This window comes from Miscanthus floridulus, chromosome 15 (genome assembly GCF_019320115.1).
Source record: "Miscanthus floridulus cultivar M001 chromosome 15, ASM1932011v1, whole genome shotgun sequence".
Taxonomy (NCBI): Eukaryota; Viridiplantae; Streptophyta; class Magnoliopsida; order Poales; family Poaceae; genus Miscanthus; species Miscanthus floridulus.
The window spans coordinates 4,460,564-4,532,652 of record NC_089594.1 but is presented as its reverse complement, the minus strand read 5'-3'; the positions used below and the strand labels follow the sequence as shown (position 1 = coordinate 4,532,652).

General features: G+C 44.0%; 2 pseudogenes; both read left to right on the top strand.

The window, feature by feature from the left end:
• Positions 1–14,549: 14,549 nt before the first annotated feature.
• LOC136508423 (protein ZINC INDUCED FACILITATOR-LIKE 1-like) lies at positions 14,550–39,172 on the top strand (annotated as a pseudogene).
• A 1,580-nt stretch (positions 39,173–40,752) lies between these two features.
• LOC136506859 (uncharacterized) lies at positions 40,753–43,135 on the top strand (annotated as a pseudogene).
• The last annotated feature ends 28,954 nt before the right edge of the window (positions 43,136–72,089 follow it).

Sequence of the window (72,089 nt, the reverse complement as noted above, 5' to 3'; positions counted from 1 at the left end):
CAAAGAACACGTATGAGTCAAATAAAATCCTTCGTGCACTCAAGATGTCGTACGAGCAGATACATGCTTGTCCGAACGGATGCATCTTATTCAGGGGAGAACATGCTGACGATAAGTACTGTCCGAAGTGTAAGGCATCTAGGTACATTGAGTTAGAATCTGGTGATGGTCGGAAGACGCAAACAAAAGTCGGCGCAAAGATCCTGAGGTACCTTCCTTTCATACCGAGGATCCAACGGCTTTTCATGAGCGAGGAATCCGCAAAACAGATGACGTGGCACAAAACTGGACGCTGATACCACTGACAAGATGATACATCCGTCGATGGATGAATCATGGAAAAGCTTCGATCGGAAGCATACCGACAAAGCTGACGAGGCTCGTAATGTACGCATTGCACTGGCAACTGATGGGTTCAATCCTTATGGAATGGGTTCTTCACACATACACATGTTTGGCCCGTATTCGTCATCCCTCTCAACCTCCCACTTGGCGTCGCCTTTCAATGCAAATATTTTCTTGTCACTTATAATTCCAGGACACCCGGGGGCTAATATGAGTGTGTACATGGAGCCTTTGATAGACGATTTGGTCCATGCATGGGACAAAGGGGGTAGTGACATACGACCGATTCACAAAGACAAACTTCAGAATGCATATTTGGTACCATTATTCCATGCATGACTTTGATAGACTTATAATTTCATACATGGAGCTGGTGTGTTCACACGAAGATGCCATGCCCGATATGCAAGTCAGTTGTGGAGTTCTTTCGGTTGAGAAGGGGGCAAGTTTTCTTTGTTTGACAAACATCGATAATTCCTCCCTCTTGACCACCCATTCAGGAGAGACAAGAAGAACTTTCGAAAAAGGTGTCACAGTGGAAGACTCTGCACCGGAATGATGACAGGTGCCCAGGTTCTTGAGATGTTAGATGGTCTTGTGGTCGACAATGAAAAGGGGGGTTTCGTGGGATACGGAAAAGAGCATGCCTGGACACACAAGTCGTGCTTGTGGAAGCTTCCTTACTTTAAGGACCTCCTTCTTCCACATAACATTGATGTAATGCACACTGAAAAGAATTTCGCCGAGGCGGGTCCTTCACACAATCATGGACTGGAAAAAGTCAAAGGACAATGTCAAGGCTAGATTGGATCAAGCAACGCTGTGTGATAGACCAAAGCTAAACATGTTGCCCTCCCTTACGCGGGAAGTCATGGAAGAAGCCTAAGGCTGACTTCGTCCTAACGAGGGCCCAAAAGAAAGAAGTTCTTCAATGGTTCCAATCGTTGATGTTCCCCTGACGGGTATGCAGCGAATTGGAGGAGGGGTGTGAACTTAAGTACCATGCGAATCATAGGGCTCAAGAGTCATGATTACCACATATGGATTGAGCGCCTTCTTCCGGTGATGGTTCGTGGCTATTTCCCTGATCACATCTAGCGAGTGATGGCAGAGTTGAGCATGTTCTTTCCGCAAGCTATGTGCTAAGGAGATATCTTGGACCGAGATTGAAGAAATGGAAAGAATGGCCCCGGTGTTGCTCTGCAAGTTGGAGAAGATCTTTCCCCCCGGCTTCTTCAATCCGATGCAACATTTGCTCTTGCACCTATCATATGAGGCAAAATGGGGGGCCCTGTGCATGCCCGTTGGTTCTATCCAATTGAGCGATGCCTAAAGGTTCTAAGAAACAAAATGCAAAAATAAATGCAAAATTGAAGCTTCCTGTGCAGAGGCATCCATTGTGGAGGAGGTGTCATACTTCACAACAAGATACTATGCCGACAACCTTCCTAACGTGCATAATCCACCCCCTCATTACAATGCTGCCGACAATCAGTCGACCCTCAGCCTTTTCCGAGGGCAACTCGGAAGTGCAAGTGAACCTACCTTGAAGATGTTGAGCCTAGAAGAGTGGCGCTCTATCCAGCTGTATGTGTTGCGGAACCTTGAAGAGGTTGGCCCGTACATTGCGTAAGTTTTACACAAACTTGTTTCTTTTCTTGTCAATATTTCGCATGCACCCATCCAACCCTCTTGTTAACGGCCATTACAGCAAATTTGTTCTCCTCTACCATCGTCCATCACAGAGGGAACCCACCAAAGCGGAAGTTGAAACCCTTCTAAGACATGGCGCGGGAGAACGAAATCCCACTTTTATTTGTTGGTTCAAGGAGGAGGTACTGTTCAATTTCATTTGTTGTTTGTACTTAACTCTCAACTTGACAAATATATAATGAATCATCCTACTTGAACTAGCAGGCCAAAACTGACGTGTCTATGAGTGCCGAGTTGAGGCAAGTTGCCAATGGATTTGAATTTAGGGTCAAGTCATTCTCTGTGTACGATGTCAATGGATATCGCTTTCACACAACTCGGCACGAGCAGAGTCGGCCGAATCGAAGAACCACAAATACCGGTGTTTTAACGCCAGGCACAGATGGGTTGGACTACTATGGAATAATTGAAGAAATATACAAACTCAAGTTTCTTGGTTGTGTACCTCTTCGTCCTATCATATTCAAATGCCATTGGTTTGATCCCAAAGAAGTGATAAAGACCCCTGAGCTTGGGTTAGTCGAAGTTCTAAAGTCATCCGTCTTGCTAGGAGACGACGTGTACATTGTGGCCCAACAGGCCACGCAAGTTTATTATCTCTCATACCCGTGCCAAACCAAAGACTGTCTTAAGGCGTATGATGTTGTGTACAAGCTGCATGGTAAAGTACCCGTCCCAAACGATGATGATTATAACATCGATGCAAACACATATGACGGAGAGTTCTTTCAAGAAGAAGGATTAGAAGGGAGTTTTGAGATTGTCTTAGATGTAGATCTCGCAATGGAAGTAGACAATGATACGATCATTGTTGACGGGGATGATGGAGAGGAGGTTCACAACGCGAAGGTCTTGTTATTACTTGAGCAACACCATTCAGGCAGTGTCGCTAGTGATGAGACTTTGAGAGACGATCATAATTACGTCGACAATAGCGATGATGAGATTTTTGGCCCACCTATCGATGATCTTGATGATTATTTCTAGTACATGTAAGATCTGTAGTACTTATGGCAATTTTATACATGTATGATACATTTACTTATCTTGCATCTCTTTTATACATGTATGATACATTTACTTATTTTGCATGTCTTTTAGACATGTATGATACATTTACTTTTGTATATGCATACTGATAGTTTATTCCTTTTGTTGCAGGTGATTGATGGTGGGCGGTGGAATCAGGAAGATTAGGTCGGTTATGACCTTACTGGCTAGTGGCAATGGGTCCAGCCAGGGTGGAGGAGGAGGGCGTGCACAGACTGAGGGTGGAGGGCGTGCCCAGGGAGGAGGAGGAGGACGACGACGAGGGCGTGCCTAGGGAGGTGGAGCCCAGGGTGGAGGAGGAGCCCAGGGTGGAGGAGGAGGATGGCGACGACGAGGGCGTCGAGAGCCGACACCTCCTCCATAGGACGACGACGACAAGTTCGTAGCGGCCATGGAGGAGGAGGAGGAGACTAGGGAGGAGATAGCGGAGGCGGTGGAGGAGGCACGGAGGGAGGATGAGGCCGAGCAGGCTGAGCATGAGGAGGATGTTGACTTGCTGGCAGAGGAAAATGGGGTGCCTATGGTTTGGCTGCGAGGGTCGTCGCGCCTCCCAGACTTACCCATACAGAGACGGCCAGTGATTTGACCCTCCAGAACTAAGTAAGTAATTTTTGCATGTTAACACTACTTCACAGGTTTTAAGTTATAATAGAAACTAATATTCAATCTCAATAACTTTGTGCAGGGATTGGGAAATGGTGATCCCAGGGAGTCACTCTCACCGAGTAAACGGGATCCTGGGTCTTCTGTGCAGGGCAAAATACCCCGGGATGGTGAGGATCGATGGTGTTGTGCAGCCCGCCATGAAGTGGTCCCACTGGCACGCCGCCAGCGATCAGACTGATCGAGCTGGCAGGTGTTATAACAGCAAGGCCGACCGGGTGATGAAAGAGCTGTGGGTACGTGTTCATCGCACTATGCTGATAATAACATCACATTAATTGTATATTACTGACTGTATTTGCTTGTAGGATTACTACACCTTGGCGGAGGGAGTACGTAGGGAGGACGCGGATGACGTGGTGAACAGAGTTTGTGTTCACCGAGTGCAGGACCTCTTCTACGAGACAAAGCTCCTGTGCAGAAGAATTTACCATGCCCGCAGAGGACACAGAGTCACCAGAGCGCAGGCAGTGCACCTGCCCCTGACTAAGGAGCAATACTTGACGGTAAACATGAGATTACATCGTCTACGATTAATTGCACTGAAATTGATTTATGATTTGTCATGTGCTCGTGTACGTACAGGTGCCTCCTGCTTGGTGTGTGGGGATGGACAACTGCTGGGAGGCCATTGTGGACAAGTGGTTGAGTGAGGAGTACAAGCAATATCACGCCGTACGCTCATGTTGCCGTGCGATGATGCAGGGTTCCTCGCACAAACAAGGCCCCACTACCCTCAAGGAATATGCAGCCAGATATGTACGCGGATTTCATTTCATTGTTGCTATGCTAACTTCTGAATGCATAATATCTTATTGTTGTGCTTCTTCCTGCAGACGCGGTTCCACCCCGGCCAGGAGTGTGCCTCGTTCAAGGCATATGCCTTGGCACACAAGGGCAAGGCAAAGGACCCCCGACCTCGTCTACAACGCGGAGGACCCGCCCGAGGCATACAGCAACCCAAGCGTGCACAGGCGCCTCAGCAAGTACACGGCAATGGCGAGAGAGATCCATGGGTCAGAATTTGATCCAAGCACCGCTGACCTCGAGGGTGACATCGTCATGAGGTTGGGACCGGGTAAGCCACATGGGCGGTACTATATGGGCAACAGCACCATAGACACGGCCAACACTCAGACACTCGCCCAGATTAGAGCCCAGAGCACGAGTTCGAGTCCGGCCATACGCCCACGCTCACAGCCCCAGGTGGTAGCACTCCAGGTTAGTTCTGTTGCATTCGTTGTCCATTCATTTTCTACTCGTTCTTTATTTGCATTCTAACTATGTGATAAATAATTGTAGGCCTAGATTGAAGCCCTGCAGGAGTCACAGCAGGCCTCACAGAGCTAGCTTCAGGCCCTCGAGCTGTCGCACCAGGCCGAGTTAGCACAGGAGAGGGCACGAGTGCAGGCCCAGCTTGAGGCCTTCCAGCAGGCGCACAAGGACTGGTACGAGTACATGACCCGTTTTTCTCAGAGCATGGGCCAGCCTCCACCGCCTCCGCCGCCGCCGATGATACCGTTATTGCCTCCACCTCTGCGCGACGGCACTCCTGTGAGTCACTTAGATGCACTCTTCACTTTCGTGTCATATAGAGCTACCATCGACTTATACCTTAGTTTGACCTACCATAGCTTAGACCTTAGAATTTGCTTTGATCCAGATAACTCACATGTGCAATCTCATTCTAGGGACCTTCTACAGCTGGATCGAACAACGATATGCAGGGTGATCAAGACCTGGACTACTCCGTTTCTCCGCAGGCCTCCGACCATGTGATAGGCCATCCGACCTTGTTTGATGGGTTTGTATGTTGAACTGTGGACTTGGTTGAACTTTGTGGACTTTGGACATATGTTGATGGTGTTTGTGGACTTTGCATGGTGCTTGTCGACGTATGTTGGTTATTGTGAGTGGATGTGACATTTGTGGATATATATGTGATATATATTGCCTATCTGTCATGTTATTATAATTTCCTATAATTTTGTTGCTTATTGTGACTGGATATGCACTGAAACAAACAAAAAAAATTCTGTGGACATATAAACAGAGATTCTGTCAGTTTTACCGAGTGTAGCACTCGGTAAAACATAGAACAGAACCAAATTGGTTCTAATTCTGTGAATTTTGCCGAGTGTGCCATTTTTTACCGAGTGCCGCGTCCCCACTCGGAAATATTTGACTACTTTTTACCGAGTGGGAACACTCGGTAAACATTATTCCTGAAGTTTATTTGCGGAATTGTTTTAATCATGAAATGCTAATTTATTTACCGAGTGCTGCTGGTGACACTCGGTAAATGTCGCCGTTAACGGTCAGTTTGGAGGCTGACGACCATCAAGTCATAATTGTTTACCGAGTGTCATTGTAGCGCTCGGTAAATCTCTACTCCGAGTTCGCCGATATTAGACACTCGGTAAAATAACTTCACCGAGTCATTGTTTGCCCAGTCCACTTTACCGAGTGTGACACTCGGTAAAGAGTTTGCCGAGTGTGTAGCACTATTTGCCGAGTGTTACTCACACTTGGTAAATACACAGTATCCCGTAGTGACTAGCTGGCATTGACATGCTAATACCATGTTGTGGCTTGATTCAGCAGCGTCACAATGGTATCATTGTAGGGTTTTGGGTTGACTCGACAATGTTAAGGACCCTTGGATCCATCTCTTACCACCCACTAGTGCAGGACTGAGCACGGTTGGAAAACCCCCTTTAGTCCCGGTTTCTCAACTGGGATTGTGAATCAGGAACTAAAGGCCCCCCTTTTAGTCCCGTTCTGGGAACCGGGACTGAAAGTGGACCTTTAGCCCTGGTTGCTATTACCAACCGGGACTAAATGGTCCCCAAGACCTTGCCCCGGGGATGACACGTTTAGTCCCGGTTGGTGTTTCCAACCGGGACTAAAGGTTCATTTTTTTCCATTTCTTTCCTTTTCATTTTATGGTTTCTTTTTAATTCAATTCTTTTTTGTTTCGATTAGCTTTTCATATACGAATTCTATGCTGCTAATATACGTCCATAAATACGTACGTGTAAGGTCCCATTCGAGCAGTATACATAAATAACACACTAAAATGTATGAAACTATATATACAAATATTTCAAGAGGTTGTACGTGCATGGAATATGTACATAATAAAGTCACCAAACCCTTGTACTCATGTCCTTGGGATGTCATTCAACCCGAATCTTCATAAAAAAACATTGTACTGAAATAGTTGAAGAGATCATTTTTTATGTACCTCATCAACGTCCATGTTTTTGAATACATCAGTTTGCCAATGGTATTGTTGAATTTCAGATCTATAATCATCAGCTATGCTTGTCGTTGCTCCATCATCATCATCAACGACGATTGCCATTTCTCCATCCTGTTTTTGCAAAGATAAGTTTTACTTTGATGCCAGTACATATTTGTATTGCTTATAAATGTAATCAAATTGGCTCAGCTATTTGTATCTACCTCATATGATATTCTTGACTCTGATATTGACCAGTCAGTTTGTGATCCAAAGATTCCATCTAGATCTTTAAGGCTCATATTCTGTTTTATTTATTTGATAATGAGAATGGTTACCATTTATAATATAACGTAACTAGTTTGACAAGCATATATAATATAGTTTTACCTCATTCCTGTCATTTCCAAGTATCATCTTTGTTAATGATCATTGCATCTCTTCATGTTGCTGCACAGTTTATAATGAAGCATTGAAATTATAGTCCTGTTATGCTGAATTTACATTGCACATATATGTGTAATTTGCATATGTCTGAATTGTAATTTTTGTATACTAGTATTATAAATTTTAGCTGCATATTCCTGTCAGTCTGATTATCCTCCTGAGAGTTCATGATTTGTTTCAACATAAGTTTAGTGTAGCCTCCCTGCATTGAAATATATTTTAGTCGAAAAATAACCTTCTTATCTTGGCATTTTTGAATCTAAGCAATGATTTTGCTCACCTTTTTGTATGTGAAGTTATTTAAAAGGTCACTGGAACAATTTGTGCCTGCAAATATTTGATAAGGAGCTAACTGCACTTCTTTAATTGCTTCTTGTGAGTTCATTGATGTTGGATAATCATCACATCTGCTTGTTGTGACATACATATCATTCTGCTTCATAAAAAAAGCAAGTAGCTGAGTACTTATATAGCTTTTTATTAGATTCTTCTTTTTTTCATTGCATCATTGAATTGTGTTTCTTACCTCAAGTAGTTGATGAAACTCGACTGGTGCCTGTATTAGTTGTAGAAGGGAAGCAATTGAAACCTGCAAGAAAATAAAGAAGCCGTTAGTTCTCATTTATTTATTGTTTGTGTCAACTATTTTGAATTAGGAGTAATTTTACATTATTGTTGCTTTCTTCTTGGTGATTCATTTTCTCATAATTCTGAATCTGATATTGTGCCTCTGACATTTCCTGCTGCCTTGTTCTTCTTTCTAGATTCATGTTCTGTTATAACATCTAGATTTCATGTTTTGACAGTTAGAAGGTTTCTCATCATTACATATTCCGTGCATCTAACACACACAAGGAGATTGGATTCAAATGATTGGTCGACTAACCTTGGCTGTTGAGGTTTGTGGTTCCTCTTTGATCTGATTTTTGCCCTTTTGCCCTGCTTTGCATGAGTAGAGCACGGCCTTTTCTCCATGCATTGAACCTAATATTGTGCAAAAGCAAGCATTAGGTGTTTAAATTTGGTCTGATTACAAAAGACATGTAGCAGTATTTCTGGTTGTATTTGTGAAATCTTGCCAAAACTGCTAATTGAATTGATAGTCCTGGCGGTATGAATACTTGCATGAGCTGGTTTTTTAAATTATATACATGTACAGAATAATTGCATTAATAGGAAATACTAGTTGCACTATTTTGAAATCTCCAATTTTATCTTTCAGATTTTATAATTCTTTTACAAGAGGAATATAGGAAATGCAGAACATTTATGTGTGCTGTGGCTGCAAAAGTACTTATAGAAATTGGCCAAGAAAAATGTGTTTCCTGTCTGTATGTGTGTGTGTAATTCTGATAGCTATAACATCCTCTTATCTCACATAATATATGCTGGATCTGCTCCTTGTTCACAGTGAGGAACCATGGAACCAGGGCCGGGCCCTGTTGCTGGATGAAGTACAAGGTGTAGGCTATCCTTTTGCTCTCTGATGACCACAGATTCCATGGATGTAACATATACAAGCAGATTGGATTGATAAGATTTGTGTGCTAACCTTGGTTGTTGAGGTTTGTGCTTTCTATTCGATTTGATCTGTGCTCCTTTCCTCTGTTCTGCATGATTTCTCTAGCTTTCTCCTGCTCTATGTGAGTAGAGCGGTGCCTTTTCTCACGCAAAGTAGATCTGATCTCCACGCAGATCTTTCCCCTGTTTTCTTTGCTTCTTCCCCTAGTTTACCTGTTATATTCCTATAGAATTCCTATTTGTTGGGCTTATGGGCTGCTACATGTTTAGTGGGCCTCTCTCTTTCATCTTAGTTACTGGGCTTTTCAATTGCACAGAACTTACATCTAACAACAGCAACAGATCTGGTCTGTGTGGGCCTTTTTTGTCTGATGGAATTTGTGTGCTAGCTTCTCCTAAAACACATGGTTTTTTGTCTGTTGGAATTCATGTGTTTTTTAGGCAGCCAACAACCATGTGCTAGCTTTGGCTGAAACACACGGTTGTACAGCAGACAGACTTTATAGTTTTCTTTTTGGCGTGGTAGTGCACGGACGTCCGAACCCTAGCCCCCGTCCGTACGCCCAGGCCTTGCCTGCTGAGCCTATCCCGCCTGCTGCACCTATCTGCGCATGTTGCGTTGCCCACCTACGCCTGGTGTTGTGTGCCCGTCTCCTGTTGCTACGCATGCTACCCCTGCTGCTGCTACACATGCTGCTGCTCCTATGCAGGCGGCATGGCTGCCCGCCTGCCACTGCTACGTATGCTACTGCACCCACGGGGACCGCCTCCACCTCTGCCTGGGCACTTGCCGCGCTTACTAATGAAAACAGTTGCAACATAAAGCACTTGCTGCAGCATCCATCTAAAACAGGTAAAACATTTGGAACACACGCTTGCAATATATGTGTATAGTCACTGCAACATATGCAATATCCAGATAAAATAATTGCAACATATGTCTGAAACACCTGAAACATACACTTGCAACATGCGTCAACTCAAACATTTGGAACATACACTCGCAACATACGTGTATAGCCATTGCAACATGTGCAACATCTAGATGAAACACATGCAACATCCAGATGAAACTACCGAGACACTTGAAATGTACGCTTTTAGCGCAATGTCACCTTGCGGCATGGATGAATAGAGGCTCATTGTTGCGGAGCTCGATGCCGGTGCGGAGGTCAACAACAGCGCATGGAGCTTGGCGGTGCGACAACGGCGTGGGTAACTTGCTGGCGGGATGGCGTCACACGAAGCTCCTCCCATCGCCTACTTGCTGGTGCATCCATCGCGGAAGCTCGCTGGCTCGGTGGAGGCGGCTGTGGCGAGTGGGTAGCGTGGTGGAGGCGGCCGCTGCGGGCGGATGCCGTAGTGCAGGCGAGCGACGCAATGGAGCGCGGAGTGGGGAAGGCGGCAGCGCAGTGGAGAGATTATTTTTTTGGAAGGGGCGTGGACGGGAGCGAACGGACGGCGCGGTAGTGATTAGCGAGTGTGGAAGCCACGTCCCTCCGTCCGGACGCCCTCATGAGAGCATTACTGTTTTTTTTACCCTCAAGGTCACATGCTCTTATGATGTCCACCGTTTGATGTGTAGCGTGATATGTGCACAACAGAGAGGACATGTGCATTTAAGTACAAACTTACTTTCTAGCCACAAGCATGGGTCCCTGCATGCTATTCTAGTATTCTTTTTACATGTGACGTTGCGGGTGCTTCACCTAAGAGCCAAGCAATTCCGGGGCCATGACCTGATTTGGAAGTGTTGGGCAACGTGCTCCGGGTGAAGATCTTCTTTTGACTCTTAGTCAAGCACAAACATTCTAGACAATGGATCGCCCAAGACACCATGGACGGACTAGAACCCCACCTGTTGTGTCACTTGTGTGATCAAGTGGAGGAAACCTACAACCACCTCTTGGTCATGTGTTCCATACATTTCATGTTTGGTGGTTCATCCGTTCTAGGCTTGGTTTTCCATGCCCCAGCGCAGACGGATGTGCTTCCCTGCTTGACCGGTTGGTATAAGTTGCGGCACAGCTGGAAACCATACAAGCAACACAGGCTCGACTTCTTATTTTCCTTGATCATTTGGAGCATCTGGAAGGAGAGGAATGCCAGGTGCTCCAGATCAGGTAATGAACGGCAAAGCGGAGCAATGAATCAGAGTCAGAAACGACCATCTAGGTAGTTTGATGACGGCCCAATCTCCTTAGATTGACAATTCGATGGTTGTTCACATTTCAAATTTAGTGCATGGTTGGCCATGCCGCCACGTCGTGTAGACTTTTAATTATTCTTGTATCTTAATACAAAAATGCGCAGTCCTCTTGCGCATGCGAGAGATCTACATGTGGTGCTCAAAGCGTCATATGCAATTCTTTTTTGGTATATAGGTTTCAATCGTAAAACATCCCCTTTCACTTATCTTCATTTCTTTGTTAGTTGGTGTTTTCACAAATAACCCGCTAAAACTCTTAGATGCCTTCAATCCAACAGAAGCATGGTCACTTTGCAAATCTAACCACATAATTTTAGCCTTTCATTAGCACTTTTTACCTTAAAAGCCATGACGGTTCGATCTAATACGTGGGCCCTACTTGTGCTACGACCCACAACCACGGATCGAAGCCACTAGAACCCCACCCATTGTGTCACTTGTGTGTGATCAAGTGGAGGAAACCAGCGACCACCACTTGGTCACGTGTTCCTTAACATTCCAGGTTTGGTGGTTCATCTGTTCCAGGCTTGGCTTTTCGTGCCCCAACGCAGACTGATGTGCTTCCCTGTTTTGGCAGGTGGTATAAGTTATGGCACAATTGGAAACCAGACAAGTGACACGGGCTTGACTTCTTATTTTCCTTGATCACCTAGAGCATCTGGATGGACAGGAACGTCATGTGCTTCAGGAAGACATTGACAATGCTCCAATCGTTGCTGCAGGTGATCAAGTATGAAGCTAAGCAATGGATCAGAAAGTTTGATTGCCCAATCTCCTTATAGAGTGTGGTTCCAAATTTAGCGCATGGTTGGCCATGCCATGTTGTGTAGACCTTCAATTCTTCTATCTTAATACAAACATGCGTATTCCTGTTGCGCATTGGAGAGATCTACATGTTGCGCTCAAAGCATCATATACAATTAATCTTTGGCATATTGGTTCCGTCCTAAAACATCCCCTCTTACTTATCTTCATTTCTTTGTCAGTTGGTGTTTTTACAAATAACCCGCTAAAACTCTTACATGCCTTCAATCCAACCGAAGCATGGTCACTTTGCAAATATAACCCCATAATTTTAGCCTTTCTTGGGCACTTTTTACCCTAAAAGCCATGACGGTTTTACCGAGCGGTTAGATTAAACAATTTTGGATATGTAAGATGGTAGAACTAGAATACCCGGTTTTGTAAGTTAGAAGATGAAGTAGAACAACAACAATAATCCAAGATTATATTGACTTTTTCTTGTTTTATTTGTATCGTAGGCGACATGTCATTTTTAATACGGTCAGGCCAGCGCCCGGACGTCCAGACCGGGGCTAGCGTCCGGACGCCCGGGCCTGCTGTGCCTGTCTGCGCCGCCGTGTAAGGTCATGCTGCTACGCCTACTTCACGTGGGGGCCCACACCGCTCCGTTTCCTACGCCTACGCGCGCCCACGCGAGGTCGTGTCTCGATCTACGGCCGCACCATTTCCCGCGCCTACCGCTCGTAGCCCCTCCACACACACGTACATGAAGGCAGGCCTCGCACAGCAAGCGGTTGCGGCAGATGGGTCCCACTACAACATGTGCAACAACAGATCTACTTTGCAACATCTAGATGAAACACTTGTAATACATGTTTGAAACAGTTGAAACACTTGCAACATCTGTCTGAAACACCAGGAAAACACGTGTGTTGCCATTGCAAAACATATGCAACATCTAGATAAAACACTTGCAACATATATGTCGAACATATGCAACATCCAGATGAAACACTTGCAACTTATGTGTGAAACATATACAACATCTAGATACAATACTTGCAGCATACGTCGAAAACACAAATGAAACATTGGGAACACAACTTTGCAACACACGTTAACAACCATTGCAACATATGCAACATCCCGATCTACTTTTGCAACATTCATTTGAAACACTTGCAACATATCTCTGAAATATCTGAAACACTTGAAACATACTCTTGCAACATGCGCTTTTAGCGCAATATCACCTTCCTGCTTAGACAAATGGAGCTCGTCGTTGTGGAGCTCGACGCTGGCGCAGAGGTCGGCGGCGGCGCATGGAGCTCACAGGTGCGCCAGCGGAGTGGCGAGCATTGTGCGGGCGAGCACCACCTGCGCAAGGCCGCGAGCAACCCTGGCAAGCAGGAGGGCAGGGGCGAGCACTCGCAGCTAGTGTGGCGTGGACATGCGCGGGCAGGGCGAGCACGCACTATGCAGGGCACGAGCACCACAGTTGTACCATTAGGCTGCGTGATTGGGAGGAAGGCATGGGGCCCGCCCGTGGCAGAGTGAAGCACGCGCGTGGGCAGGGATGCTGAGCAGTGTGCTGTTGCCCATGGTACTAGTGGAGTGGAGAGGATGACCCTCGGTGGGGAGTGGAGGAGATATTTTTGAGAGAGATAGAGGAGCCGTGAACGAGTGGAGTGGAGAGGATGACCCTCGGTGAGGAGTAGAGGAGATATTTTTGAGAGAGAGAGATAGAGGAGCCGTAGAGAGTAGGCGATGTTGGGCCAGTAGCACGTAGGCTCGGGAAGCGCCGCGTCTGTCCTTCCAGACACCCTGAGGGTATCATTATCGTTTTTAATACCAAGAGTTGTAATAGTAGTCTAACTTTTTTGTTGACCAGGACAATTAGCATGGTGTGGTCCTAGTAAAACTCACATTCCTTAATAATAAAATCTACACCTCACAAGTTGAGATGAAAACAACAATTGTTACAGATGCATCTGGACTTCCTTGCAAAATCTACACCTCACCCACACCAAGTCTCTCACTTTGGGGGTGTTAATTTGTATCCCAAGACTAAAATTAAGCCCACCTTATAATAATATAAACTAAACATGGGCTAATTATGAGCTAATGTGATCTAACCACCGATTAATCTCCATTAGCACTTATTATTAGCTCATATTTAGCCCTCTCCTATTTAGCATGCAAACAGAGCAACTATTTGTTAGGCCATTGATCCAAATTCCAAATACCCCCATATTTGTGTCGCCTGCGATTGTCGTTCCTTGGCGCCGCCGGCCGTCCATTTCCATGTTTCTCTTTCTCTCTGTGGCGATGACGCAACGCGTGACGCAATTGCTTTGGCGCGGCATGGGTCACCCAAACCATCGCAACGGCGCCGCAGTGCAGTACCATTTGGCTTCTTCCGTCGTCGTCGTCTTCTTGGCGATCTTGACGCAGTATACATACAGTTGTACATGTCTATCAGCTTGGAACTCACCAACACCACAATATTTTCCTCTCTGTATATAGAAAAGAGGGTGTAAGAGCACGTCCTCCTCTTCTTGTTCTCTGAGCAAAAAGCTCGTCAGAGTTGAGGATTACATTTTGTGGCCACCAATGGAGGAGAGCAGCAGTTCGCCGTTGCTGGAGAAGAAGTACCATCCGGGGTGCCCAGACTGTGCTTACGACCAGAAGAAGGACCTCCAGGAGGGGATGCCATACAAGGAGTTCTTGTATGTCTGGATCATCTGCCTTTCTACTGGTATGGATTGGAATTCCGTCCTCCCAACCTGCTTGGATTTTCTCCTAAGATGATAATGGAAAAAAATATTCTGGCTTGTATATCTCTTGATATTCTAGGAAACTTTTTTTTTCCTTTTCACGGTCAAAAGTTCAGAGGAATTGGGTGGTTATTAGACATTCAGATGTACCAGATCGAGGAAAAGGTTATTACTATATGTCAAGGGTACTATAAGAACCATCTAGAGAACACTGTTATAATAAAAAAAGTCATGCTTAAGCACTCTATAAATAACGTTAGAAACACTTACCAATAATTTTTCTTGATTTTTTTTTTACAAAAATAGGCTATTTTTCTATTTTTCACTGTCCCTTTCCATGTACGCAATTTTACCTGTTGCCGCGCTGGATAATCATTTTCTAATTATTGCTGACTATGGAATACTATCATTCTAGCGGTAAGTGGTCCATATGTTTTTTTTTCTCTTTTGCAAAAAGTTCAGTGTACATTTATTAACACTTATATTTCTCCTGCCCTATTCAGCTTTACCGGTGTCATCACTATTCCCTTTTTTGTATTTCATGGTATGTATGTCATGATTCCTCTTAACCTAAATCCTAAGGATCTTTCACTGTTATGTATATATATCAATAATCTAGTGATAGAACTATTAATTTGTCAATATTAATTCTCATCAGCCCCTCACATTTCTTTCCATATATATGCGCCGGCGTGCATATTTGTTTTAGCTAATAAGTTTATCTCTTTCTCAGATAAGAGACTTGCATGATGCAAAAAGAACAGAAGATATTGGTTTCTATGCTTGATTTCTGGGTTAGTCCTCATAAATTGCTGATTCATTCACATGTGAGATGGTTGGGTATATATATGATGTTTTGAACTTTTTCTGGACAATTTTCAGGCGCTTCATTTATGCTTGGTAGATGCTTGACTTCAACTGTTTGGGGAATAGCAGGGAGAAAGCCAGTAGTCATGGTTGGCATTTTGTCTGTGTTAGTAAATGTTTTTGCTTCCATCAGTATTGACTAAAGCATTAATTCTTTCATTCCTATCTTATAATGAATTTCATTTTATATCACTAGTACAGAAAACTCTATGGAGGCGGGCGTTTTGGATTTTTGGAGGCAGGAAAAGCAACCACCTTCAATCGAAGGTCACGGTTAATGCACAGACCATGGAGGCGGGCGCTTTGCCCGCCTCGGTTAATCAATACAAAAAGAAAAGAAAATCCTGTGGACACGCCCGTCGAGCCCGTCCACGGGCCCGTCGAGCCCATCCACGGGCCACCGCCGCCGCTAGCTGGATCCACAGCTCCGCCAGCACCCATCGCTGGATCCGCACCGCCAGCACACCCCGTGCCAGCCCCCAACGCCGGATTTGCGCCGCCAGCACCCCGTGTCGGTCCCCATCGCTGGATCCGCGCCGGATCCTCCGCCGCCGTCGTCGTGTTGGAGGAGATGGACGCCGTTGTTGTGGAGGAGGTGGGGGCCGTTCGCCGATGGAGGAGATGGGCACCGGGATCCACCTCCGTGCTCCTCTGGCCGCCGGGATCCGGCCACTGGAGCCGCGCCGCCGCTGGATCGGGCTCCTCCTCGCCGGATCTGGTGGTGGCCGCCGGGATCCACCTCCGTGGTCCTTTAGCCGTCGGGATCCGCCATGCTCTGCGCGAGAGAGACAGAGAGGGTTGCCGCGCGGCCACCGTGCTCCGCGCTAGAGAAATAGAGAGGGCCGTCGCCGGCCACCGTGCTCTGCCTGCGAGAAACAGAGAGGGAGAGGGGGCGCGAGCGCTGAACGGGAGGGGGGTGGAGAGGAGAGGGACGTGCAAGCGAAGCGGGGAGAGTGAGCGGAGAGGGAGCGCGGAGGGTGGTAGTACACCACGACACTGATATAGCGTCACATGTGTGTCGTTATAAGTTCAGTAATACCGTTGAACAGTTGATCGCTATAACTGCTCCACGGACTAAGTGTCGGTAAATATACTTTTTCAGACGAACTATTGGTTGCTAAAAATATTTAGCTGTAATGTTGAACCATCAGTTGGCATAAAACAGTAAAAAAGACATACCTTCGGTCGCTATAGGGTCATGCTTCGAGAGCGCTGGAAACGGAAAAAGGCGCGTTCCCCAAAAATTTCAAGGCCAGATGCCCCTCCGCTTCAAACCCTACCTCTTCACATTTTCAGCCGTCGCCCGCACCAACTCCCCAGCCGCCGCCGCCAGCCTCCCCTCAGTCCCGCCGTCCTCCACGGTCTGCGCCAAACCCTCGCTGCCACCGCCCCAATTCTCCGCCACCCGCTAACTTGACATCAGCTGACCAAATTCCCCCGCCGCCCCTCCACTGGTTCCCAGCCCTTCATCTTCCCCCAAATCAAGCTCGATTCAACGCGCAGCTCAAAGGGGCAGCCCAAGGAGAAGGAAGAGAAGAGCGGTGCTCGGGAAGAGAAGCGTGCCGCCGCCATCACCACCGCTGCTACTTTGTTCGAGCTCATCCCGCCGCCCGACTGACTGATGGCCACGAGGCACAGGGCGTGGTCCTCCCCCACCTCCCCGTTCACCCCATCTTCCGGCACCAGGTAACCAACTGCTTGTGCCTTTCTCCCTGCCTTGTAGGTCCCCTTGGTCCTGATCTAATCCGCTGCAGGTGGGGGTGGGGTTTGCCGTTGCTTCTGCTACTTGGGGATAGGAGATCCGGATGAGAATGTCATGGATTTATTCTCTCGAGATTTCAATTTTGATTATTCCACTCTACATCACTGTCGGCTGCTTGGTTAGATTCTACTGGATCCCATAGCTATAGGCAGGCACAGATTATCCATGGTACTGATATCGATGACCCCCTATTCTGTTCCAAGATCTGTGCGAATCTATTGATGCTATTGTTTTGTTCCTGCTATGTTCCTTAGTGTAGCCAAGATCTGAACAAGCAGACGAGTCAATGGCAAAGAAAAACCAAACTTTGTATTTTGGTATTAGGTTTATTAAAACCTGCTGCCTCCTGCTCGCACGATAGAATTCGAAGCACCATCTGCACCCTGCTCTTGCTTTGCCTTTGTGCTCTGAAACCTGCTTTCCTCAAAATGTTACCAGCATGATAGCATCACAGAATAGTGGAAAAGAACTATAGATATATTACTGTGAACGATTGTTGTTGGAACACAGGTGTATCTTGATGATAACATATATAAAAACACTTTGTACTTATCTTCGCTAGCTAAAGCTGAAGGTTGCGTGAGGTGATAAGCAAATGAGTGTGCCAATGTTTCATTTTTAGCTGCTGCTTATGATTCCACGATTTTATTTTTACCCGTTTGTTCAGATAATATAATCACAAAATTAGTGTTCTGTATTGTGTCAGGGCTATGCCCTTGTTCCAAATTAGTGAATTTAGCAACTTTGTTTCTAAATTTAACCACTCATGGGCTCTTAGTAGGAAAACATAATTTGCCATCTTATAAAGAGATTTGCCATGGTATTGTGCCCTGCCTTTCTAGTCATTAGTCAATCAGCATAGCAGGATCGTCTGCAGATACAGTCGTTCCCCTGGACCAACATAATCTAATCTTACTTTAAACACTCGTTTGTTTCATCCCAGCTCCATGTCTCCATCTCAGGAGTACGATTAACTTTGACTTATATGCTCTGTAATTGAGCATTTTACTGAAGTTTGTCATGCCCCTGAAATGGAATGAGTTCTATCTATATCATTTCCTGTGCCTATTTTAGATCTTGGTACCATCGTATGCTTGAGGCTTTACAATTTCATGGCTGTGTAATTGTTTGGCCATGTTTATTGAAATGCATAGAAATTTCTACTGTTGTCGTCATGCCAGGGCGCCTAATGTTCTAGTGGTAAGTAAATTTTCCTAATGTTCATTTACTGTTGTAGTTCACCAGATCTGGAAAAGCAGCCGAGTCAATGGAAAAGAAAACCATAATTTTGTATTCTGGCATGATAAGTAAATTTCCTAATGTGCATTTACTGCTGGTCTAGCCATGCACATATTATCCATGGTAGTTGGTTTGTTGTCACCAAGGTTTGGAAAACCATAACAAAAATGCAAACTTACATTTTTGGCCTAATCTATGTACTGTACTATTTTGTTTTCCAATTTTAGGTATCAACTTACTTGCACTACTTTAATTCACTACTTTGTTTTCAAATAATCTACTAATCCGCAAAATTGCACTACTTTACTGTGTTTCTGAGCTTTTCATTACCTTGTTGATAGTGTTGCATAGCATTTGTGAGTTTGTGTTGAATTGTACAGAATTGTGATAGGTTGGTATTTGCGTAGGAACTTTTCTTCAAAGAAGGAAAGGCCCAATTCATGCAGAGATTGGTAAATTGACAGAGCTAAATAAAAATCACTATCTGCTTTCATGTGAATTCATGCTTTTCATTTGCTACAAGGTGTTGACTAATTTTTTTTACATCTGTGGGTGCAGTTATATGTAGTATAATAACTTCACTAGATGTATTCATATTTCAGACATCTTTTTCTGCCCTCAGACACCTACTGAAGCTGTAAGAATACACTATCTTGTTCCTCTCTTTATGATATATACATAGATAGTTCAGTTGAGTGTGTAAGAATTCTTTATCATGTGTTTATTTGTAGGAGGAAATTAAATTGTATAGATGTTGATCTGAAATGTGGGGCAACATTTCATATTAGTTCATATTTTGGGCCCTTGCATTTTTTACTTTCATCAAACAGCTATTTGTGATGTTGATACATTGCAATCACACTCTTCAATAACTGTATTTGAAATTTCTTTGATTTGTCCATGTCCTAGAAATTTTAGATAATAAACTTTTTGATTCTATGATGCAAATACAGCATCCAATGGGAAGTTAACTGCAGCAATTTACTTAGCTTGGGCTCTATAAGATATATTTCAGAAAGCATATTTTATTATTAACGACTTTGGCTCGAATAACTTTAAACTCCCTGCATGTGTAACTTATTAACCCTGGGTCTTTGGCTATTTGCTTATATTCATTTTTTGTTTGTTTGTTTGTCTATGGGAACTTAACTGCAAATACTAACCTGACATAGCTTTCAAATACACTTTATTATCTGCATCCAATTAACTTATTTTCCTTTGAACTTTACAACTATTTCATTTGTTCATACCTTTTTGTTTGTTTTTCTATGAAAAGTGTATCTGGTTGGATTTGTTTGACCTCTTGGTGTTTCTATATAGGTTAGTGAAGCTAGCCTGTAAAGGCATCAAGTAAAGAGCAGATCACTTCAGGTAATCTAGCATTGGCCAACAACGAGGTGCTGACCAAAGAAATACAGTAGGAGATTACTCAGTACCTTCTTGATGACACACAAGGCCCACTAGTTTCTTCTTCAGACGAAGATCAGCAATGGCCAGGGTAGACTCCCTCTCACTTGTCATGCCAAAGCCCTCATTGCTTGTTCTATAAAAATCATTTTAGCTCATGTTTGGTAGTTCTTGCATTATAGTACGAAGGTACACTCAAGAAGGACATGTTGATAGCACAAAGGTGAATATCCCTTTTTTCTCTCTGAATCCTACATTACTTTGGTAATGACATGCTCTATTTGCTTAGGTGCCTCCCAAATCTTTGGAGTGGCAGAATTCTTATGGGTTGGTTGAAAAGAGATAATTCTGGTTCTATGTTGCTTAATTCTTATGGGTTGGTTGTGTAGAGAAGTAGCAATCCATGTGCAAGCATTGTTTTTATCAAATTAATGAAATGTATTATCTGTCTATAACCTATGCTTTCCAATAGCTTATTTTATATACTTGCTTTATTTCAGAACACTACCTTCCTGCTTCCTGATAAAGGGGGAGACAAAAGCTTCGTCTGCAGATGCCCAAACTTTTTGTAGAGAAGAGATATTCAAAACAGAATAAGGATTTTCATGCAAGCCATAGATTTGCTAAAAACTGTTAGTGAAATTTCAGTATTGAGCTTTTGGTGTTAGTGAGCTAGGCTTTTGGAAACAAATGGTGGATGTATGACTTTTGTTCATAGGAAATAGGATAGGATGTAGAGGTAGAGGTGTTTTTTTTGACGCAGAGGTAGAGGTGCTGATGGCTTGCTCATGCACAAACTTCATGTATGCATGAATGAACCAGTGTCAATGTATTATGCTCATATTAATCAATGTCCATGTTTGCATGGTTAATGTATACTGTAATGAATGTTTGTGCATTGATAACATACAATTTTGGGGTCATTATGTATTGATTAGCAACATATATTTTGTCTCTGTGTGAATGGTTCGCGTCGGACTGTTAGTTGCTAAAAGTATTTATAGCCTCAAACTACGTGTCGGTATATATAGCCCCTAAGGCGTCTGATAGTCGGTCGCTAAAAACTTATCGGTCGGCATAGGCTATACCGACGCCACTTTCAGCGTCTTCCAGTAAGTGTTGGCATAGATCTATACCGACTGATGGAAAGTCGCTATATCGACCTATACCGACCGACCGTATGTCACTATTCTAGGGCTGTGGTGTAGTGTGACGGAGTCACGCGAGAAGGAGCGGAGTCACGGGTCTGAGGGCGCCGCACGGGGCTGAGGCGCTTCTGAGGGTGGATGAAGTGAGCTAGCGTTTGAGTGTTGGTATATATATGGAACCCTGGTAACGGGCCTTCTGGGCTCCTTTGGGCCTCAGTATTTTAGGAGGCGGGCCTTATAGTGCGCCCGCCTCCGAAAATGTATTTACGGAGGCAGGCTTCTTTATGTCGACAGCCTCCGAAAATAAAATATTTTTGGAGGCGGTTGTCTTAAGACGCCCGGCTCCGTAAATCCATTTCCCGAGGCGGGCACAAAATAAAAAGTGCCCGCCTCTGTTAATCGCAGGCATTAACCGAGGCGGTTGGATTTTGTGACCGCCTTCGTTAATAAAAGGGTACCGTCTTGCAAAATCATTTGTGTAGTAGTGTATGGCAATTCTCTAATAAATCTTGTTAATATTGCAGGGTCATATTTAATACCTTGTTTGGGCTTAGTACTAGTTACTGGATGGCAATAGCTACAAGATTTCTCCTTGGTGCATTAAATGGTTTGCTTGGGCCAATTAAAGTAGGTAAATTAGCTTGTTGTTCAATACTTTTATGCAAGATGTAATCAGCTGATGCCTTTTATGGACAAATTTTGTAGGCTTATGCTATTGAAATTTGCCGACCTGAACATGAAGCTCTGGGACTATCACTTGTAATATATTCATGAACGGAATTTGAACTTCTCTTGTTGTAGCTGTTTTTATTCTAAAGTTCAATTTCTTGTAATTGTAGGTCAGCACCGCTTGGGGGATAGGTCTGATCATTGGACCAGCTCTTGGAGGCTACCTCGCACTGGTATAGTAGAGAATGTAACAATTTTTGGCTATGCTTTATTAGAAATCGTAACACAATTCTTGTATGCCAGCGTGCAGAAAAATTTCCAGGCATCTTTTCACCAGACTGATTCTTTGGAAGGTATTCTTTCTTTTATCGAAATTAGATACTTCTTGCTATCTGTAATACTCACATTTGGTGGAAACTTGACAGGTTCCCGTATTTCTTACCCGGTTTGTGCACATCACTCTTTGCTACTGTTGTTCTTGCAAGCTGCATATGGATGCCGGTATGTTAGATTGCTATAATTTTCGTGCTCATGATTGTGATTGCACAAAATCTTCTAAATGCTTCTATGCTCTCCAATCTATATTGCACAATCTAACATATCAAACATTCACATATATACTGTCCACAGGCCATAATTGATATTTAAGATCATCTGAATATATATGACACACTACAAAACACATGAGTCCTATCTATATTGTAGAAAGAGAGTTTGGTCCTAATATGTTTATTTCAACATTGAACAACTTTTGCATGGTACTAAGGTCGAGCACAAACTTTGTTCGTTTTCTCTGTTGAGGGAACACCTTTCTTTTTTTAGTTTCATATAAGGTTGAGGGTCTGAATCAACCTCCTTGCAAAATAAACAAGAATAAGGATGCATAGAAATTCCCTTCCCTATACTCCAACTTGTGTGGGAACTTTCAACACTGGGTAAGTGGGTATGTCCTTTCCTTTTATAAGTGTTATTATAATGATGTATGATATACGACAAATAACGAGGGAATTTTTTATGATTTAAATTATTCCATCCATAAGATGTTGACTTTTGTCCCTCAAATTTATTCTTCCACATTATGTAGTAAAGTACCTTGAAATATTTTTAGGAGACACTACACAAGCATAAAGTTCATGAAAATCAAAATAAAATAGTTGAAGCTTTGGAGGCCCATTCGATTGACTGCAAAGAGAAGGTTGAAAAAAATTCTACCTTGGATGACAAGAAGAGTTTGTTCAAGAATTGGCCATTGATGTCATCCATAATTATGTATTGTGTCTTCTCCTTTCATGATATGGCTTATACAGAGGTATATATATTTCTACCTTTTTATTTCTTTTGGTTTTAAAAATAATCTTAAATGTGATGTCTGTTACTTATATATTCTCCAAACATGTATTAGATAAAAAATATGACTAGTAGACGTATTTCATACATTGTATAAACTTGTTTTTGTATAGATTTACTTAATATCTGAAAATATAACCTACTCCTGATATTATTGTCAGATGGTTACTTGCTGCGAAGAGATAGTTAATTTGGATTATTCTACAACTAATTGTGCTCTTGAATTATTTTTACATTCGGGCCGATATAATATTTATTTTTAAGTATTTAAATCAATTTTAAGTGGAATTGTTTGTATTACCTTACAATTATGAATAAATGAAAGCCTACAACCAGAGATTACAACTATATAATTTGTAACTATATATACAACAACACTTGTAACCACACAATCGATTACCTCAAAAAACATGTAGAAGCAAAAGTGAAAGCATCTAGGCCCCCAGTTGGGTTTCGGTGATTAATGACAATACAAGATTACTATGACTAATGTGTGTTTTGCAGAGGCAATTAAGTTAGGTCATGGTAATGGAGATCAATTGGGCAATCAAGGTGGTCATGCCCCTACGATGGAAATCGTTTCGGTTTTCAAACGATGGACGACAAGGTTAAGGATGACTAGTTCTAAGTGTCGATTGGAGTTAGAGAGACACTTAGAGTAGTTTAGGACTTTGTTTTTCCTTTGGCCGTACTATTAAGGGGGGTATGGACGGGTAGCTTGACCTAGATGAGTCTAGTGAGTTAGGTGTGGTGCACACTTGTTAAAAATAGCACTAGGTAGCTCCACCACAGCCCTTTGATCCTATGGAGCATACTTCATTCATATATGATCGAGAGTTGAAAGTGAATGGAGGGTCAAATGCTGACCGGACGCTGGCTGCAGGGTCCGGTCAGTTCATTTGATCAAGGAGATTGCGTCTGACGCGACCGGACGCTGAGTGGTCAAGCGAACGGACGCTGAGGTCCAGCATCTGGTCGACTCCAGTAAGGTTTCAGAGAAGAAAATCTACCACCGGACGCGTCCGGTCAGTACTGACCAGACCCTAGGGGTTCAGCGTCCGGTCGAGTACAGTAAGGTTCTAGTGAGGGTTAAATGCGACCGAATGCGTCCGGTCAGTGATGATCGGACTCTGCCAGCATCCGGTCAACACTTAAACACTGGTGTGCGGGTTGAACTGACCGGAGTGTCCAGTCACCCCGCAGAGGCACATAACGGTTCGTTTTTTCAGCCCTTGTTATAAATAGAAGCTCCACTCGTGTGTGGAGTTACTTTTGATCATTCCAACAGCTGAGAAACACGTTTGTGAGTGCCAAGAAGAGCAAGGTCCTAGTGAGGTGATTGAGATTTGAGAATCCAAGAGAGTAGCCTCATTAGTGAATCAAGAGTAGCAAAGTGTGCATCCACCTTTCTCATTAGACTTCACGTGGTCAAGTGAGAGTTCATGCTTGTTACTCTTGGTGATCGCCATCACCTAGACGGCTTGGTGGTGATTGGGACCTTGGTGATCACCCGACGGAGCTTGTGGGTGACCCAACTCAAGTTGTGAGCGGTTGTGGGTGATTCACCGTGACGGAGTGTCAAAGAATCAACCCGTAGAGAGCACTTGATCCTTGCGCAGATCAAGGGGGAGCTACACCCTTGCGCGGGTGCTCCAACGAGGACTAGTGGGGAGTGGCGACTCTCCGATACCTCAGCAAAACATCGCCGTGTTCCTCTCTCTCTATTTACTTTGAGCAATTCAATACTTGTTTTTACATTCATAGAATTACCATGCTAGAGTAAGTTTGGAACATAGGTTGCAAGTCCTTTGCGCGTTAGATTAATAGAAACACTTTTCTAGGCACAAGGGGTTAATTGGGCTAACCGTAGGATTTAATTATTGCAAGAAAATTTAGAATTAGCCCAATTCACCCCCTGTTGGGCATCCTGATCCTTTCAATTGGTATCGGAGCCTCGTGCTCACGTTTTTAAGCTTAATCGCTTAGAGCAAGATGTCTCATGGGGATGGACCTCCTCCTATCTTTGAGGGAGATGACTTTCCATATTGGAAAATCCGCATGGAGGTTTACTTAGAAGCTCTAGACATTGGTATACTTAGAGCCGCCTCACAAGGCTTCCCAAAACCTCGGGATGCTACACACTTACAAGGCGATGAGGTTAATTATGAAAAGTGGAATGCAAAGGCTCGAAACACCATCTTTAGAGGCCTTTGCAAAGATGTGTTCAACCGTGTAAGGAACCACAAAGACGCCCATGCACTATGGTCGGACGTTTGTGCGCTCCATGAGGGAACCAAGAGTGAGCGTGAGGAACGCTATGATCTTATAATTAAAAAGCTAAATTCATTTGAGATGCTTCCCAAAGAATGTGCTAATGATATGTATTCATGTTTGAATGTTCTTGTAGAGGAAGTCAATGGGCTTGGACTTACTCAAATGTCACCATCCGATGTTGTGAGAAAGATCTTGAGTGTCCTCCCCATTGACAAATATGGGCATATTGTGACTGTGCTACACCAAGGTGATCTTTCCACCGCTACACCGACACAAATCTTGGGAAAGATCAATGCTCATGAGATGTACATGCACATCACACCACAAGATGGGTCATCCTCTACCAAGAAGAAAGAGAAGGACTTAGCATTCAAAGCTAGCCAAGATAAGGGCAAAGCAAGACTTGAGTATGAGAGCTCAAGTGATGAAGAAGATGAAGATGAAGATCTTGCTCTCATGGTGAAGAAAGTCGGCAAAATGCTAAAGAAGCTAAACAAGAGTGGCATCAAGTTCGATGGCAAGAAGAAGAAGTTCTTCATAAGCTCTAGAAGAAAGCCAATCTCCGAAATGGATTGCTTCAATTGTGGTGAACTTGGTCATCTAGCACATTAATGCACCAAGCCCAAAAAGACAAGTTCAAGAACAAGAACAAGGGCAAGAAAGATGACTCAAGTAACGAAGATGAAGATGAGAAGAAGAAGAACAAGCCATACAAGAAGAGAGATGGCAAGAAGAGGGACTTCCACAAGAAGAAGAAGAGTGGAAAGGCCTACATCGTCGATGATTGGCTCATGGACATTGATTCATCTAGTGGATCATCCGATGATGATAGTGAAAATGAGAAGGTGGCCACCATTGCTATTGATCTTTCATCTTCACCGCCACCATCGCCATCATCCTCTACACACCTATGCCTTATGGCCAAGGGTGAACGCAAGGTAACTAATAATGATGATAGTAGTGATGATGATGATGATTCGCAAGCTAGTGATGATGATAGCGATAGCGATGATGATGATTCACCTTCATATGATGATCTTGTCAAAATACTAAGACAATACACTAAGATCATTAGAAAGAGTAGAGCTAAAAATGAAATGCTTGATGCTAAAAATGATTCACTCTTAGCAAAATGCGATACATTGGAAAAGGCTAATGTTGAGCTTAAAGAAACAAATGATGCTATATCATCCAAACTCAAGGAGCTCAAATCTTCTAAGAAAGAGCTTAAAGATAAACATGATAAACTTGAGTGGGTGCACAATGAGCTCATCACTAGCCACAACAAGCTAAAAGATGAATATACAACTCTAAAGATCAATTATGATACTCTTGTTATTGCTCAAGAATTTTTGCCAAATGAGCCACATGATGCTACTAACCATGTTGTTAAGATTGATATAGCTACATCATGTGATGATTTTATTGATGAGAGCATTGAGCAAGGATCTAGTGGCAAAGGCAAGAAAGTGATTGAGTGCAATGACTATGATGAATATGTCAAGCTCAAGAATGAAAATGAAAAGCTCATGAAAGATCTTGAAGAGATGAAAAGCCACAACACCATTGTGCTAGAAACTCTTGATCATGATGAAGAGTTGATCCTTGAGAATGAGAAGCTCAAAGAAGAGAACAAGAAGCTCAAGGAAGATAAGAACAATGATGTTCTCGAGGAAGAGAACAAGAAGCTCAAGATGGAGAAAGAGCATCTCAAGATGGGATTGAGCAAGTTTGCAAGAGGCAAGCATCTCCAAAGTGAGCTACTTATGAACACCATCATGAAGATGGATAGAAGTGGCATTGGATATGTGGAAAGTGTAGAGAAGAAGAAGGCTCAAGTTCAACAACAACAATCAAAGCCAAAGCCAAAGCCAAAGAGTTGTTTTGAGTGTGGACAAGAAGGCCACTTTGCTCATGAGTGCCAAACTCCACCGCCACAACCCTTGCCCAAGCATGCTAGACCCTTTGCCTTCAATGCTCACTACATGCTTAGAAAGGATTCTAGTGGAAAGATGAAAGTCATGTTCTTAGGACCCCCTAACAAGAATAGGCCTAAGAAGATTTGGGTGGCTAAGTCACTTGTTGAGAAGGTGAAGGGCCCTCAACAAGTTTGGGTTCCTAAAGCTTGAATCTCTTGTGTATAGGTGAACTACAAGACCGGTGGAAGTCATTGGGTTATTGATAGTGGTTGCACTCAACATATGACCGGTGATCCTCGTATGTTCACCTCACTAGATGAAGAGGTAGATGGATAAGAGAGAATAACATTTGAAGATAACTCAAAGGGCAAGGTTAAAGGGTTGGGCAAAGTGGCAATATCAAATGATCATTCCATCTCCAATGTGCTTTATGTTGCTTCATTGAGCTTCAACTTGCTATCCGTTGGACAATTGTGTGATCTTGGCTTCCAATGCTTGTTCACCGAGAAGGAGGTTGTTGTATCCAAGGTAGATGATAATCAAGTGATATTCAATGGATTTAGATACAACAAATTATATCTAGTGGACTTCACCTCCGAAGATGCAAATTTGAAGACTTGCCTATTCACCAAAACAACACTTGGGTGGCTATGGCATAGAAGACTTGCTCATGTTGGGATGAGCTCACTCAAGAAGCTAATGAAGAATGAGTTGGTGAGAGAGTTGAAGGATGTGAAGTTTGAGAAGGACAAGCTTTGTAGTGCATGTCAAGCCGGCAAGCAAGTTGCAAATACTCATCCAACCAAAGCTTTCATGTCAACCACAAGAGTGCTAGAACTCCTTCACATGGATTTATTTGGACCAACAACATACAAGAGTTTGGGAGGAAATCTTTATTGTCTTATGATTGTTGATGATTATTCAAGGTATACATGGGTATTTTTTCTTCATGACAAATCCGAAGTTGCATCTTGCTTCAAGAAGTTTGCCAAGAGAGCTCAAAATGAATTTGAAGTGAAGCTCAAAAAGATTAGAAGTGACAATGGGAAAGAATTTGACAACACAAACATAGAAGCCTATTGTGATGAAGTTGGAATCAAACATGAGGTCTCCGCAACATACACTCCTCAACAAAATGGTGTAGTTGAGAGGAAGAACCAGACATTGATCACTCTTGCAAGAACAATGTTTGATGAGTACAACACCCCTGAAGCTCTATGGGCGGAAGCAATCAACACCGCATGCTATGCATCCAACCGCCTATTCGTTCAAAAGTTCCTTGGCAAGACACCTTATGGGTTGCTCAATGGGAAGAAGCCGGACGTCTCCTTCTTTAGGGTGTTTGGTTGCAAATGCTATATCTACAAAAAGAGGCAACACCTAGGGAAGTTCCAAAGACATTGTGATATTGCTTTTCTTGTTGGTTACTCATCAAAGTCCAAAGCATATAGAGTATTTAATCATGCCACTGGCTTGGTTGAAGAAACATATGATGTGGAATTTGATGAATCTAATGGCTCCCAAGGAGCACATGAGAATCTTGATGATGTAGGTGATGAACTATTGAGGGAGGCTATGAAGAATATTCCGGTGGGAGACATCAAGCCAAAAGATGATGTACAAGTCATTGAGCAACCTTCTTCATCAAGTGTGACACAAGATGGTGAAAAAGATGGGAGAGTAGAAAATGAAGATACTCATGTCTCCCATGAGCAAATGGTGATATAAGCATAAGATGTTGATGCTCCACAACCTCCTCCGCAAGTGGTCAATAGAAGAAATACACATCTCCTACAAGATCATCCACAAGATCTCATCATAGGGAGTCCATCAAAGGGTGTAATGACTCGATTTCAAAAACTTGCTTCATTTATTGCTCATCACTCTTTTGTCTCTTGCTATGAGCCTACCAATTCAAAAACTTGCTTCATTTATTGCTCATCACTCTTTTGTCTCTTGCTATGAGCCTACCAAGATAGAATAAGCTCTTAAAGATCCAGATTGGATCAATGCCATGCACGAAGAGTTGAACAACTTCACTCGCAATGAAGTTTGGACTCTTGAAGAGCGACCAAAAGGTGCAAGAGTCATTGGAACAAAGTGGGTGTTCTGCAACAAGCAAGATGATCAAGGTGTTGTTGTGAGGAATAAGGCAAGACTAGTTGCAAAGGGGTTCTCCCAAGTTGAAGGTTTGGATTTTGGAGAGACCTTTGCACCGGTTGCAAGATTAGAAGCCATCCGTATCCTACTTGCATATGCATCACATCATGAAATGAAACTATATCAAATGGATGTGAAAAGTACATTTTTAAATGGCTTTATTAATGAACTAGTCTATGTTGATCAACCTCCTGGGTTTGAAGACCCTAGATATCCTAATCATGTTTATTGGTTGTCCAAGGCACTATATGGGCTTAAGCAAGCCCCAAGAGCTTGGTATGAGCGCCTTTGGGACTTCCTCATTGAGAAGGGCTTCACCATTGGGAAGGTCGACACCACACTATTCACCAAGAAGCTTGATGGGCATATCTTCATTTGTCAAGTATATGTTGATGATATCCTCTTTGGATCATCAAATGAAGACTCATGCAAAGAATTTGGTGAATTGATATCAAAGGAGTTCGAGATGTCAATGATTGGTGAGCTTACATTCTTTCTTGGTTTTCAAGTCAAGCAAATGAAAGAAGGCATCTTCATCTCTCAAGAGAAATACACAAAAGATCTTCTCAAGAGATTCAAGATGGATGAATGTAAGCCAATCAAGACACCAATGCCTACTAATGGACATCTCGACCTAGATGAGGGAGGTAACCCGGTTGATCAAACTCTCTACCGTTCCATGATTGGTAGCTTGTTATATTTAACCGCATCTAGGCCCGACATCATGTTTAGTGTGTGTATGTGTGCTAGATTTCAAGCTAATCCTAAGGAAACACATTTAATTGCCATAAAAAGAATCCTTAGGTATCTAAAGCACACACCAAGCATTGGCCTATGGTATCCCAAAGGAGCTACATTTGAATTAGTTGGTTATTCCGATTCGGATTATGCCAGTTGCAAAGTTGATAGAAAAAGCACATCCAGAAGGTGCCATTTGCTTGGTAGATCACTTGTGTCTTGGTCCTCCAAGAAACAAAATAGTGTGGCTTTGTCCACCGCCGAAGCGCGAAGGATCCTTGAAGATTTGCTAGAAAAGAGTGACCGGACGTTGCACCAGACTCTGTAGTCCAATGTCCGATCAGTTCACAGGAGGTGAACTCGTTGCGAAGGAGTGACCGGACTCTGGCTGCGTCCGGTCGGTGTCCACCGAATGCGTCCGGTCATGATTCCAGAGGTATTGGACCTCTCTGGAATCGACCGAACGCTGGGTGGTAGCGTTCGGTCGCTACCACCGGAGCGTCCGGTCAGTAGTTTTCGTGCGGTTTCAGAATCCTTCTTCGTTTCCTTTTCTGATCCGTGTGCGGCCACCCTATTTAATCTAAATCGTAGGCGGTCTGACCTAATTCGTTTTTCTCGCGCCGACATCAACGCTCGAGCCCTTTGCCGTGCTGTCGTGTTCGCCTCTGCCCTAGCCGCCGCAGCCACGACAGCCCGCGCTGAGCTCCTCGCACCACCGCGCTCAAGCATCACTGCCGCACTCGCCCTGTGCCAGCTCGCCCTCGCGCCTCCACTTCTCGCGCTGCCACGCCGTGCTCCCACACAGCGCCCTGTCTAGAGCTGCCACCGTGCCCGCTGCTCAAACCTCTCCAGCGCCGCCAAGCACCCCAGTCCTAGCTCTAGCCATGCAGCCAAGCTCCACCACAGCAGCATTGCCATTGCACTTGCCCTAATCGCCGAGCTCATGTCCTTCATCCTCTCGACCATCGATTCACCGCTTGCGTCACCAGTCTTTGTCGAGTCGGAACCCTAACCCTAGCCGAGTCGGTGGTTCCCCTCGGGTCGCTTCTCTTCTTCTCGGATCGCTAGTTCGTCAGGTAGCAAGCCAGTCGCTTCTATTTCGCATCTAAATTGCTTGCTCTCTTAGGGTTTCGCATCTATTAGAAATATCGTACTTATTCGTATATCTATCTATTCCATCATGCAGCGAGTTGATGTCATTGAGGTGATAGGTGTTGTTGTCAGTTAACTCAGAGCCAAGCTCACGAGTACGGATCGAGGCCAAGCCTCGAAAGTGTCAGTGGACAGTTGATCTTGTCAGCGGCAGTGGTTCTAGTCCAATCAGATGGCTCGCACCAAAAATGTTGGTGGTGGTCTAGGAGATGATGATCGGAGGCCTCCGCCTCGCTTGCCTGCATATCCTAAAGGCAAGGCAACGAAGAAGATTGCATCCAAGAAGCACAAGTACCCTGATGCAGAGACAGCCAGAGCATCAGCTGTTGTAGAGGCCGCAGAGCGTGCCGAGAGAGGAGGTGCTCATAGTGGAGTTGTTATAGCAGATCATCTGTCACCAGAGGCGCAGGGCTGACTGGAGCATATTGAGTGTCTTCATGGTGGTCTACCTAGGACTGTCATGATGGCAGGGCGACGTCTGGCTATTGAGGAGCCTCAGCCTCAGGGGGAGTCCTAGTAGGAGCCACAACAGCAGCCCTCGTTAGCAGAGCTGATAGAGCAGCCTCAAGAGGGAGAGCAGGCAGAGGAGACCGAGCAAGCACCACAGCCCTAGCTACGTCGCTCTGGTCGTACTCATGTTGCAGTCTCACCAAGGCCACTGACACAACAGAGGGGATCTCGTCCACCACCTAGACCATAGGGTCCGCCTCCAGTGACCCACCTTGACTTGAGGGCCGCCACGGCCAAGCAGGTTCAGCAGCTTTGCTTCGTGGAGTTTTATGTGTGGTTTCCACCCAGGAGGGATGAGAGAGCAGCAGAGGGTTTCTACACGCCACTGTAGGAGGATTTCTATAATGCCTACCTGAACAGTGGAGCAGTCTTCAGATCTCAGAGAGTCTGCAGCATAGAGGCTATAGTCGCAGCAGCTGGAGAGCACATTTGCCCCTACCTTGCATATCTGTCAGGGCTGACATATCTGATTGGCCGAACAGGATTGTATGTACCATCTTGGGTTCGGTAGTTCTATGCTTTGCTCTATATTGACCCACATCATAACTTTATACACTTTGCATTCAGAGGCAGAGACTATAGGATGATGAGTTAGAGGGCCAGGGAGATACTGAGGCTACAGGAGCAGCCTATCAAGTTACATGAGGTATGTAATGGACAGCAAGAGCCTCCTAGGCGTCCTCATGGTGGTTTGGTACCCCCTACAGATCTTGTGCGCCATTGCTTCAAGGAGCCCTTTGGTGAGGGGTCGAGGAGGAACCCCAATGACCTTACTCCTACATCTAGAGTGCTAGAGGCTATCATAAGGAGACACTACTTCCTAGGATGGGATATAGAGAGGGTTTGACTCACCTCCAGCTTTGGCTCCTCAACGCCCTGATGCAGTAGATAGTGTTTGATATTTGGGACCTCCTTCTATCAGAGATGGAGGATACTATAGCTGAGGGCTTCAAGGGTCACAGGTAGCTTCCATATGCACATTGGATCACATTCCTTATTCTCAAGGCTATGCAAGTTAGGACACCAGAGATGGTTGCAGAGTATAGAGGTGCCACCACCAAGTTTCCTGCTTATAACATGGAACAAAGGATCAGGCATAGCACGCCATAGGCACCCAGTCAGCCTCACCATCGTCCAGATATACCAGAGTCTGCAGCTCAGTAGGACGAGATTATCAGGAACATAGCAGCTACTGAGGAGGAGCAGCTTGAGGCTCAGGGGGAGAGGAGCGAGTCTAGTGATAGTTCGGATGACGACTACCTACCTATTCCTCAGATGCCTCCACGCAGACATGATGCAGAGGCCAGCAGTTCCAGCTCCGCTCCACCTGCACCGTAGACGGACCCCGCTTTGATTGCTATCCTTGAGCGGATGTAGCAGGATCAGGCTAGACAGGCTCAGGAGACCGCTGCCAACTTTGCACAGTTTTAGGCTTGTCAGGACGAGTTCCAGCAACAGCAGCAGGTCCTCCAGCAACAGCAGCAGCAGATGCATCAGCAGCAGTTACTCATGCAGCAGCAGCTTTTGGGATTCATGCAGCATGTAGTGACAGCCATTGGGGCCCCACAGCCATAGCCTTCTCCCCAGATTGGTCAGCCTACTACCACTATGATGACTCTAGCAGTACATCCCAGTGGGCTTCAGAGTCAGGGATAGCCACTAGCTCCGTTTGCTTCTCCCACAGTACAGGTGTCCCAGTGGTTATCCTCGCCAATGGTAGCCCTGCAGTTCACACCACTTCAAACGGGCTTCACACCGGATCAGTCATCCTCGCTATTTGTGCCTGACACGTCAGTCTCCAGGAGTCTTGGAGCATCTTTTAGCGAGTTGACAGGGATGCCTACACTGCCACATATGCATGCCCTAGGTCCTTCTACAGCAGCTCCCATTGCTGTGACTACTCAGAGGCTCCCTTCTTCTATCGCATCTTCAGATCCTACGATAGACATACCAGCAGCATCACAGGCAGCACCTGCCCCAGCTCAGACCCAGACCGCTTCAGCAATGCTTCTAGCCACAGAGGGTTAGTCAGTACAGAGCTCAGGGTCAGATGATGATGGTGCCCAGTTCCAGCTTGCTCCTCGTACCTCAGCGCCCGGCTCGTCCGTTGCAGCCCCGCCGACCGACCCTTAGGTTTTGGTGTTTGACGCCAAAGGGGGAGAGGGTTCGAGTATGTAGACTCAGGGGGAGCGTCTTTTAGGGGGAGCCTAGTTAGCTATTAGTCTATTATATACATTTGGAGTTTTATTTGTGTGATACACTATTACTATTATGCATTCGTGTGTTTACTTTCATGCATACTATTATATCTATGTGATAGTGATATCTATGTGATTGTGATATATGACATGTGTTCTCTCTATTTTGAATTTATTTATATGTCATATTACTTGTGCAATGCTCATTTGCTTTTGCTTCCGCGCTTTACTCCGATGCAAATGACCTTCACCACTTGTACTCATGCTTATTTCATATCTTTTGAGTACATCGTGTTGGCTTGGGTCATATAAGCTTGCCTAACTATTTTGTTCTTATTGACAAAAGCTTATATGAACCAAGCATGTCAAAAACCTCACTCTTTCACATACTCGAGGTGGTATTGTCATCAATCACCAAAAAGGGGGAGATTGAAAGCATCTAGGCCCCTAGTTGGGTTTCGGTGATTAATGACAATACAATATTACTATGACTAACGTGTATTTTGCAGAGGCAATTAAGTTAGGTCATGGTAATGGAGATCAATTGGGCAATCAAGGTGGTCATGCCCCTACGATGGAAATCGTTTCGGTTTTCAAAAGATGGACGACAAGGTTAAGGATGACTAGTTCTAAGTGTCGATTGGAGTTGGAGAGACACTTAGAGTAGTTTAGGACTTTGTTTTTCCTTTGGCCGTACTATTAAGGGGTGTATGGACGGGTAGCTTGACCTAGATGAGTCTAGTGAGTTAGGTGTGGTGCACACTTGTTAAAACTAGCACTAGGTAGCTCCACAACAGCCCTTTGATCCTATGGAGCATACTTCATTCACATATGATCGAGAGTTGGAAGTGAATGGAGGGTCAAATGCTGACCAGACGCTGGCTCTGGTCGGACCGGATGCTGGCTGCAGGGTCCGGTCAGTTCATTTGATCAAGGAGATTGCGTCTGGCACGACCGAACGCTGAGTGGTCAAGTGACTGGACGCTGAGGTCCAGCGTCCTATCGACTCCAGTAAGGTTCCAGAGAAGAAAATCCACGACCGGTCGCGTCCGGTCAGTACTGACCGGACCCTGGGGGTTCAGCGTCCGGTTGAGTACAGTAAGGTTCCAGTGAGGGTTAAATGCGACCGGACGCGTCCGGTCAACACTTAAACACTGGTGTGCGGGTTGAACTGACCGGAGCGTCCGGTCAACATGACCGGAGCGTCCGGTCACCCCGCAGAGGCACATAACGGTTCGTTTTTCAGCCCTTGTTATAAATAGAAGCTCCACTCATGTGTGGAGTTACTTTTGCTCATTCCAACAACTGAGAAACACGTTTGTGAGTGCCAAGAAGAGCAAGGTCCTAGTGAGGTGATTGAGATTTGAGAATCCAAGAGAGTAGCCTCATTAGTGAATCAAGAGTAGCAAAGTTTGCATCCACCTTTCTCATTAGACTTCGCGTGGTCAAGTGAGAGTTCGTGCTTGTTACTCTTGGTGATCGCCATCACCTAGACGGCTTGGTGGTGATTGGGAGCTTGGTGATCACCCGGCGGAGCTTGTGGGTGACCCAACTCAAGTTGTGAGTGGTTGTGGGTGATTCACCACGATGGAGTGTTGAAGAATCAACCCGTAGAGAGCACTTGATCCTTGCGCGGATCAAGGGGGAGCTACACCCTTGCTCGGGTGCTATAACGAGGACTAGTGGGGAGTGGCGACTCTCCAATACCTCGGCAAAACATCGCCGCGTTCCTCTCTCTCTATTTACTTTGAGCATTTACTTTGAGCAATTCAATACTTGTTTTTCATTCATAGAATTGCCATGCTAGAGTAAGTTTGGAACATAGATTGCAAGTCATTTGTGTGTTAGATTAATAGAAACACTTTTCTAGGCACAAGAGGTTAATTGGGCTAACCGTAGGATTTAATTGTTACAAGAAAATTTAGAATTAGCCCAATTCACCCCCCTCTTGGGCATCTTGATCTTTTCAAAAAGAAAAATCAACTTATGGTAGCCAATGATAAATATTCACTACACTAGATTATCTCGAGTGTCCATACCAGCTGAGCTATGCAACACTTGTGACAATACAGGTTATACAACACTACCGCTATTCTTTTAACGACAAATTTACAAATCTTATATTATATATTTGACACTCTAAATGATCTCAAATGAATAAGTTATTATCTGCAAAGTTGTACATCTCGTTGAGTACTACAACTTTGATGTTGACTTTGTATCCATTCGACATTGTTAACCATCTCAAATTTGATCTGAGAATTTATATTGAATATTTGTACATGTAAACTATATCTTAATTAAAATGTTGTCAACTACACAGTTTTAGTTCTCTTTGAACTCTACAATTTTGGTCAAAAGTTTATTTTGATTTGACCTCATATGAAAAGATTATATATATATATATATATTTTGCGAAAACAGTTTATCAATTGACGATTTAAGCCACAAACTGGTAGTGATATATGTGGACTTTCACTGCTAATTCATGGCTACAACCGGCAATGATAGTAGACTGTCTATCACTGTTGGTTGTAGCCACAAACCGGAGTGAAAGTCCATCTATCACTGCTGGTACGACCAAAGCAACCGACAGTGATTGTCTAGTAGTGGCTGCGTTATTATACTACTTAATGTACTAACTTTGGGTTATGAGAACTAAATACTATGACTTTAGGTCTTCTCTTTATGGGCTGAAAGTGACAAGAAGTATGGTGGCCTTAGCTTATCATCTCAGGATGTAGGTCAAGTGCTTTCAATAACAGGTAAGACTTATTATTTTTGTACTTTTATCAGTGTTACCAGTATTGTATTGTGTGTGTGCTGGTTATTCTATCACAACTTAAGGTGCTAGGAAATAACCGGCATCACACATATTTTCCCAGAAGTATATTTTAAAACTATGCTACTATAAACTTTGACAATTGTAGCTGTCCATGATTATCAACAGTGGACGTGAACTGTTAATTTTACCCCAAGCTAGAGTATTCAAAGTCTTCCCTAGCTATTGTACTTTTCTTCTCAACGGCACTGCTATTTACACATGACCTTTTCTATTTATTTTTATATCAACACTGACAAATCACAGTATCTGCCTCTTGCATCTCCAGGTGTCAGTCTTATTATATATCAACTCTCTGTATATCCTTGGATTAATAAAATTCTTGGACCTGCTATCAAGTCTTCTCGAATTGCAGCTGTGAGTAAAAACTGTAGTTCTGCTGATAAGCTTTAACTCATTTGGCTGCATGTCTAATGTGGTGCATGATCTTGCAGATTCTGTGCATACCTCTTCTCTTTGCATATCCCTATATGACATCTCTCAGGAACTGGACTATCCATCATTTTGAATATTGCATCAGTATTAAAAAATAATCTTGGTGTGAGTATTTTCTTTTCTCCATCGCCTTGGTATTTTCAGAACAAATTTTGTCCATTTATGACATTTCTTTCTTATATATTCTAGATAGAAAATAAATCTACTGTTATCAGGAGTGGTTGCATTATTATAATGGACTTATAGACTCATATAAACTTGGAGATCACTTTGGATTTTTGCACCTCATGTTAATAAGTTTATCCATGACATGTTGTATCAGATTACTATCGTCACAAGCACTTTCATCCTTCAAAATAACGCTGTGGTATGTGCATATAAGTTCAAATCAATTTCAATACCATTTTGTTGTTGTATCCTACAAGTATGATATTGACTGATCTCTGTGCAATTATTCAGCCTCAAGATCAAAGAGGAGCTGCAAATGGACTGTCCATGACAGTAATGTCCTTATTCAAGGCAGTCGCTCTTGCTGGGACTGGCATTGTGTGAGTAGTATATACTTTAGTTACTCACCACTTCTGTGAGATATTTAATTTTTCATTAGGTCTCAGTTAGAATAATCTTGGATTTCTAGTACTTAATCCCAAAGCACTGCCAAATAATTTTGGGTTTCGGTTGCTATTTTGGTACCCAAACCCAAAATGCAGCGTGCACAATGTATTTAGGTAACCAAAAACCTCTCCAACAGAAGACCCAAAGAGGCTACGCATTTTGCGCCCCTGCTGCACCGAAACGCAAAAAAGCGTCCTCGTTGAACGACGACGCAAACCTCTGGCGTGCCCGTAGCGGTGGGCCCCGCAGCGTGGAGCGGCCGGCGGCGAGGCGAGCGGCGTGGAGCGGCCGACCCCTCCTCCTCCCTGGTCGACGCGCGGTGGCCTCCCCCTCCACCTCCCTAGTCGACAGCGCGGCCCTCGACGGCGCGGTCAGCTCGGCGAGGCGAGCCCGCTATGGCGAGCCGCCGGTGCTTCCAGGCGAGTCCGCGGCCAGCGGGCGAGACGGGGAGCTGGTCGAGGCGAGGAGCGGGATGGGGCGTGGGTGCGGCCGGCGTGGAGAGGAGCAGCGGGCCCACACCGGAGGAGCCGCCGGAGCCCGTGCTCGCCGGAGGAGCCGCGCGGAGCCTGTGCTCGCCGGAGATGCCGCCGGCGCCTGTGTGGATCTGGTCCTGCCCGGCCCTGCAGGCCGCAGGCGTGCGGGCACCGCCGCTGCTCCTAGTGCCCTGGTCGCAGGCGTGCGGGCGCCGCCGCCGCTCCGAAACCCACGCCGCCGACGGAGAAGAGGAAGAATGGGTCGCCTGTGGTTGTTGGAGAAGGGAGAAAATGGGTCAAGCCCTTTTTTACTGTTGGCGCCCCAAACTACTAAATGGGTGTTGGGTTTGAGTGCTCACCGTTGGAGACAGTCTAATACATGCAAAATTTCAAATGCAGGTTTTCCTGGGCACAGAGACGCCAGCAGGCTTTCTTCTTTCCAGGTCAAGTTTTATCTTTTTGATGCATTCACAGGCTATATTAACTCCTTTGGATATTTTAGTCACTACTTCTCATTATGGTTGCTGCTGCTGTACTCGAGGGTTATGACACTCTATTTCCAATTTTCTTCTGATTCCACAATCAATCCACATACAGGTGATCCGATGGTGTTCTTTCTCCTGAGCGTCGTCGAGTTTCTTGGACTTGTGCTCACATTCAAGCCCTTTATGGCCATGCCAGAGCAGCAATATGATAGGAATTAGAGTTTTTAATTAGTTGCAGGCTTAAGCATGCCCTTGAACCAAACAGCTGGGGTTATTTATGGAGAGTTGACTGGTTTTATTGTTGATGAAAATTTTGTTGATGATAATTATTGTATGTTAACCTGGTGGACTGATGTACGTATTGTGTGTCTGATATATATATATTATTGGTGGAGTCGATGGCAAATAAATTACTTTTGGCTGTAGAGTACAGAGATTACACTAACAAGGAGAGCATCAGAGCAAGATAGAATTTTAAGTTTGTCAAAGGTGTATCGACTGGCTAGACAGCTACAAGAAAGGATATACGCGCGCGTGCTCACAAGGAATGATTTGCTCAACAGGGAATTGAATTACTCTGTCAAACACGTGGAGATGGCATATCCAATATTAATTCATGTGATGTGATCCTTCAGCTGCTGCCACGAAATGAAAATTTGGACTGGGCAGGCCGCACTTGCTGGATCGTGCAAACGGTTATATATCTTTAAATATGGGAGTAAAATTCAGCAGTGGCTGATAAGAAAATTCAGCAATTTTAATGGCACAGAGAAAAATCATAAAATTTCTAATGGCACCGAGGGAATTGGTTCTTAACATTCTAAGTACTCACAGTGCTGACGAACCAACAACAGAGATAGCCTGCCACATTGACAATGTTAGTTTATTAAAAAAGCAAAAGTAAATTAAAGCAGGGCATCTGTAACATGTGAGAACTTAGAATATCACCATGACACGCAAAGGGCAGCGAATGCAAAGAGTTTTCCACTTTAATCTTTGTATAGATCCTATTTCTTTTGAAAAATTCAGCACGGGCACAGCTATTTCGCTTAAGGAGAACGCATGCGGTTTTACACAAGAAAACTCAGAAGAGTCACGTTAAGGATTAAACCATATATCTCAGGGATTTCGCTTAGCCTTCTTTGGTTTTTTGTCTCTGAAGTTTTGGAAGGGCTACACTATATCGAATTAGAATTGGAGCACTTGCTTTCGACTGTTGAATTGAAGACATTGCGGGTTGTTTGGACGATAGTGGCCCAAAATTTTACCTGGCTAGGCAAGGCAAGGCAACGCCTGCCCTGTTTAGTTTCCATCCAAACAAGCCTTGCATGCAGATCGATCTACCAGCAGTTGTGGTGCGCGGTTGGACGATTAATACTGTGACCATCACGAAAGGAGGGGAACATCAAAGGCGGGAAAGTTCAGAGACAGGAATAACTGACAACAAAGCAGGTATATTTCGTCTCTAATACGCGTTAGCACTTTGGAATATTGCCACGGACATCACAGGGTAGTAGCTACTAGAGAGTGTGACCGCTTTTCTCTTTTCTTCTTTTCTTTTCTTTTTTACTTTTGTTTTTGACAAAGCGTGTGATACTAATAATAGAAATAAAGTAGGGATATTTAAATGTTTGTTCCACTGTTTAATGGAAGGCACACATTATTGCATTGTAAGGCAACACCCAACACGCATGCATTATAAACACTAGCGATCGGTATAAGTGTAACATCAGGGGCAGTGATACACAAACACCAAAAAAGAAAAGACAGACTTGAGTGGTGGTAGTGACACTCTCAAAACTAGACATAGACACACATCAAGAGCTAACAATTAAGCTGCTACTTGGGTAGATCCGAGAAACATGATTGACATCTTGAGAGCTGTGCAATGGTGGGACGAGTGGCAGCTGCGCATCCTCGTCCTCGGCAGCCTGGGTCTCCAGTGGTTCCTGCTGCTGGCAGCCCCCATGCGCAACTACACAATCCCTCGCTTGTTCAGATTCTCCATCTGGGCGGCGTACGTGAGCGCCGATGCTCTGGCGATCTACGCGCTCGCCACCCTCTTCAATCGCCATTCCAAGGCGAGCAGCATCAGCAGCAGCTGCAGCTGCTGTGACTACGGGAACAAAGGAAGCTCCCTGGAGGTCCTGTGGGCGCCTCTCATCCTCGTCTACCTAGGTGGACGGGAGGAGATCACCGCCTACACCATCGAAGACAATGAGCTGTGGACGCGGCATACCGTGACCATGGTGTCCCAGGTCACGGTCGCCGTGTACTCCTTCTACAAGTCGTGGCCCGACTCGAGCGACCGGAAGCTGGTGCTGTCGGCAATCCTGCTGTTCGTCATCGGCATCATCAGCTTCATCGAGAAGCCGTGGGCTCTGCGGAGGGCCAGCATCAAGCGGCTGGTGGCCATGTGGTCCGTGATGAAAGGGAAGAGGGAGAGCCCCGGCGGGTGGGACTGGTGCTTCACCGAGCTCGGCGACAGGTACAAGTGCTGGACAAAGCTGCCGGAAGACGATGTGCCGATCCTGTCGCAGGGCCACCAGGTCCAGATGATCCTCTCGGACCTGTCGCTGTTCGCTGCCGAGGTCACCCTGCAGACTCGGAGCAAGGGTGAGGGTGGTGGTGGTGGTGGTCACGAGAAGAAGATCCTGGAGCCTCTCGTCAGGCGTTCGGGCTAATCTACACCAGAGCGAACGTGATCTTCACACCGGCCTACCTGGTCTGCCACGTGATGCTGGTCCCGTCGCTGTACATCGCCGCCATCATGCTCTTCGCGGCGAGCCGCAAGCATGGGTACGGCGCCACTGACGTGAAGACGACGTACATCCTCCTGTGCTTCACCGCGGTGCTGGATGTCTTTGGTCTGCTCATCAGTGAGCTCATGTACAAGCTCATGTCCAGAACAAAACTCGCAGCATTGTGCGAGAACCTTCCGGGGCATAACCTCATCGAGTCGGTTCTCCGGACGGCAAGACGTCCAGTCACCGGGTCGCTCCTCAACTATGCCTGGCGGTTTGGTTACAGGCCGGAGGAAGCTAGCGATCGTAGTAGCCTGTACCGCGCGGTCTCGGATGCTATCACCTATCAATTGGTGAAGGTTTTAAAAAAAAAGTAAAAACGCTGACCTCTCCAGTTACAGAAGCTTCACCAAGACGGACTACTGTACTATAGACCAAACGAAGAGGCTGCTAGGCCTGACGATAGACAACACCGCCGCCGTTTCGACTGATGATCAAGATCAGCAACGCCCGAAGATGGACAAGACTGCCGCCGTTTCGACTGATGATCAAGATCAGCCGAAGAAGGTGGCCAACATTGTTGTTTCTTCGGCGACGACTGAAGTAGATCAGGAGCGCCTGATGAAGACGGGCGGCAGCACTGATATTTCTTCGGCGACTGAAGATCCGCTGAGGAAGACGAAGATGCCCAACGTGGTGATATGGCGAAGCCTTCGTAAGACGCCATTCGACGCAAGCGTACTCATCTGGCACATCGCCACCGACCTCTGCTTCCGCAGCAAGCCTCCGAGGCACTTTAGTTGCAGGCCTCCGCATGGCGAGGTGCTTCGTGAGGTGTGCACAGAGGCAATATCCAACTACATGGCCTACCTCCTCATGTTTAGACCCGACATGCTGATGACCGGCAGCAGGCGGGATCTGTTCACTGAAGCCACCAAGCAGATGGATCGCATCATCACCCAGGCCAGCAAAGACATGACAGAAAAGGAGAAGAAGCAAAAGCAACCACTCTCCGATGAAATCCTCCTAGACAAGATCAAGGAAAAAGCAGCCAGCCTCAAAGAAAAAGAGGCATATAGCGTCATCGACGACGCTTGCAACCTCGCAAAGGAGCTGCTCGACATCAAGGACGAAAATGACCGTTGGCATTTGATGCACCAAGTGTGGGTGGGCATGCTGTGCTACTCCGCCAGCATGTGCAGGGGCTACCTGCACGCCAAGAGCTTGGGAGAAGGCGGGCCAAGACCTCTCCTACGTCTGGCTCCTCATCTCGCTCCAGGGGGCCAAGACCTTGGCAGACAAGCTTCAGATGCCAGACAAAGAACAAGGGGACGACGATCTGGACGACCAAAAGCGGGAACAAGAATACCAGGACAAGAAAGTTACGATGCCTGGGTGGGGTCCGGAAGCCAGAATGTTTCACCGTCGGCCATATTGATTTATTTGTTGTTTATTTCCATATCCATTGCTATGTTGTTCTGGTCTAGCTAGTGTGCATGCTGCTTGCTTCTATTGCAGTCGGTCGTGTGTGTGTTCATTCGTAGTCTAATAATAATACCAATAATGATAGTCTGTTGAGCCTGTACCTCTAGTTTAGCAGTGTCATTATATACACACAACAATATTGTTTTTTATATCATCACTACGTCCGTAGGAAGTGTTTCTCTGCGAATGCTAAATGCTACATGATTGGTTCACTGCTACAGAACAGGCAATCCCGGCCTAACGGCACATGACTGTTGGGTATGTTGGAGCCGACAGTGATCCATCTTCACTAATGGCTCGTTAGGCTAGGATCCGATTAATGATTGTGGATTCGACAGACCCAACACTTAAGACACCTATCACTGTTACGAGTGGACGCATAACCCGACAATGTCTCGGTTAATTACATCCACCAACCGACTGTGTTCCAGTTGGGATATTGCTTCCAGTTTAGGCCACCAACCTACAGTTCTAGTTGGGATATTGCTACCGGTTTAGGCCACTAGCTGGCATTGACATGCTAATACCATGTTGTGGCTTGATTCAGCAGCGTCATAATGGTATCATTGTAGGGTTTTGGGTTGACTCGACAATGTTAAGGACCGTTGGATCCATCTCTTACCACCCACTAGTGCAGGACTGAGCATCAGTCCCGGTTGGGAAACCCCCTTTAGTCCCGGTTTTCCAACTGGGATTGCGAATCCGAAACTAAAGGCCCCCTTTTAGTCTCGGTTCTGGGAACCGAGACTGAAAGTGGACATTTAGCCCTGGTTGCTATTACCAACCAGAACTAAATGGTTTCCCAGACTTAGCCGCAGCCACTATAACACAACATACTTTTGCCGACACTTTCTATTGTAGGCAAAGGGCACCTTTGCTGACAGATAACCTTCCGTGAAAAGTTTTGCTGACAGTTTAGAAACAATCGCACTAGAAGCCATCGACCAAACTTTTGCCGACAGTTAACAGAATCCCCGACACCCTATGTGTAGGCAAACGGTCTACCTAAGCCGACAGTTAACCCTTTGCCGATAGTTAAGACCTACGCCGACAGTTAAGACGTTTCCCGACAGTTTGAATATTGGCCAACCCATTTCCAAGGTATTTTACAAACCATACCCTGTAAAAAAATTGCCGACAAAACTGCATAGATATAATTACAATTAAAATAATTTGACAAATTCACTTTTGCTCATATAGAAGGCATCAGATTGAACAAATTCACTTGATTTTTGTATAAATAATATATTAGATCTTCCATACATACACCAACTTGATATATATATATATATATATATATAGCAGGTCAAGTGAATCAACGTATAGTCAGACTCCCATACGGGCTGAGCTTTTCAATGAAAATCGAAGACCCACTGATGTTTTACATCATTAATGCTATGTATACAAAGACTGAGCCTATTTTACACTACCAGCCTTTCAATACTTGAATCAGCATGGTTCTTCCACTTCAACAAAACCTGCAGTGGAATATTCTGCTGTTAGAGATCTTGCAAATGTCATGGGACTTTAAGCAAAACTGATTTACTTCTTCATATAAATAAAGCATGTTAGGACAATCACTAAGAAATGCATTGTTGCCATGTGCCATAGTATTTGGGAACATAACCTCATTGTTTTCAAAATAGCAAATGAAATTTGGAGCTAGACTACGAATTTAATTATTTAGGACAAATTTCTACCAAGCAGGAACAAAAAAATCATTCAGAACAGAAAAGTATTAAACTGAACATGTTGTCATTCACCATCTCAAACTAGGTATGTCATAGCACTAGGGATCATGACCTAATCACCTCATGGTGTTTAAAATAAGCGAAGGGAAACCATTATACCTTCAATTGCTTCCCTGGGAGTCTTTGAAGCCAAGGCCAATGCTCTTCCAGAATCGGTTGCCACCCTTGCCTGGCTTCTTACCCTTGCCAGATTTCTTTGTGCTATAAAATATAGAAATCTGCTTGAGGAAAGCCTTCTCAATCTGGAACATGGATAGATAGAAAACATTAGAACTACTTTACAACTAGAAGGAACCTACTGAAATTGCTTATACAGAAGAACAAATAAAAAAGCTTGGTAAATCCCTCACTAATGCAGTGTGACAATACTGCTATAAATGCATTACATCAGAAGTGCACAAAACTAGAACTGGCTCTGTACCTTCATAAGGGATATTTAGGAATCCTAAAACCGCATGCAATGGATCTGCAGTGATAAAATTTACACCAAAATGTCTCAAATCCATTGCTGGTCACAAATTACAATTCCTAGTACCACAATAGTAATGCCCCCTAATTACCAAGTACCGTAGAAGGATAGAAAGAGTGTAAGTTTCTATTCTTATGATGGCCAAATTAGCTAACTAGATAGACAATTACCAGATTACACAATTATCAGATCACTGGATGGAAATAAGAAATGGTTGACAAAGCAACCATTACTAGTGTCCCAATGATCACTTTAGACAGAAGCGGTGTAAGTTTCTATTCTGGAGCTGTATAGATTTATTTCTTAAGAAACATTTTTTAATGGGACATTGACATGGTAGCATGGTGAAAATTTAAAGAGTACAAGTTATACTAACAGAACAACAAACTAGACTGCTTAAAATAGAGAAAAATAGTTCATGGGGCCATTGAGCTCCGGTTGTCACTAAGGCATTGAAAAGAAAATTAGTTCAGCACAAACCTTGGTTCAAGGGTCAGGTATAGAAAACAAGAACCACCGTTGCTACAACAGTGATCAATACTGAGTTTATTATTCATGTGATACATAAAAGAGGCACAATTTGAAGGACCTTAGATAACTATAACCCCACAGAAATTAAATGAAATGTAAAAGCAAGAGGCGTAAATTCATATCATGACCTTTTCTACATTTTTTTTGCAATGGCACCCATCACAGTCAAATAACACTAGAACATGTGACAAATTGGACTCTTGACGGTGCAATTATTGCAGGCTGCTGTTAAGAAAGCATCGGAAATAAGTCAATGGCATCCCTGGCGCCAAATCATCACTAGATCTGCTCCTCCTCCCCTTCACTGGATCTGTAGCACGGACATCAAAATCAAAGCCAAATCGATTGGATTAGGGTTAGGGAGGGAGGGGAACCTAATCACTACGCCAGATTTGCACATCACTGCCGGCATCATCACTGCCGGATCTGTGAGAACCAGCAGTGATGTACCTTCACTACCGGTTATGAGCTTGAAAATGAAAAAAATGATTGGGTCTGGGCTAAAACCGGCAGTGAAGGACCACATCACTGTCGGTTTGTGGCTTGAACCGGCAGTGTTTTGGTGGCCACTCGTCACTGCCGGTTTAAGCCAAGAGCCGACAGTGATTGGGCTCTATCATTGTCGGTTCTAGCCAAGAAAACACAAAAAGGCTGCAGCCGTCCTCTCCTTCCTCCTCTCTTCCATCCCGAGAACAGAGGCGCGTGTTTGGACCCTTCCCTCCATTGCTGCGGCTGCTCTTCACCATGAAGCTAGTGCTTGGATTTTGAAGAATGGCTTGATCTTTTTGCTTAAAGGTTAGTAACAAACATCCACTCCTTTGATTTTGTTGCTTAATTAGCTTTGTTTTGATGGCTACATTGCTTGATTCTCATTCTAGTTCTTTCTCCATTCTAGAGAGCACTTTTCCAATTGGACATTTGTGCAAGGCTCAAATTGTGGTGAATCCATCATCCAAAAGGTTGGTGTCTATGAACACATTTAAATTCCTAGCTAATTATTCCATGGTGGTCAAGATCATCATTGTTAGTATGTGATGCTATAATTAGTTCTTAGAAGTAGAGTAGAATAGTTGTTCTTCAATATTGTGCAATAATTGTTTTTTACTACGATTTTCAATTTACAGGGCTGGGGCTATCAATTTCAATTTTTTAATAATTAGTGTACAATAATGTTTTCCAAAAATGGTACTTTCGAGCTACAATTGTTGTTCATGAAGCTCGATTTCTTATTAATTCTTTGTAATTACTATCTCAGTATTTTTTTGTGCAGAGATGGATCGAGAGTGGATGCATCTGTCCTGAACGGACAAGCGGTACATGCATGGCATCAGCCAGTTTATCACCGATGCCAAAGCCATGCTGGGAATGGGAACCCTGTCTTCTGCCCATGCAAAGATTGCAAGAATCATAGGAACATTTGTCAAATTGAGTCTATACGATCGCACTTGATTACCAGGGGGTTCATGGCAAACTATACGATATGGACTATGCATCGCGAGGTTGGTGTGAATGTTCTGCGAGGAAAACGATGATGATGTGGACATGCCTAACGTAGCCATCCACGATGCTGACGAGGAACCCGGTGTCAACACGGAACCTATGGCCACAGTTAATAATGTGTTTAGGAACACGCTAGCTGACGACACCGAGGATAATGATGGCATTTCTCAGCTGCTACATAATGTAGAGACCGGATGTCTTAGTGAAAGACAGCTGAGAAAGCTAGAGAAAATGAGACAAGATGGCAAAACACCATTGTATAGGAATTGTCCAATGAGCAAACTGGAAGCCGACATCATGCTATTAGAGTTCAAATCGACAAACGGATTGAGCGATAAAGGCTTCGATCAGTTGTTAGGTATAATAAGGAAAATGCTCCCAGAAAAAAATGAGTTGCCAGAAAAGACATACTTGGCTAAGCAAATGATCTGCCCCATCGGCCTCGAGGTTGAAAAAATCCATGCGTGTTCCAATGATTGCATATTGTACCATGGAGAAAAATACAAAGACTTGGACAAGTGCCCAAAGTGTGAAGCTCCATGGTACAAGGAAGGGCCGTCAGCTGAGGGTACCAAGACCAGAGGAGGTCCCGTAAAGGTCGTTTGGTATTTCCCTATAGCTCCCTGGGTGCATAGGCTGTTTGCATGTGCAAAGTTCAGCCAAGCTGTTGCGCTAGGCATGGCGAAGAGCGTAAGAAAGATACAATGATGAGGCACCCCGCCGATGGGCATGACTGGAGGACTGTCAATACTATGTTCTATAAGGACATCGGTGGAGAGGTAAGGCACCTTTGGTTTGCTTTGAGCACAGATGGGATGAATCCTTTCGACCAGGTTAGAAGCAATCATAGCACCTGGCCAGTGACGCTCTATATATACAACCTTCCACCTTGGGTCTGTATGAAGCGGTCGTACATCTAGATGCCACTACTGATCCAAGGGCCAAGACAGCCTAGGAATGACATCGATGTGTTTCTAGAACCAGTGATCGATGAACTAGTGGAGATGTTTGAAAAAGGGTGTGCCTGGATGTTTGGGACGAGTACAAAAAGGAACATGTCACGATCAAGGGAGTACTTATCGCTACAATCACCGACCTGCCAGGTCGATGGTTCGTTGTCCAGGAGAGAAGACAAAAGGCTATACTGGATGTGTCGAGTGCTTGGACGACACCGATGCGGTAAATCTGCCAAATAACTCAAAGATAGTTTATATGGGACACCGTAGGTTCCTACCTAAGGATCACCCTTACCGCAGGAATAGAGAAGATTTCAATGGTACTATTGAGAAATGCTTAGCTCTAAAATATCGAGACGGGCCTACGATACTTCGAGAACTCAACAAACTAGAGGTTGTCCTTGGGAAGGGGGACAATGCAGTAGCAGCGCCTGATGGGAGCGTTTGGAAGAAAAAATCGGTTTTCTGGAAACTACCTTACTGGCCATTTCTGAGTGTACGCCACTGTCTTGATCCCATGCACATCACTAAAAATGTGTGCGCTAACACTCTTAACACCTTGATGGACACCGGGGGGACATCGAAGGATTCACTAGCCACACGCCTGGACATGCAACACTTGGGAATCAGGAAGGAGCTGCATCCCGTGGAGCTAGAGAATGGCCAGTTCAAACTTCCGGTTGCGTCATGGACATTGAAGAAGGAAGAAAAGCGTGCGCTTATTTCTTTCTTCAATGAACTCAAAGTCCCGACGGGCTACTATGCGAACCCGAAGAGGCTAGTGAACATGAGAGAACTCAAGTTCAACTATGGCCCTATGAAGGCCCATGACTATCATGTCATTATGACTCAGCTGCTCCCTGTTGCCCTGCGTGGTATCCTCTCCCCAAAGGTCCGCGCCCCAATCATAAAGCTTTGCTCGTTCTTCAATGCGATCTCAAAAAAGGTCATTGATGTGTCCACGCTAGAGCAGCTGCAGTGGGACATAGCCTAAAACTCTCGTTAGGCTTGAGATGCATTTCCCGTCGACTTACTTTGATATCTCATTGCATCTGCTCATTCATCTTGTTGACCAAATTAGAGCCCTTGGCCCAATGTACCTGCATCAGATGTTTCCTTTCGAAAGATTGATGAAAGTTTTCAGGAGGTATGTTAGGAATAGATTCAGGCCAGAAGGGGGCATGGTTGAAGGATGGTCAATGGAGGAGGCCATTGAGTTCTGCACATATTATCTAGACATCAAAAGGGTCAGAGTTCTAGAATCTCGTCATGAGGGAAGACTACGTGGCAAAGGAATGATCGGGGAGAAATCTGTTATAGTAGACGACCCTGTTTCATTTCAGACATGCACAGTTCGCTGTTCTCTAGCAAGCCAAGGGTGTGATGCCATACATTGATGAGCACAGGCAATCGCTGCAAACTCTGTATCCGAGCAGGTCACAGGCTTGGCTGGATAAAAAACATAAGGAGGAATTTGTCAGCTCGTTGCGACGTCGCTTGCTTGGAATAAAGTTGGGTAATCAACTGGATGCCTTAGCCAAGGGACCTTCGAGTACATATCTTAAGTACCAAGGGTATGAGATCAATGGATTCACATTTTACACAAAAAAGCAAGATGGAAAGAGCACATACCAAAATTGTGGTGTTCGTTTTGATGCTCACGACGAGAACGGCAACGTGCAGGCGACATACTATGGTTTCATAGAGGAGATATGGGAGCTAGCCTACGGTCCTGTTGAAGGCAGCTCTTTTTCGCTGCCAGTGGGTCCGGCTCGAGGAAATCAACACTGACAGCGAAGGGTTCACTACCGTTGATCTCACTAAGACCGCATACAGAGATGACCCCTTCGTCCTTGCAAGAGATGTTATGCAAGTCTTCTATGCAAGGGACAACAAGACAAAAGGAAGGCTAAAAGTAGTCCTAGAAGGGAAAAGGAAGATTGTCGGTGTCGATGGAGTGACGGACGAAGAAGACTATAGGGGCTATTAGGAAATGCCTCCATTCGGGGCGAACGTACCCCTACCTATCCTTCAAGAGGGTGACGAACTGTGCTTACGTACGAATTGATCACAATGAGGCCCGTCATTGTTGATGGACCTAAAGATAGTTAGATTATTGTTAACTATGTAATCATTATGCAGACGTTGTATCAGTAATTCACACTAAATATTTAATTTATATTTTGTGTGCATCTCTACAATTTAATTATTGACTATGTAATCAAATATTAAGATGATGTTCACAAACACTATTATTTGATAATTATAGACCATTAATTCATTATCATAGAATTAAATAATCAAGACATAAATTTTTGTGTTATTTTAGAATATAAACTAACTGCATTATTTCTATTAATAAATAAAGAAAGAAAAGCAAAATAAGTGAACTCCCTATTCTAGCTCAGCGGTTAAGGCCGCGCACTCTATACTCTGAGACCCGCGCTCGAATCCTAGGGGCCAAACTTTTTTGATTTTGCATTTATTATTTAGTAGTGCATTACAATGGGATAAAAGAAAAAATAAAACCATTCTAACCGAACTCCCTATCCTAACTCAGCAGTTAAGGCCGCGCACTCTCGACCCCGTGACTCGCGCTCGAATCTCAGGTAGGCCAAACTTTTTTATATTTTTTACAAAAGGCTGTGATGGCAGGCTCCAAACTTACACTGTTTTTTTATATTTTTTTACCTAAAGTTGGCGGTAGGCCCCTTCACTACCGGTTTTGGTTTTAAAACCGACAGTGATATCTTCTATCACAGTCGGTTGCTCAAACCGACATAGAAGGCCCCATTCACTGTCAGTTTTTAAACTAAAACCGACAGTGATGTGTAGATGCTCCTCACATGCCAACAGTGCTCCTATGACCACAACTGTTGGAACACTGCTCCCACCTACCCGATAACTTTAGTTCAGAAATAAAAATGTACCACGACTGCTAGCCCCTATAAAATGGCCCTCGGCCAGGAGCTAGCCTCTCCATGCATGTTGGTTTCAGCCAGGCCTTATCAGCCATGATACAATGTTTTCCTCTGACAACAAACCACAGATATCGTTATGCATCGTAGTCCACCAAAATGGTGCACACATGAGGTATTAGAAGAATGCTACTGAAGATAGAGCAACGCTGAAGATTGGAGATGCCATGAGGTTCACAAAGCCATTCGCTGTGGTGCCGGGCTGAATCCGATGTGCTCTGTACTATACAGCAGAGGCATGGATTCATCGATGCCACCTTATCATCTCCAACCGGTATAGCTCATAGACCACCTTGGTGCTGTTGTTTGACCCTAGTTGGTGCTAGAAGAATGCTACTGAGGTGGTTAAATTATAATGTGTTGATACACATTGATGGTAACATTGACCTGTATGCAAATAGGTCTGTGTTATCATATATGTAATTTTAGTGTAAGGTCTTTGTTATCATATATGTAACTTATTTCTAATTTTTGATGTATTTCATTACTATCTAAATAAATATATCATTGTTGTTAAAACTTTCCCACTATAGTATCTAAATAAATATATCCTTCATATATATGCACCTTCACTGTCGGTTCTATTTAGAAACCGGCAGTGATAGTCACCTTCACTGTCGGTTCTATTTAAAAACCGGCAGTGATAGTCACCTTCACATGTCGGTTCTATTTAAAAACCGACAGTGATGTCCATGCCCCCCTATATAAAACAAACTGCCAGCCACATACATCGATCCCACCCACCCATGAACTCTCTCAGTCTCATTTATCACATTTCACTCTCACTTCTCAAGACATCCACTCTCTCTACGTGATTTGGTCATGGCTCCTGTATTTTTCAATGGTATTGATATGTTGTCTTCTCCAATATTCTATCTATATTCATTTGATCTATATTTATATTCATGTTTCTTTGCATTCTACATTTATATATATTCTTATTCCTTGCATTCGATCTATATTTAATTATGTTGCCACATTTTACTTGGAAGAATTTTTTTGTGCATATATTTTATGTTCATATTTTTTTTGCATTTTATCGATCAGGTGGTATGAACAACAGGACCTCCTCCACCACAAGAACCATATTTCCACCCTGGCGATGAGCCATTCGCTCCTAATGTGGCCATTCCACGTTCCCTGTTCCAGCTATTGTATGAAATATTTTCCAACATCTTTTGTTTTTTGATGCTAACAAATAACTAGTAATTAGTTTAATATCATTGTTGCATGCATATATGTCGCATACTATATCCCCAATAGATTGGCTGCGAACAGCACTTAGCTGGTTCTTTATCTCGGACATCATCGAGAACACGGCATCTAATGCAAGTGGTCGGCTATGGACGTGTGAACTCAGTTTTTTCATCCCTGTGAGGGGTTCAAATCATCGGAACCATATCCACAGGGACGGGAATACAGAGCCCGGACGTGATAAGCGCCCAATTAAGTGCCGTGCGCATTTGTTTAGAGGCACTTCGACGTATTTGCTATGATGTGCCTGATTTCTCGCACTTCAAGGCACTTGCTTTGAATGCTGGTGATATCCCCGTCCCGCAAGCAAGCGAATGGTTTGCGAGCTACAACCATGCGGATGTGGTAAAATGGTCACTTATACCTGAGTCGTGGTTATTTGTTGTTTATTATTGTAATAACATTCTCTAATTTTTTTCTTTTTCTCCACATGCAGATTGCTGCTACAGGACCTTACCTATGCTGCATGTGGCTTGTGGGCCGTTCTAGACCAAGCTACGGAGCAACTCGGGTACGATTGGGACTTCTGCAATGGAAACCTCGGCCAGCTCACTATAGAAGGATGCCAGTACTGCATAAGGATTACTAACAGGGGCAGTGGTCGTTCAGTAGGTTACATCTATGGCCGACCATTCTTTCGGTATTGTGAGGCACGAGAGAGTGCACTCATTAGGGCATTGGACTTCATCGATACAAGCGGATACATAATCCGTGACATCAATTACCATATATGGCTACAGAGGCATGTTAGTGTGCGTGGCCCGATCGATCCCGGTAGTGATTCCGATAGTAATTAATGTTTATTTAGCTAGGTTTTCAAGGTCATAGTTTAATTGGGTTCTAATTTTAATATGTACGGCTTTGTGTGTTTAATTATTGTCATGCATGTAATTCGTGTAACATTCCGGTGTCGTATTTGTCTCAAACTTTTTCTTAGGCTTGCACGTGCCACGTATGAAGGAAACACCAAGTTTGGGATTTTCCGGAGATGGTTTGCTACTTTATGAGGTTTAATTGAATTTCCGCGCGACGAGACCGTTTAATTATAGGTTGAACTGAGTCTACCCACGAAAAGATCTGGAATGGTGCCAAACTTTTACACAGGCTCTAATGTGCCCTAGGGATAAGAATTTTGTCGGAGGTGGATGAAAAAATCTATTGGGTCCAAGATGAAATTCACCCTCTTTTGTCTCATTTGGCACAGAGAAAAATATAATAAATAAAAAATGAACAGAAAAACCTAAGATCCTGTGTGGGGTCTTAATTTGGGTGTACATGCTTGCCAAAAAAATTTCAAGCCATTTCGACATAGGCGGAGTATACATGCTTCACAGAGGTACATGTGCCCTTTCATCGAACCATGACTATACACATAGGTTATCAAGGTTTCTATGGTTCATAGGCATTCCGGTGTCGTATTGGTCTTAAACTTTTTCTTAGGCTTGCACGTGCCACGTGTGAAGGAAACACCAAGTTTGGGATTTTTCGGAGAATGGTTTGCTACTTTCTGAGGTTTAATTGAATTTCCTTGCGACGAGACCGTTTAATTATAGGTTGAACTGAGTCTACCCTACTGAAAAGATCAGGAATGGTGCCAAACTTTTACACAGGCTCTAATGTGCCCTAGGGATAAGAATTTTGTGGAGGTGGATGAAAAAATCTATTGGGTCCAAGATGAAATTCACCCTCTTTTGTCTCATTCAGCACACAGAAAAATATAATTAATAAAAAATGAATTAGAAAAACCTAAGATCCTGTGTGGGATCTTAATTTGGGTGTACACGCTTGTAAAAAAAATTCAAGCCATTTCGACATAGGAATACATATGCTTCTATTTATTCAGTATATAAAAGAATTTTTTAATATATATAAACATCACTATCGGTTTCAAGAAACCGACAGTGATGAGAAGAAACCTGATAGTGATGCTTGTTATCACTGTCGGTTTATTTTGAAAACCGGTAGTGATATATAAAAAATTAAAAAAAATTGTGCCAGCCCTCGGGTTTGAGCTCGGGTCTCGGGCTACAGAGTTCAGACACTTAACCGCTGCGCTAGTATAGGATGTGTGCCATGGTTTATTTATTTTATTGTTTTGACCTTTAGACCGCTTAATAAACTTATAAAATTAAACCAAAAAAATTGGGCCGCCCAGGATTCGAACATGGGTATCGAGGGCTAAGTTGCAGGGATCTTAACCGTTGAGCCAGTAGGAGGTGTTCGAAAGATGTGGAAAAGATAATTACTTATGCTGTAACCACACACGGAAATCACTACCGGTTTAAAGAATGGCCCGACAGTGATGTGACAGATGATAGACATGCTGCAACACTGGTATTATCTAGAAGAGCAACAGTCTGTTGGCCCCCTCGATCTCTGGTACGTAGCATATCATATACTACTGTCTTCGTGACAACGAGGTAAGCAAAACGAGGTCATACAAAATGCAACATCCAATATGTAAGCAAATAAAACGAGAGGTCATATGCAATGCAAAGTATCAACCCAAGGTGATGATGATCAAACAAAGGATTGACGACACAGGTTTTTTTCAGCACCAAGTAAATTATTACATCAACCTAAGACATTGATTAATCACTAGTGCTACTAATTACTATCGGTGCTACCACTGCATTGTCCCCCTACTACAGGTGCTCCTCTTCGCACTTCTTTCGCTCAGCCCTACGCCAGCGCCGTTGTTCCACGTCCATCACGAGACGCCGCTCGGTCTCCTCCTCGTGGTGGCGCTCCTCCTCCTCCTGCTGTGGCGCTCCTCCTCCTGAGGCGATGGCTTCTCCTCCTCCCCGTGCGGCGCTCCTCCTCCTTGGAGATCTCGACGACGCGCTTCAGGATGCAGTCATCGGTCTCCTTCTGTGTGATGGCGCAGAGGTGCCGGCCCTTCTCTTCCTTTCGAGCCATCTCCAACGAGTTGAAGATGACCTCCTCCAGCGGAAGAGGTTCTGGTTCCTCCTCCGATGCGGTCTCATGGTCCGGATCGTCCTCGAGATTCACCTTGAGGTTCGATTCGAACGACGACATCGGAGGAGGCGTCGGGGGGCGATGTGAGGACGACGGGTTCAGCTTCGCCCATGTTGTCTTCAAGCGGTGAGGCATTGTGCGTGGTGGCGGGTCGAGGGCTGGGGTGAGGTGTGCATGGGAAGGGTGGTGTTTCGCTTTCTTGACGCGTAGTGGTGTGGCGGCCGACTGTGTGCATGGGGGCCTGGCTTATATAGGTGTGTCGGTGGTGGAATTGATCATGGTGCAATAACTCACACCCCTCGGAAGACGGAGCGTGCCTGCATTGGGAACCGCAGTTGAACTGCCATTGCGCCTGCGTTTGGGAACCGGCGCGAGCAGCCGATGGACGGGTAAACACGGCGTCTCTTCGTGGGGAACTGAAGGGCTCTTCATGGGAACCGCGCTTCATGGACCGGGTAATTAAAACAGCGGCTCTTCATATGGGAACTGCGCGACCAGCGTGGCCAGGGAGTTGAAGGGCTTTCGCGCAAAGCAGGGACAATATAATCACTCAAAGGAATAAATTCCTTCAAACTTTCTGAAATCAGGTGATAGCTCAATGGTTTGTCCGCTGCTCTGGAACTTGTAGGCTTCGGTTCGATTAAGGGATGTAACACATTTATTTTATCTTTTTGACCTTTAGACCGCTTAATAAATTATAAAATTAAACCAAAAAAATTGGGCTGCCTGGGACTCGAACATGGGTCTCGGAGGCTAAGTTGAGGGGTCTTAACCATTGCGCCAGTAGGAGTTCGAAAGAAAACAGAAACTTATCCTACTTAACACCTAAGTTAAACCTAACTACTACACAACATCACTGCCGGTTTGGGGAGACCCGACAGTGATGTACACCATCACTGTCGGTTTGCAAGCAAAATCGGCAGTGATGAGCTATTTCCCGAAATAAATTAATAATTTATAAAATAGAACAAAAAAATTTGGGTCACCTAGGACTCGAACATGGGTCTCGGGGGCTAAGTTGAGGGGTCTTAACCGTTGGACCAGTAGGAGGAGTTCGAAAGAAAATGAAAACTTATCCTACAAAACACCTAACTTAACACCTAGCAAGGACTCGTAATACTTGATAGAAATTGCTCTCTGAACGTTAATGGTAGTTTATTTTCGGAGTACTTGCATTTTCTCTGTGAAACAAACTTACGTTTTTCCTGTGAAACCATGTTGTGCATCATTGGAGCTTGGCCGGATACATATGTGAAACCAATGGCTGGCCTCACCTCATAGCTTGCAATTGCAATTGTGCTCCCATCAGGCGGGTACACAATGTTTTTGGAACTGTGCTACCAATGCTCAATGTTTTTGGATGTGAGGATGGAGTATATATACTTTAGACCTATAGAACTAATATATGTCCAAACTTGTCTTGGAATTCTCCATGCTATCAGCATAAAGATGCATAATTATTAACTTATGCAAGATTACAAGTAATACATAGTTATGTAGCCTTGTGCATTAAACTGGGAATATTTTCCAACAATCATATCTTATTATGAGTTTTTGCATGTCACTTTCCTGGGATAGTATGAGATGCATATTTGCCCCTACCAACCATGTAAGTTTCAGATCAAAGTATCACTAATTTGGAAAGATGCTTAACTGCACTAATACTTGTGAAAGAACCTCGCGCCGATGGTTGGGGGATTTATAGTGAGACTGAAGACTCTTAGACATCTCTAGGAGTATATCCAAAAGTCTTAAACTGGCTCTCTAAATCATCATTTGGTTTTTAACGAATAAAAAATATTCTTTATATCTTTCCTACATCTAACAACTATTACTAAGGCCTGTGAATAGCTATTTTCCAAACACTCCTATCTATGCAATGGTCGTGTGTTATTCGTAAATATATTAAATTGTATAAGAATACATCATGTTTGAATGATAACCTAATTTACTTAAATATATAGGCCACCATGGCATGGTATGTAGTGCATGTTGGTCACATGCCTGGGATTTATCGAACCTGGGAAGATTGCTATGCTCAAGTCAATCGCTACCCTAGTAATTTGCACAAAAAATACAACACAGAAGCTGAAGTTTTGAGGGCCTACTATAGTCATTCGGCCTACCTTGCAAACCATGGGCAACCGGCCTACTATGGTCCAATGAATGCAAACCATGGCCATCCACTGGCACTGGAGATCGAAGAGAAGCCACCCGCTGGAGATGTGAAGATTAGGAGAATTGCTCCTTGGTCTTGGAAAGATGTCATGCTTTTATTTATGGCTATGGTCATCACTTTTCTTATTTGGAAGTTGATGTAGGCTTAGTTTTGTAGAAGAGTAGGTGGACTTTGTTGTATGTGGTCAATCAAACAATGAATTTGTTCTAGGTGAACATATGCTATTATTTGACTTTGTTGTATGTGGACTTATTATTAGACTTTGCATTAAACATATTATATATATATATATGATCATATGCTATTAGTAGTTGTCCACGGCCAAAACTAACCATGATCGTGTCATAGCCATGACTCATCGTCGCCTGTTACCCCATCGCCGAAGAACTGATCGGCAACAAGAAGCGGCTGATATCGCTGGGACGGGAGAGCCGCATGATCCGACAAACGGTGACGGTGTCAATCAGGTCGGTGAGAACGAGCAGCCATGGACCCTGTCCGGCCTGCTCGATCTGGGTCAAAATGACCAAGTTGGCTAGGTAACTTTGGTATCATGTCACTATGTAGCCACACACGCTAATCAATTGAGAGGGTCATAGCTTACTTAGTGTCTTTAGCAGGAGCCTCCACCGGCCGAGGAGCCAGAGGGTTTGGGTAGCAGGAAGGCCAGATCCAAGCGAGGCATGTCAAATATTCCTGTTGGTAGGAATGCACACTGGCACATTACCGAGTTCGATGAATTCGGGGATCCACTCTCACCACCTATAGCTTTGACCCAATACAAGACTATCCTCAGGTTACTTGTTAGGGACTTCATCCCGATTAAGTACAGGAAGTGGATTGGGAAAGATGATGACCGGTGGAGGGTTCCCAAAAGCGAGAAGGATTACATATGGGATGTCAAGATCCCAGAGTATTTCACTTTCCCAGCCGAGTATGATAGGGAGTTAGTCAAGAAAAAAGCAAAAGAAATCATGGGGACATTGTACAAGAATTTTGTCCTCCAAAATAAAGAGCTAGATTTCGATGGTGGATAGTTTAGCAAGCAGAAGGACTTCTGGCAGGATTTCAAGGAATACAGGTTATCCGAGAAGAATAAGGAGAATTCATAGAAAGCGATGAATCCTCATCATCTCGGCTCTCGTGGCTACGCCAAAAAGATGCCAGAATTTGAAGCAGAACTTCAAAAGATGGATCGCCTTGCTGAGGAAGGCGTTCAGGTTGAGACCGTCGATTGGGAGCCCAGATCGGTATTATACTTATGGGGAGAAATGTATGGCACGTCGAGGACGGGAGCTTTAGCTCCTCAAATCAACCCATGAGCGAACTCATCCAGAGGATCTCCCAGGTAACTGAGGAGGTGAGGCAAGGGACTCGCACTTCTCATAGGGAGAAAGACGTGCTCACCCAAGCACTCGGAACCAAGGAGCACCCTGATCGCACTAGAGGAACTGGTGTTGTTCCTTGGAAACTAGCATTCCCCCAAGAATCTAACACTTACTAGAGCCGCTCGAGGGGTATAGCGGAACATGAGGTAGAGTATTTGAGGAGACTAAAAGTGATGGAAGACAGAATGGAAGCACGGATTGAGGCGACCGTTGAAGCGTGAGTCGAGCAAATTTTGCTGTCCAAGGGGTCAGTAGTACCACAAAACCCTACTCCTAGTGCCTTTAGCCCATAGTTTAGGGGTCGCAGCAGCTGCGGATCGACCCCGCTCGATGAAGAAGAGGTGAATGTGCCTCATCCATTGGACGACATCACTGAACCCATCAATGTTAGGTTGTACATCCATCAGGAATGGACAAAGGATAAGGTGGCGCTCAGCCAGGCCTGGCCTACGGGAGACGTGACAATTAATGGTCGCCCAATTCCATTGGGGTACGCTCATGTCACCATTGATAGAATACTTGATAAGAAGTTTAACAAGATACCCATTGAGTACCCCATAGCGGAAGACAGGTCGAAACTTGGTCAAAATAAGGGCTCTCAAGTGGCCTGGTGCAAGCGGTTCATTAAGCTTGACCATCAATTGTCCTCTGATGATGAGGACGACTGCGAGTCTTCGCCCACCCCCGATGATCACTCACCATCTCCCAATAGAGATCACTCCCCTCCTCATCCGGAGCCATCACCCCCGAGAAGACAGAGGTCTCCTTCTATTCCTCCTCGTCCGACTCCATCTTCATCAGCCCCGAGAAAAGATACTCCTCCTCCTCCTCCTCCATCTTCATCTGCGCCGGGAAAATAGAATTCTCGTCATCATCCTGCTCCACTTCAGCCCAAAACAAGATCAAGGACATCCTCGTAGTCACAAAAAATGTCCTTGGATTTGGTCGCTAATGCTCCCAAAGTGGACCAACAGAAAAGAAAAAGGCCGTTCAGTGGCAGCGTTAGCACCTTGATAAAAGAAAAATTTACAGCACACATCTCGAAGGAAGATTGTGTTAGTTTCTTCAATCTCTGTGCCTCACTGCCTTCGTATATGTTGAAGTCTGAATTCAAAAGGCAAACACAGAATAAATACGCTACAACAAGAGACGAAGAAATACACAATAAAGATTTAAGGAACATATAGAAGTACGTCGAAGACAACCCAGGATTAACCATGGAAGAGGCCGCGAACATCTATTATGATGTACAAGGGACGGGAACACTGGTAATGAAGTATGAAAGGGGCAATCTTTTGGTTCCTGATGACGATTATAAAAATCTGACAACATATATGCGCCAGTTGCATGAATATTACATGGCTCAAGCAATAGAGACAGACGACTTTGGTTTTGAAATTATTATCCATTCGCCACATGTTATCCATTATCCCAAAGAAGAGAAGTTCGATGTCGAGTGGGAGTGTTTGTTCCAGCTATACCAGAAACGCGATCTCGATGTTCAAATGTTGACGCTGTGGACTATGTAAGTACCCTACACACGCGATATTACAATTAACTACTCTCTCGAGACAAATTGTTAACTTTTGAGCACTTCCCATGATTTTATGTAGGTGTATATCAAAATTTTGCATTGTAAAAAGCAAATGGGATTACATAGGCTTTTTGGACCCCTTGCGAGTCAATGAGAGGACATGTCTAGGCCTCTATGGATATGATGTGGAAGACCTGAAACAGAGATTGATTGTTGTTTTCGATGAATTCACGATGTAGAAGAAAAACCACATACTTCTAGCCTACAACTACGAGTATGTGTTCTCGGCTTTTAATTTTATGCTTCTTTTTTCGTTAAGATTATTCGATAATTTGGATTCTGTGATTGTAGCAACCATTTCGTCTTCATTTGTATCAATCTTGCCAAAAATCTGATCAAGGTGTGGGACTCGAAGAAAAAACCATTTCATCATCTGGATGCACTGGTGGCAATGCTGAATTAGTAAGCGATCCTAATAACATATTATTTGCTAGTCACACATACCACTTTCTAATGTTTCTCCCTTTTAATGTTGCTCAGTGTCCGAAGAAGACATATCAGTGGGGCGTAGGTCTCATTCAAGGTTGTCAAAATAGAGGGGAAGTACCTGTCACAACCGGCGGGAAACAATGAATGTGGGTTTTATGTAATGTGGGCAATGCTTCGCAACATCGGCAGGAAATTAGAAGAAGCCGATAAGTTGGTGTGTATAATCCCCATTTTATTTATATCTATTAATAATTCAACAAAATGATTTACTGTTCCTCTTTGGATATCATCTATTTTGAATGACAGTGCAAGAAATATAACCACCAAAGGCTGTTAGACATGGAGATCATCGCACTGCAATCAGAGCTCGCAAAGTTCATCTTAGCCGAGGTATTGGAAAAAGATGGAGTATTTTCCATTGCACAATCCGTGAGGTACAAGGACCAGTATGGCCTAGAGTGGCTCGCCAGATTATTGTAAGAAGTTCGAGAAGCATTGCACAATCTGTGAAGTCCGAGAACATTTCTTTTTTGTTTTGAGGGATCGAGATCTGGATAAGAACATTTGAACTATAACCATAACATTTGTAATGTTTAATATTGATGGACCTGTCGTCTACATAGCGTATATAAAGCGAAACCCAATTTCACGAAAAAATATAAATTAAAATCAATTATAAAACAATAAAATGCCAATGAGCCATCAATGGCGGTTGGCAACAAACCGGCAGTGTTGTCTTGCTCAACACTGCCGGTTTGAGCCATGAACCGACAGTGTTGTCTTTCTCAACACTGCCGGCTTGAGCCATGAACCGACAGTGTTGTCTTGCTCAACACTGCCGGCTTGAGCCATGAACCGACAGTGTTGTCTTGCTCAACACTGCCGGCTTGAGCCATGAACCGACAATGTAGGCTTGCTCAACACTGTTGGCTTGAGCCAAGAACCAACACTCTTGAAGCAAACATCACTGTTGGTTGGGACTACAAACCGGCAGTGTTGTTCAACTAGACACTATCGGGTGGAGATAGGAACCAACACTGTTTCCTATAGATCAGTGTCGGTTTTTAAGAACTGACAGTGATGTCAACCCCCCATCACTGCTGGTATGCCACTGTCGGTTCAAAATCCGGCAGTGAAGGGGGTTTTTGAACCGGTAGTGATGTCTAGATCTAGGGTAGTGAGTGGTGGGGTTGCAACTTCAAGGCTGGATGTGCAGCCGCCAAGGGGCCAAGGCCTGAGGTGCATGCAATAAATCTATATCTGCCCGAGGTGCGTGCCGCCACCTTGGAGCCGGGACACCGCCATCTTGGGGCCGCGCCTTAGGCCTGGGGTGCACGTCGCATGATAGAATACAAATCATGTAAAGGAACAAAAATAGTTACCTTCTATATCTGCAGAAGTGGTTCTAGAGATGCCAACAAAACATGCATCAGTATATCTAGTGGATAAAACTTTCACCAATAATCCTTGCATGAACACTCATAATCTTTGAAGTGATGAAACCTATTGTTGTCCCGCACAATTATCTCCCTACCAACAATACCAGATATGAATTTAAAAGCCCGGTGATAGTATGCAATCAACTTTATATAGTATCACAACTCCACTAAGAAAGAAAAGCCCGGACAAGAATTCGCCGTGGATTTAGCTCTGTTGGAGGCTGTGGAGGTGCAGGAAGGAAGGAAGAAGGAAATGGCAGAGCTGTGGTCTAATCCCAACCTCCTTCTGTGATTTTTCAATTCTAGAATTTCTTGATGCTTGGAAAATACCGAGCTTAAGCACATGGTTTCTGAACACTGGCTTCGGTTTCTACTGACACACTAGGCATTATGGATTCAATATTGGATTCAGAAGGTAATGTGTGAAGTTTGAACATGATATATAATATCAATAGATTCAAATAGACATGGAGCTGCAAGATTTCAAAAACCCTGACCAAGTTGCAGTTCAACTGGTTCCACACACAGTATGTCATCATATAGTCAGGGTTAGATTGGGTTGGGACAAGCAATTCCGAATTTCCTATATATACGGCTCTCCAAAATGGCCCTAAAATCTTTTCTTCCTAAAACTGAACATCACAGTTAAAACTACTACTACTAGTAATAGTATGGCAACCTATATCATTGCACCTACAGCCTTCTAAATGTGTAATCTGAACTTGAACAATAATGCAAACTAGGATGCCGTAACAAAAAAATCACATGAATTAGGAAAAAATTATACTCCTATTTGCCGATGGATTTTAATTAGTAGAATCAAAATTTGCACAAAGATGGTACTGAGTTTTGTTGTACCTCTAGCTTTCTTGATTGTGCTTCAGCCTTGGCGCTCTCTAGGTTAATCCAAGCCTGGATCTTTGCCTCTTCCCTCTGATACCTAATCGAATGGAGCACAAGAAAACAAAGCAAAATCATATCTGAATCACTCAATCTCTTATCAATCAAAAATTCAGAATCTCATGTCTAATCTTCCACCACTATGCAATGTTTCGTGATGTGTGTTGCACACACCTGATGCAGCACCGGTGAGCAGGCACGACGCCGACCACCGGCAGAGCCCAGCCGCGCTGCGCTCTGGCCAGGGACGGCCACCGTGGGTGGATCCGGGGCGGCTTGGGCCAAGGAGGGGAGGGGCTAGGGCCGGCCGCTAGCGGGAGGAGAGGAGGGGAGGGGTGGCCGCCGGCGGGAGGAGAGGAGGCGGCGGATCTGGGGCAGATCCAGGGTAGCACGGGGCAAGGAGGGGAGGAGCTGGGGCCGGCCACCGGCAGGAGGAGAGGAGGGGGCGGCCACAGGCGCTGGCGTGGGAGGCTATGGTGGACGCTATCGGGGGAGGCGACGGCGCATGCTGGCGTGGGAGGCGGCGACACGCGAGGGGTAGTAGAGAGAGAGCAGGGTTGGATTGGGGTTCCCTTTGCGTGGGCTATAGACTCCGTCTGACTCCGCGCGTGCATATGGCGAAAAGATCTAAAACCAGAATCTGAGCAAGACCGTATATCCTTTCACCGACACTTAGATAGTTGGCTTATTTAGGAAACGCTGACACTTATTCTGTCTAAAAACATTTGCCGACAGTTTCATTGTCTTAAGAGATATGTCGACAGTTAACCTGTAGCCATACAACATCATTGCCAATAGTTTACGTGAGTTTAAAAAGGTTGTACAATTACCAACACATAGTGTGTTGTCAAAACCAATCATTTGACAACAGATAAGTGTAGGCAAATGTGTGTCGTGGTGTAGTGAGCCTCAGCGGATATGCAGAAACATGGGTACGTGAATTTATTTATTTATTTATTTATTCTAACGCTCAATTCTACATGATTTCTAATCATCTTGATGTTTTTCTCGTGGTCGGTGTCACATGGTGGCCAGCCTTGCTCCATCTTCATGGCATTTGTTATGGCCCACAAGGGCAAGGCGACGTCCGACGTCGACTACAACCCGGAGGACGGGCCTGAGGCGTACAACAATGCGACTATCCACAACCGCCTCAGTGAGTACACATCGATGGCAAGGGAGGTCCATGGGCCAAAGTACAATCTGAGCACCGAGGACCTTGATGGAGAAGTCGTCATGAGGGTGGGAGGAGGCAAGAAGCATGGGCGGTACTGGATTGGCGACGGCGCAATCGGCTTCTCCTAGATTCGAGCAAGCAGCACGAGCACGAGCTTGGCCATACGACCTCGGTAGGACACTTCACACCACTAGGTGGAGGCACTCGAGGTTATTCCTAGTTTATTCATCGTTCATTGGTTTTTTCATACCTTTCCTTTGCATTATTGTAACATTGGGGTGAATATATTATAGGCCCAGCTGGAATAAGAGAGGAGGATACAGGAGCAGATGCAGGCGAAGATGGAGAGGGTGGAAGCCGAGCAGGAGGCCGAGCAGCGGAGGATGGCGGAGATTCTTCAGTACATGCAAAGTCTTGGTACCGCTACGGGTGTAGTTCCGCCACCTTCGCTATTCGCTCCACCTCCACCTCCTCACTATTCTACTCCTGTGAGTATAAATGTTTTAGTTTGTATGTTCATGCTTACGGTCAAACCTAGTGGAGTATGAGAGTTTTATTCATGTATGGTATATATTTATCGTGTCTCACACATGCAATCTCTTCTCCTTTGTGCAGAAACAATCGGTGGCATTGAACGATCCTCATGCTTCAGCAAATCTTTCACCAAATCAGTCTCATTGGCCATCTTGGTGATGATACTTGTGGTTGTTAATGGTACTTCTATTTGCAATTATGGTTGTAGATGATGGAGCACTTGGATTACTTGTGAACTTATTTGTGATATATTGTGAGACATGTGACGTTTATGATATATATGTGACGTTTGTGATATATATGTGGTGTTGGTGATATATATGTGTTGTTGATGATATATATGTGATGTTGGTGATGTTTGTTATATATATCTTCTGTTTGTTTGGATGGGATGTAAAAAACAAATAAAAAAGGCTATTTTCAGTCACTTTGCCGAGTGCAATGGCCATGACACTCGGCAAAGTGACTACCTGGGAACATGCTTTGCCGAGTGCAAAGGCCATTGCACTCGGCAAACATCACAGATTAGCCGAGTGCCATGGGCCAGGCACTCGGCAAAGGTCGCCTGTTTGCCAAGTGTCTTGACAGGACACTCGACAAATAGGCTACCTTTGCCGAGTGTCTTGCCGGTGGCACTCGGCACAGTGGCCACCTTTGCCGAGTGTCTAAGTCAACGGCGCTCGGCAAAGCGGCGACCTTTGCCGAGTGCTTGACCTTGACACTCGGCAAAGCCGCCGTCACGGTGGCGCTCGCCATCTTTGCCGAGGTTTTGCCGAGTGCCCGATAAAGTACACTCGGCAAAGAGGTCTTTGCTGATAAAATGTTTACCGAGCGCCCTTTGCCGAGTGTAACACTTGGCAAAGGCTTTGCCGAGTGTATATCGGCCTTTGCCGAGTGCCTAAGGCACTCGGCAAAGAAGCTGAATCCGGTAGTGAATAATGATATTCTGTTGAGCCTGGACCTCTAGTTTAGCAGTGACATTACATACACAACAATATTATTTTTTATATCATCACTACGTTCGTAGGAAGTGTTTCTCTACGAATGCTAAATGCTAAATGATTGGTTCACTGCTACAGAACAGGCAATCCCGGTCTAACAGCACATGACTGTTGGGTATGTTGGAGCCGACAGTGATCCATCTTCACTCAGCCTGTTCGCTTGTTGGTTTCAGTCAGAGCTTATCAGCCAGCCAACAGTGTTTTCCTCTCACAACAAACTAGCACCAGTCGGGCTTATCAGTCCAGAAACCAACCAGCTAATAGGCCGACTAATGGCTCGTTAGGCTAGGATCCTATTAATGACTGTGTATTCGACAAACCCAACACTTAAGACACCTATCACTGTTATGAGTGGAGGCATAACCCGACAATGTCCCGGTTAATTACATCCACCAACCGACTGTGTTCTTGTTGGGATATTGCCTCTACTTTAGGCCACCAACCTACAGTTCTAGTTGGGATATTGCTACCGGTGTAGGCCACTAGCTGGCATTGACATGCTAATACCATGTTGTGGATTGATTCAGCAGCATCATAATGGTATCATTGTAAGGTTTTGGGTTGACTCGACAATGTTAAGGACTGTTGGATCCATCTCTTACCACCCACTAGTGCAGGACTGAGCATCAGTCCCGGTTGGGAAACCCCCTTTAGTCTTGGTTTCCCAACCGGGATTGCGAATCCGGAACTAAAGGCCCCCTTTTAGTCCTGTTCTAGGAACCGGGACTGAAAGTGGACCTTTAGCCCTGGTTGGTGTTTCCAACCGGGACTAAAAGTTCCTTTTTTTCCATTTCTTTCCTTTCCATTTTATGGTTTCTTTTTAATTCAATTCTTTTTTGTTTCGATTAGCTTTTCCTATACGAATTCTATGCTGCTAATATACGTCCATAAATACGTACGTGTAAGGTTCCGTTTGAGCAGTGTACATAAATAACACCATAAAATATATGAAACTATATATACAAATATTTCAAGAGGTTGTACGTGCATGGAATATGTACATAATAAAGTCACAAAAACCTTGTACTCATGTCCTTGGGATGTTATTCAACTCGAATCTTCAGTCATATGGCTACTAGGTAATAATTCTTTAGGGTCATAGTAGTACGCACCTTTAGGATCTATGACCCAATCCATAAGAAATCCTGACAATGACTCTTGAATTGTTTTGATCTGGTCACATCGCAGAACCTTTTGCTTCCTCTATTCAACCTTCAATTCAAATGAAAGAAAAAGTATGAATATATATATGATTATATATATCAACACAATGGCAATAAATTGTATATATACTTCGAGGATCTCTTCTGGAGTTCTCCTTGTGTATTCCATGAGGAACTCACAGACGTAATATCCACATAAGTTGTTTCCTGAACCCTACTGCAGACACCACTTTACGAGAAAAAGATTCATCATCAACCAATGAAGCATGGTAATAATGAACTGAACTAAATAAAGATGCAGTGACCTAGCTAGTACTTACTGGGTATTAGACTATATCCAGAGGCACTTTCCAATGACCATAATGGTGTTTCTGGGCGAACTTTTTTCAAGCACTGTCTAACAAAATAAATAAATGGAGTTATGTCAATAAAATGGCATAAGAGAGTATACAGTGTGCGATACCGAAATTACCACTGGAGAATATCTATCATTTTTTAGTAATCTTCACGCGGTTTTGTCGTTGAGTCAAAGATCTTTACAAGACTCTTGGGCATATCGATGATCAGCAGTATCCAGTGAAAGTTACATATTTATACACAGGCATAACTCATTAACTAAAGTCAACATGGAGTAAGCAAAATGAAATGAGACATTAACACTCACTTGAAGTTGTAAGGAAAGAGTATCAGTGTCTTGTCATGTTGCTTATCTAAGAACCTAAATAGATTCTTCTCCACTTGAGTTCGCCATCTATCATATGGAGTAACCGTGTCTCTGAATGTGCGATTCGGATCCATAAAACCAACATCTGTTAACTTTTTTTCTTTAGTTTCAGCATCTCATATCTGCATTTATATAGTACAAAAGAATATATATATAGTGTGAGGATAACTATATATAGACAATGAACTAACATGCAAGTTACTTTCAATTGTAGAAAGAATCACTTACAAACACCAGCAGCTGAGGAGAGATTTGTAGAGAGCGTCCCGGTTTAATAGTTGGTGTAATTCATTGAACTCAATATGTACAATGTCATAGCCATTGAAGTAATGCTCTTGTCTAACTCTGGCAAGAAGCCATGCCCCTTCCTTCGCACACGCATTTAAGTACCACTTGTTTAACAAGAACATTTGAGTACCCAGTGATGAATAGGACTTAGGGAACAAAACTCACTTGCTAAGTTAATGAAACATTGAGATATTCTAAATCTCTATTGAATCAGCTATAGATGTCCAATATCTCCTTCCTTTGTCAACCATACCAACCTATCCTAGGTATGTTGAAGATTAAACTCCCAATTGATAATAGCTCAAAGAGAAGATCAATTCTTGATGAATACATTAGTTCCTTGTAGATGACCCAACAAATTATCCATCTGCGCTTGATGATGATCTCTCCTCCAAAGGCGTAACCTATACTTCCAAGTGAAGCACCAGAACAAATGAAACCTTCGTCTTGCAACTTCTTTTGCTTGGCTACCCCCCTTAAGAAAAGATCAACTAGGGGACACCAAAGTATAGCTTGCATCTCCTTCTAGATGAGTTAACTAATATCAAGATGTTCTGATATCCCAATGATACTCTCGTATATGGGCAAGAACAAGAAATCTGAAATTTCTCGCGAGCAGAAAAACAGCAGTGTGGTAAAACAGCTGTAGCTCACATTCTAATAATCCATTGAAGTTGTATCTTATACCGTTGGAAAGATTATCAAATTCTCCACAACTTCCTTATAGAACACTTTTCCAAATTATGCAGTTAACTTGGTCTAAAACAGTGCACAAGAGAAATGGTTTCAGATTCCAAACAGCACGGATGCATCGCCTTGTGATTTTCGTATCTCCATAACCAAAATAGCTATCAGGCTGATTCTTGCGCTTAGAGAAAGATATTGAAGTCTACTATTGTCCAAAATTTTCTCATGATTTATGATCATCCAAAATCAGAGATACAAGCCAAAGAGTGCAGACTACTCCGAAAAGACAGGATAGAGGACACAAGAAAACCATAACCCAACTATTTATTTCACTAATCCTTATACCTTAGGCGTATAAGTTAAATGAAATTATGGGGACACCCAATAAGATCATTGCAATCATTACAAAGATCCAAAACAAGCATAAGCATAATGACAATTCAACAAGCAATAAAGGTGCACAACTCAATTATTGACTCAACTTGCGATACTATCGTTTTTATTACATAAAGGGCACAAACTCCTATTCCTTAACTAAGGTTATTGGGTAGTCCAGCATGACTTCTTCATTCGTCACTCTCACCAAATGCTTCTTTCGGGTTGGGTATCACTGACACTTTCTGGTAGCAACCTCGTAGTGATCTGACTCTGGCCACTTCCATGGTACATCTGTTGATTCTTCCGTGGGCAAAATTTAGCATAATGTCCTTCTTGTTGGCAACGATAACACATGATCTTAGCTGTATCTTTTGTGGTGTAAAATTCCACAGATTTTTTGCTAGGTGTGTTGCCAGCTTGCTGACTCCGAAGGTTCATCTTTGTTAGACTTGACCGCTTTTTAGCTCACTTGATCATTCAGGGTTGAAACTCCTTGTAGGTGATTGTCCACCCATCTATGCATACCTCATGTGGAAAGAGTGGTATAGTCATAGCTTGAGAAACTTATAAGGCTTTAGAGTCTGAGTTTATCTGTCTAGGGATTAGAGCTGGATGTGACAATGTAGTAGAACTTGAATGTTGATTACTTCTCACTTCTAGCTCTGGTGAGACCGCCTTCCTCTTCTTATCCACATTAGCTTCAGGTACAGGCTGAATACCTTCATACTCAATTCTTTCTCCTGACGGTGTTGTTAGAAGAACCAAACATTGGGCATACTTAATCACTCCTTTACAAGCAGATAACCATCATTGTCCTAGGATAACATCAATTTCCATTGACTCCAAAATGATATGGTTTGCCACGAAGTTCACCCCCTTTATGTCAAGACTAACTTTTGGGCATATGTGGTCTGCCTTCACTTCACCTCCTAGAGAGTTAATTATCACCGGTTTACTTATCGGAAGCATGGTTATCTTATGATCGTCTACATATTGGCTAGAGATGAACGAATGTGAAGCTCTAGGGTCAAACAACACTGTGGTGGGAGCTGAGTTTACTAGAATGAAACCATACACAACCTCCTTAGCTCCATGAGTAGTAATCATATCCATATTATTCAATCTTCCTTGGATGTAGTTTCTCTTTACTTTACTTCCTTGCTCCGGTTTCTTCTGCACGTTCTGTTCTTCCGTCTACTGTGGTTGATCCTAGCATCCATGCATCGTTCTTCCCACATCTTCATTGGACTTCATTTTCTTCCAATCTTCTGCCACTTGTCTCTTCACTGGTCCCTTTGGCATGTTGGTTTGACCTTGTAGCAAGCAATGTTGGGAACTCCTATATTGAATCATTCCTTCTAATACTTGTTGTTGCATAGCTTCATGCTTCTCCTTGTCGAATGTAGTCAAGGACAACGTAGTTGTAACACCCGGTTTTAAGAACAAAACCAGATACACACCATATGTGAGCCTAGGAAGTCAAATCTCACATATAGCTACAAATAAGGATAATATCAATAGACAATGCTCAATATATAACGTACTTATTATAAAGAGTATAACCTTAGATAGCAAACAGCGGAAAGACAACTCCGATCTCCGGGTGAAGACTCCAATTCCACAGGGACAACTGACTGATTGATCACAAGCCTAATTCCTCTTGGAAAACTCCACTGAAGAACCTCCATCTGGTATCCATCCGGGATTTTGCCAAAGTATTGAAATAAAACAAGCGTAAGCTACTACCGCTTAGCAAGCATAACATGAGGGGATGCAGGCTCAAAAGGCTTGACATGGCTGAACTGTGGTAAGCACTTTTAGTTGATCATATTTTATTATTAGTTGCTAAGTTATGCTTCAGCTCCCGAATGTGAATAGTTAGAGATATCAGCAATTTAATCATAACCCAAACCATCTGAGTAACCAACTATTCAGTAAGGATCTAGGCCGCTTGTGACCATGAGCACGACTGATATACTAGTTTTACACTCTACAGAGGTTGTACACTTTCACCACGAGTCGTGTTACCCATATGCCCAGGTTAATTACTCCCAAAACACTTCCAAGGTGAGCAGGCAGGGTACACTACGAAGCTTTCCCTAGCCGTTCTAATAAGGAGCAGCCGCTAAGGATTCCATGTCCCAAGTGTTATGGAGTCATCTCCAAAAGTGGCACTGATACGTGCATCATAGTACACACCCTGGGGATGAGGCCCATACCCAGCCTGGTATGCCCCTGTTGCCCTTTCGGTAAACTACTACAAACTAGAAAGAGCAAGGTACTAGACTAAGACCAGAGCCATGTAGTCCTCATGGTTGTACTGTAAGTCCTGGGTTATCACTTAAAGATAAGTCCTTATGGTGAGAAACTAGAGCACCCTAAGAAAAGGGCCAATGCTCTAGCCCCCTTGGTTCCATGTTGCTAAAAAGCATCTTTTAATATCATGTTGCATATATCGTTAAGTGTATTCTTTAATCAATATTAGTTGAAGCAAACTGAGCATACTACCCACATGCAAAACCCATAGGTATATCAAGGATAGGATAATCAATATCAAGGTAGGTAGACTCCAAGCAGTTCATTAACATATGCATATGAATTGAGATTG